This window comes from Neolamprologus multifasciatus, chromosome 3 (assembly GCF_963576455.1).
Source record: "Neolamprologus multifasciatus chromosome 3, fNeoMul1.2, whole genome shotgun sequence".
In the NCBI taxonomy this organism is placed as follows: domain Eukaryota; kingdom Metazoa; phylum Chordata; class Actinopteri; order Cichliformes; family Cichlidae; genus Neolamprologus; species Neolamprologus multifasciatus.
The window spans coordinates 39,740,163-39,803,951 of NC_140441.1; the positions used below are offsets into that span (position 1 = coordinate 39,740,163).

A 63,789-nucleotide genomic window follows, 5' to 3' on the forward strand; every position below is an offset into this window, starting at 1 on the left:
TTCCATGTGCAAGCTACTGTCTATTCAAATTAGAAAATAAAATACATTGTGTGTGTTTAATGCAAATGTGTGTCCATGATGTAAGATATGATGGGCTCATATCTGCAGACTTAATTTAAGATGTTGGACAGTTCTGAACAAAAACATCAGATTTGAGCCAGGCGTGAATAATGTACAGTGCCAACGGTACAATATATCCACAATCATTCTTTAAAAACCTCTTAGCTTTAGCAATCACAATCTTGATAAATGAATCGTTGTGACAAACATATTAGCTTTTCCAAGAACAGCTCAATAAACACTCTAAAGCAGGGGTCGGCAACCCTAGGCACTTAACTGATGGCACGGCCATAGCTGGACTGGCCATCGGGCATACGGGGCATTTGCTCGGTGGGCCGATGACTTTTTTTTTTTTGTAATGGTATAAACAACGAAAGGTGGTGGATTGGCCAGATGCTGGCCGGTGTGTAAAAATAACTCAGTTGTTTGGTGGTGGCTATGGCGCAGCATCCACAGATTCAGTAACATTATCAAGTGGTGGAGGCCAGCAGGTGGATGAGAGAAAGGGGAGGCAGGAGGAGCAGAGACCCGAGGCAGCTCTGGTCCGAGTGTCAGGTGAACTGAACTTCAGGTAAGAAGTTATGACCTGCAGTCTATCTGGGTCAGATATGAACCAAGTTTAGGTGGAGTTTATTTTCGTTGTGCTGACTTTTTACAGTCAGTTACAATAACTCGTACTGCGTACTAGCTAGCATGACAGAGTTTTCATCAGCATTGTTGTAGCGAACTTTATTTTATTTATAAAGTTAGTTAGTAAAGTTGCCAACTGTCCCATAAAAGACAGAATCGTATTGAGAGAAAATATTACGCGTTTCGTATTGAGGTGAAAAGGAACACAGTTTGTCCCGTACTTCAGCTACAATGAAAAAGACACAAAGCTGGAGTTATTCTGTCGTTACGCTGCAGCTGCCTCTTCTTCTCTCATTCTCTCCCCCTCCCTCTCCCGTTGCTACACTGTAAAAAAAAAAAAGTAATATAAAAGTATCTTACTGTATATTTTACAGTTTTGTACTGTTTTTCTAGAATATCATTAAATTTACATAAATAGACTGTGATTTTACATGTCAAATGTAAAACAACATAACATCACTGTAAATGTAATAAAACACAATTTTCTTGTTTTTTGAATATATTTTTTGAATATATATATACATGGTAATCTCAGTCTCTCACTGAACATGCTCCTGTGACTAGCCAGCATATCATGGAGTGGGTGGGAGGTATTATCCAACATTTTCTGTATCTTGGACAACATCCGCCTCTCCAACACCACCTCAAGGGAGTCCAACTCCATCCCCACAGCATTACTGGCCTTATGGATCAGTTTATTGAGTCTGTTGGCATCTGCCACCCTCAGCCTGCTCCCCCAGCATGCAATGGCGTAGAGGATAGCACTGGTCACAACAGACTAATAGAAAATCCTGAGCATTGTCCGGCAGATGTTGAAGGACCTCAGTCACCTCAGAAAATAGTGGCAACTCTGGCCCTTTCTGTAAAGTGCTGTGGTGTTTGTAGCCCAGTCCAGTTTATTGCCAATGTATAATGTATTTATAGTCATTATTAATCTCTCAGTTTCAGTTTCAATTTCAATTTTATTTCTATAGCACATTTAAAAGTCCCAGGTACATCAAAGGCCTTCACAGATGAGCCGCATTTGCAGGGTTACAGCAGTAAAGGAGCAGGAAAATACAATTATCAGCAAAAGAAAATACAGTTATAAGATGGTGACGTGGCAACAAGCATGAACCGGGGAAAAGTTAAAAACTAAGTTGTTTGGAAGGCAAGCTTAAACAGGTGGGTTTTTAAACGTGATTTAAAGGATTGGATGGATTCCGACGCACAGACATCAATCGGCAAGCTGTTCCAGAGTTTTGGTGTGGCCAAAGCAAAAGCACGATCCCCTCTAGTCTTCCGTTGAGACATTGGTTGCATTAGGAGCCCCTGGTTAGAGGATCTGAGTGCTCTTGTGGGGATGTATAGGTCAAGGAGGTCGATTAAGTAGCTGGGTGCCAGGTTATTTAAAATTTTAAAAGTGTATAAAAGGATTTTAAAAACGGTATTTGACGGGGAGCCAATGAAGGTTGGAGAGGGTGGGTGAGGCCTAAATAAAGAGAATTACAGTAGTCCAATCTCGAAGTAACAAGAGCATGAATGAGCTTTTCAAGGTCATTATGTCGTAAGTAGGGCATTGCCTTAGAAATTTGGCGTAGTTGGTAGAAGCTAGTTTTCACCACTGCAGCCACTTGCTTGTCTAATTTGAAAGAACTATCCAGCACTACTCCAAGGCTTCTGACAGTAAATGAAAGATGACTGGCATAGGATCCAAAGATATCCGATAGCTGTTTCAAGGGCATGTGACTGTCAAAGATGATAATTTCTGTTTTATTTTCGGGAATGTAGTTTTTTTTACCGTCAGGGCCCCATCAGTCTATACTGGTGTTTTTAAGTTATGTTTGACTTTATGACTTTCTGTATTACGAGCCCACATCCAGCTTCTAGTACGCAGATGATCGGCCGGTAACTCCGAGTGAGCAAGTTGTCCGACTTGGCGGGTCCATTGATGACGGAATAGTCTGATGGTGGCTACTTCAAAGCACATTGTGCGCTGTCGGTCCTGCGTGCTGCACAACAACATTCAATATTTAGTATCTACTGCTGTTTACACTTAGCTAGATTAATGCGATGGGGTTGTGTATAGTATGTTGCTTTGTTTTGGTTTTTTTTGCTTGTTTTCTATTCTTTTTCTCTCAACAGGTGATCCCGGAGATATTTTTTTCCCCCCCCTTTCTCACTGTCCCTCTCCCCTTCTGTTTTTCTTTTCCTTCCTCTTTCTTTCTCCCTTTCCTATCCCTCACTCATGTCTGTCCCGTCTGTAACAACTGAAAATAAAATAAAATAAATAATAAAAACAAAGGTCGATCAAATGGACCAATACGGCAATATGGCAATGCCATGATGATCCATTTGGCAAAATAAATCCATTGGGTATCCTTGTTGGTCTTCAGACAACAATTCTGACGGCTAAAGAACCAAATGGGACAGGCAAAAAAAAAAAAAAAAAGGAATAGTCTGATGGTGTGCTGGTCGTGAGAAGAAAATAGGGGTTGAAAGATATCCGAAATGGCATGGTAGTTGATTACTCCATGTAATTTTAAGTAGGCTTTGATGTGAGTCCGGACGCCGCTCCGTTTTCCCTGTTGTCTAGGGCATTTCTTTTTTTTTTTTTTTTTTTTTTTTTTTTTTTTTTTTTTGCCTGTCCCGTTTGGTTCTTTTGCCATCAGAATTATTGTCTAAAGGCGAAGAAAGATGCCCAACGGATTTTCTTTACCAAATTGACCATCCCAGCTTTGCCGTAATGGTCCATTTGATTCACCTTTTATTCTTTATTTTATTTTCACTTGCTGAATACGGGACAGACTTGACTGGGGGAAAGAAAAGGGAGAAAGAAAGAGGGGAAGAAAAACAGTTGAGAAGAGGGACGGGGGAGAAGGGCAAAAAACAAAAACCAACAGAATAAGCAGAAGAAAAAAAAAAAAAAAAAAAATACATATATCGATCACCTGGATCACCTGTTGAGAAAGAAAAAAGAAAACAAGCAGAAGAAAACGAGAGTAATACAATAAACCACATCACAATGATATATGGGAATATGACAGTAAATACTAAATATTAAACATTATTGTGCAGCACGTAAGATCGACAGCACAGTGTGCATTGAGGTAGGAGCCAAAAAGGGTGTAGTTTGTGTGTGTGATCACCCATGTGTACACCTGTGAGCATGGACGCGCTTGTTTTCTTAAAAGGTTCCCTCATGTAATGATCTGCTAGAGGGTGTGGGGGGCCACTGCCCCGTCCTCCAGGGCATGAAGCAGGTATGGAGGAGATCAAAACTCCAGACATCCAGAGGCCCCCAGAACACAAGAGACCAAGGAAGACCAACAGAGGGGCAGCCGCGCCACTGTCCCAGAAAGAGCTGAGGAGAGTCCCAGTGTCTAGGGCATTTCTTAGCGGGGAGGAAAAAAGGCAAGCGGCGTAGGCACGCAGTCGTGTCTGTGGGAAACGGGGTGTAATTTCCCGGTTTCGAGTACGGGTTTGCTGAATGATGTTTCAGAGATTGGAGATCGAACAGCGTTTGACGATCATAAACGATTAGTGTGGTAACATCGAGGAAACATATAGAAAACAAAATAGCCAGCAACAGATAGAACTCGGAACTCGGATAGGAAGTGGAGACAGCTTGCCGTGCACACTGGCGCCATCTTGTCTTAATAAAGAAAGTTGAGCCCCTCCCTAAGCCTGGTTCTGCCACGGGTTTCTTCCTGTTAAAAGGGAGTTTTTCCTTCCCGCTAAACATCTTCTGCAGTGTCCTCAACCACATAATGGACCAGGTTAAACACAGATGCTAAAAAGGCTGCTGTGGTAGCACATGTGGGGGCTTTAAAACAGAAGTTGGAAACTGATAGAGAAGAAGCCGTACTTGCCGTAGCCATCCGATAATAATAAAAACCTACATCAAAAGAAGCTGATCTTTAGACATCATGGATGTTTCTTCTGTTTAACACTTAAAGCCATCTCCAGTCCATTTTTTCAAAGCACCCTGCTGTTCCCCACTTGTCCTGTAGGTGGCCTCAGTGTGTTTCCCATTGCTCCCAGTCAGCTGATGTTCTCCTCCAGCAGAGTGGCCGTTGCAATCTTTCATGGCTTCCTGTGAAGTTTGTAAAGTGTCCATAAAAAGCAGACAAAGCAGTGATTTGCAGTCAGTTCAGTGTTCATATTAAAGGTAAAATCCTACAGAGATGACAGATCAAACTCTGAAACTGGAAACTTTCCAGCTTTTAAACAAACGTTTGAAATTTGATGTCACTGAGACATTTGAAATGAGCAGGGAAGCTGGTGCAGATGCTGAAGTGTCACAAACACCTCACTGGCTGTGAGCTGTTTGTGACACTTCTCTTTCTAGCCTCCTTCAGGCAGTCTTGCCGATCAGTGATTGGACGGATGCTTTCAGCTCTGGGCAGAATTAAAGAGCTTTTTATACTTTTCACTTTTCATCTGATCTGTCAAATCAAAAAGTTCACAAAGTCAAATTTCTTTTTTTCAAAACAAAGAAATCCCAAATGTACATCTTAATGAAGGAAACCACTTTAATAAAGTCAATCAGCTGTAGCTTAATCTCTCTGAGGGATGCCTCCATTTCCATGGAGAACCACGAGCCCAGGCTCTGCCCAGCGACAGCATGGACGGCATCCTCGCAGCCTGATGTAGAGACGTTTCTTCATTCAATTTTGATACATTTTAAAAGATTTAGAAAAAAAGTAAAGAAAAGTGTTTTATAGAAATACAGATAATGAACTTTATTAAACCAACAACAAAGGAAGCATTTAACATTCATTTAATAACATTACATCACTGGCTGTGATTTTCAAAATAAAACAAGAAATTAAAGTTATTTTAAAACTTTATACAAAAAGTAGTAAAAATTAAAAAAAATTGAGATGAAAAAGTGTCAGTGAAATAAAATAATTTACTAAACACACGTGAATCTAATATTTTATGTACACAATAAACATTATAAATGGGCTCATCTCATTGAGGAAGACTCTGAGGAAGGAGGGAAGGACAAAGGAGGAGGAGACAAGGGACTGATGGAAGAAAGCAGGATTGAAGGAGGAGGTGAGATAGAGGGAGTGAGGAAAGGAGAGAAAAGGAAGTAAAAAGGAGAAAGGGAGGACAGAGGAGAGATGATGAAGGAGTAAAGGAAAGAGGAGAAAGTAATGGTGTAAGGAGGTAGGAAGGAGGTGGGCCCTCTCCATGAAAGCATGGTGAGGGCTTTCACACGTTCCTGTCCTGCATCTCACAGGAACCTCTGATTCTCTTTAAGGTGGAGAAACACCTCTGAGCTTCAGTCGCTCTCATGGGAGTGATGATGAGGATGTTCAACAGTCCCAGTCTCAGAGGAAGTCTCCTGGAGGTGCCAGATCTGGGGACTCTCATAGAGGAGCACCGGCTGAACATGATCCTCAGCCTTCCTCAGCTACTACACTGCTGTCAGACAGGAAACCTGATGCTGCTGATATCTGACTTTTTTAGGAAAACTGATTGATCTAGATTAGATTAGATTCGATTCGATGAAAGTTGATGAATTCCTTGAGTGGGTTCCTCTGGAAAATTCAGTTGCCAGTAGCACAGCACCGACAGAAGTTGCATGTTACAGATACAATAAGGGGAATGAGAGTAAGGATATAAGCATAAATACACAATATATACACATATACACATATAAAAATACAGAATATATAATATGGATAAATAGGATTTCACATTTGAGTGAGTAGGAAGGAACTGCAGGAAAAGTTACTGTGGCAATATCCCAGTTAAGAAGTGATCAAAACTTCACAGCGTAGAAAAGCCAGATTAATCCTGAATTCATCTGGATAACATGAAGTCCTGCATCATTACGACACCTGGTCAGAATCCTTTAACGCTGACATTCTATGGATGGTAAACATGGTGTAAAACCCTTTATTTATTTGCAGTCTGAGTCTCTGTGCTCTATGTTTCTTTGTGTTTGCTATAAGGCAGAAAATATGAAGAACTTTTCTATCGTTAGGGACTCAAAAATCACTTCACTTTCAGGAGGAGAGGAGTTAAATGATTCACACAAATGTAAACTACACACTGCACAAGTATATGACACACAATTTACTGCATACTGTATGAAATCTGAACCTGAAGAAATCAGTCTTCTTCCTGTTGTGGTCGTGATAGAAAGAGGAACAGAAAAACTTCTCATTTCAGCACCAACACAGACCCAGTATTTCTGAGTTCATGTTATCCTGTTATTTCATCTATATTCCATTTTTTTCTTCAATCTAGATAAATTCGGTCATGCCTAGTTTACAGTTTTAGTTCATGGTTTATCAGGTTCCCCTTGTGTGATCACGCCTGTGTCAAAGTTCCCCTGGTTGTTCCGTGTGTCTTATCTGTCATGTTTTAGGTCTGTGTGATTCTCATTGTCATGTTTACATCTCCATGTTTCCTGTTTTATTTTGAAAGAGTCCGGTGTTTTTTGGTTCATCATATTAAGTTTCATTTCCCCTGTCCTGTCATCATTGTTGTCAGGTGCTTTCCCATGTGATTGCACTTCCCTTGATCACTCCTTATGTGTATTTAGTGTGTGTGTTTCCATTCAGTTAGTGTCAGGTTATCATCATCATTGTTACAGTCATTGTGTTTCACAGTTTACTCAGTGTTCATAGTTTCTTCGTGGTGTCTAACTGTCGTAGTCTTTTACTCAGTCTGAGTGTTTTCAGTCTTCTTCGTTTTCTTAGGTTCATGTTTGCTATTGCTTACAGCCAAATAAAGGTTCACCTTTTGTTAACACCTGCAACCCCTCTCTCTGCGTCTGCTTCTGGGTCATATAAACGAACACACTTGCGCACCCCACCGTGACAACATTTACACTTGGTTTGTCTGGAAAGGGAAACTCACTGCGCCTTGTGTTTTATCTATATGCAACTTTTAAAGTGGAATATTTTCTCCATGTTACATAGCGAACAATTTAAATGTCAGTGTGACCATCAGTATATTTTCACTGGCTTAAAAAACTGCTTGAGTTTTCCTGATCTTCAACAAAGTGAACTCATTTAAGATTTGAGAACAACAGTGCAGCAAAAACAAGTCAAACTACAGTGGGGCAAAAAAGTATTTAGTCAGCCACCGATTGTGCAAGTTCCCCCACTTAAAATGATGACAGAGGTCAGTAATTTGCACCAGAGGTACACTTCAACTGTGAGAGACAGAATGTGAAAAAAAAAATCCATGAATTCACATGGTAGGATTTGTAAAGAATTTATTCGTAAATCAGGGTGGAAAATAAGTATTTGGTCAATAACAAAAATACAACTCAATACTTTGTAACATAACCTTTGTTGGCAATAACAGAGGTCAAACGTTTACTATAGGTCTTTACCAGGTTTGCACACACAGTAGCTGGTATTTTGGCCCATTCCTCCATGCAGATCTTCTCAAGAGCAGTGATGTTTTGGGGCTGTCGCCGAGCAACACGGACTTTCAACTCCCGCCACAGATTTTCTATGGGGTTGAGGTCTGGAGACTGGCTAGGCCACCCCAGGACTTTCAAATGCTTCTTACGGAGCCACTCCTTTGTTGCCCGGGCGGTGTGTTTTGGATCATTGTCATGTTGGAAGACCCAGCCTCGTTTCATCTTCAAAGTTCTCACTGATGGAAGGAGGTTTTGGCTCAAAATCTCACGATACTTGGCCCCATTCATTCTGTCCTTAACACGGATCAGTCGTCCTGTCCCCTTGGCAGAAAAACAGCCCCATAGCATGATGTTTCCACCCCCATGCTTCACAGTAGGTATGGTGTTCTTGGGATGCAACTCAGTATTCTTCTTCCTCCAAACACGACGAGTTGAGTTTATACCAAAAAGTTCTACTTTGGTTTCATCTGACCACATGACATTCTCCCAATCCTCTGCTGTATCATCCATGTGCTCTCTGGCAAACTTCAGACGGGCCTGGACATGCACTGGCTTCAGCAGCGGAACACGTCTGGCACTGCGGGATTTGATTCCCTGCCGTTGTAGTGTGTTACTGATGGTGACCTTTGTTACTTTGGTCCCAGCTCTCTGCAGGTCATTCACCAGGTCCCCCCGTGTGGTTCTGGGATCTTTGCTCACTGTTCTCATGATCATTTTGACCCCACAGGATGAGATCTTGCGTGGAGCCCCAGATCGAGGGAGATTATCAGTGGTCTTGTATGTCTTCCATTTTCTGATGATTGCTCCCACAGTTGATTTTTTCACACCAAGCTGCTTGCCTATTGTAGATTCACTCTTCCCAGTCTGGTGCAAGTCTACAATTCTTTTCCTGGTGTCCTTCGAAAGCTCTTTGGTCTTGGCCATGGCGGAGTTTGGAGTCTGACTGGTTGAGGCTGTGGACAGGTGTCTTTTATACAGATGATGAGGTCAAACAGGTGCCATTCATACAGGTAACGAGTGGAGGACAGAAAAGCTTCTTACAGAAGACGTTACAGGTCTGTGAGAGCCAGGGATTTTCCTTGTTTGAGGTGACCAAATACTTATTTTCCACCCTGATTTACGAATAAATTCTTTACAAATCCTACCATGTGAATTCATGGATTTTTTTTTCACATTCTGTCTCTCACAGTTGAAGTGTACCTCTGGTGCAAATTACTGACCTCTGTCATCATTTTAAGTGGGGGAACTTGCACAATCAGTGGCTGACTAAATACTTTTTTGCCCCACTGTACATCAAATGCCTCTAACATTTTATGGATATTTCTAAACATAAAATAGAAAATATTCTCCTAATCGACCAGTTCCTGATTAGCTGATTCTGAACTTTCTCAAAAACATGTCTGGGAGTGTTTCACTTCTCTTTCCTGAAATTGGTGTCAGATGATCGTCTCCGTGTGAAGCTGCATGTGAAGGTAATGTTTTTTCCGTCTGTAATATTTTCATGGTTAACATCAGCTGTGTGCAACGTAGTTCGAGCACAAACAGCATAAATCTTCCCCTCCATAGTTCACGCTAACAGACTCACAGCTGGACCAACGAGAGTTAAACCTTCTTCCATCTGTTAGTGTGTGAGTATAATTCTGGAATCAGCAGAGCTGTTTTTGAATTCATGTTTTCATGAACTGTTAGAAACAGGTTGTTTTGAAAGGTTTGACCTGCTTTTTTAACTTAAAGCACTAAAAGTTGCTTTTCTTCTCTGCTCTCTTGAAGCACATCTGCTTTATTGAAATATTTCCCCTTTTCCTTACACACTCGAAGTATTGCATCACATATTTATGTGTTGAACATGACAGTAAACCAGAAACAGCTGACGTTATTAATGAAGAGCATTTTTATTTTTATATTTTATTAATATTTTATTAATTAATGAGATGATCACATGCTCTATTGTTTTGTGTTGTTTTCTATATGTACTCTCATGAAACAGTGATTGCTAAGATGTTAGTATCTGAAGAGGAACTTAATCAGGGGACTTTCTGGTCATCTGATATCCATAACACTATTTATTACATATTTACTTTTTCTTCTTCTTCTTCTTCTTTTTTTTTTTTTACACCAGTTTGTATATTTGTACATTTTATATATTGTTCTCTGTTAATCCTGTTCATATGTATATTGTGCTGCAGAACTGAGAGTCAGGGGAGGATGGTTGGAAATTTGTGATCATTGTTTGGTCATGCCTCCCCTGTTTAAGCAGCACAGGATTGTTTTTATAGCAGAGGGACATATAACTGTGTGTCATCTAACTGTGAAGGAATTATGTAAATCAAAAATAAAAGAGGGTTGCCAGAGAAGTAAGCATTCAGTATGGCCACAGAGAAAGTTTTGTTTGTTTGATGAATCAAAGAGATGAAAACAAGATCATGAATCCTAATAAAAGGTCTGTAGACAGTGCAGGAGAAAAGAGAAGTTGACTGACTGCATTCTTAAATACTTTAAAAAAATCTAAACGCACAGAACTGAGCAGTCTTATCTATCAGCTGTTAGTCATGATGACCTTGATGAGGACACTTTCTGTGTTATGGCGAGCTCTAACACCTGAGTGATAACTAACTGAAATGACAGTTTAGAAATGTTTAAGGCTTTTTGTTTTATAATTCACTAATTGAGTCGGTGCAACATTTAAAGGGAAAAAAGGAGCTTCATCTTAATCAGTTTGGAAACTGAAACCTAATTACTGACTCAATGCAACTCCTGACTCTTGGTGGCACTGTCACTTGGTGTTCGCTCTCTCTGCGGTAGAGTATCACGTCCTGTTCCTGCTCAAACACAGTGGTGTTTTTGAGTAGCTTATCTGCTTAGCAATTTAATTAAAAACTGTTTTCATAAACAGTTCAAAACTTTTTTTCATAGTATAATCTTCTTGTGCTTCACACTTTCTGTGTACTCACTACCTAACTTATAGCCAAAGTATTCACTCACTGTGTCTGTACTGTTTCGCTAGCTTAGCTTAGCTCGTAGCCGACTCGCTAGCACCATGGCCTCTTCACCTGTCCCTCCTGCACTTTCTTGCTCATTGTGTCAGATGTTTAGTTACTCCTCGGCCTCCTTTAGCAGTAATGATACTTGTAACAAATGTAGCATATTTGCAGCTCTGGAGGCCAGGATTACTGAATTGGATACTCGGCTTCGCACCCTTGATTTATCCGTAGCTAGCCAGGCCCCTGTAGCTGGTGCAGCCGAAGATAGCGTAGGCCCCACTAGCTGTTCCCCAGCAAACCCCAAGCAGCTGGGGAAAGAGGGCGGCTGGGTGACAGTGAGGAGGAAGCATAGTCTTAAACAGAAACCCCAGGTACACCACCAACCTGTTCATGTGTCTAACCGTTTTTCCCCACTCTGCGATACACCCAACCACTCTGTGACACTCTGGTAATTGGTGATTCTGTTCTCAGACATGTGAAGCTAGAGACACTGGCAACAATAGTCAATTGTCTTCCAGGGGCCAGAGCAGGCGACATTGAGGGAAATATAAAACTGCTGGCTAAGGGTAAACGTAAATTCAATAAAATCATAATTCACGTCGCAGCAATGACACCTGGTTACACCAATCAGAGGTCACTAAAATCAATATTGAATCGGTGTGCAACTTTGCCAAAACAATGTCGGACTCTGTAGTTTTCTCTGGTCCCCTCCCCAATCAGACCAGGAGTGACATGTTTAGCTGCATGTTCTCCTTAAATTGCTGGCTGTATGAGTGGTATCCAAAAAACAGTGTGGGCTTCAAAGATAATTGCCAAACCTTCTGGAGGAAACCTGGTCTTGTTAGGAGAGACGGCATCCATCCCACTTTGGATGGAGCAGCTCTCATTATTGTACGATCTGCTGTACAATATAAAGCGCCTTGAGGCAACTGCTGTTGTGATTTGGTGCTATATAAATTAAATTGAATGGAATTGAATTTAAAATAATATTTTACTTCTTTTTTAAATGAAAATATTTAAGGTTTAATTTGAAATGGGTTTCAGGATCATTTTCTGACGTTTGGGTTTTTTGATAATTTAGATATTGTAAAACTGAGGCAGAAATTGTTATTTTCAGGTTTAAGTTAAAGGATTAAAATGAACTAAATCCTGTGTAGAAGATAAAATGCCGGTGTTCATAAGAAGCTGTATACCAAACTTAAAGGGAAACTGTGGGACACTTTGAAGAAAAGATATGCTTGGGGAAAACTAGCAAAGATTTTACCAACTAGCAGCTTCCTCTCTTCTAGAACATACAGATAGAAAAGGGGAACCTCAGCTCTGAGTTCTGAGAATAACTCTGTTATCTTTGTACACACACACAACAGACACAAGCTTATATAAATAAAGCACGCAGACAGTGATGAGACGCAGGTCTTGCGTTCCATGACTGCCCCTGGCGAGTGAAAGGATTGCAGTGTTAGTGTTTTCTAACTCAGGTGTCTCAGCTGAAGAACTACGGGGTGATCTTTAGAAATCCCCTGTCAAGATATTACATAGATTTATTTCTAGGGTAGAGGTGAAACACAGTTTGCTTTGTCTTTGTGAAGGAAGTAGATTTAGGGCAGCTCACAGCCCGGTGTAAACGCAGGGTGCTGTCACACAGCTTAAGTTATTTGTTTGATTTATTTTTGTGACAAAATAATTAGGATACATTGAAAACATACAACCTGTTGAGGGGACAGATAGGGTTGGACAATTGAAAGGTTTTGTTTGTTTAGCATAATCTCTTTGGTTACATTTTAGCTTTTAACATGGAACATGCCTCTCTGGAGCTTCTCTCCTGATGCTACCCCGTCAAAAAATCCTTATCCATAGAGACTATGGCAGCTCCCAGACAGACAAAAACAAACTAAAAGCCAGCAATAAACAACTTAAACATAAACAATCACAAAGAAAGAACAACACAGAATCCACATCTGAACTAAAGATTAAAACAGTGAAATTTGGATTATTAAATATTAGGTCTCTCTCCTAAAAGTCTCTGTTATCTCACCCCAACCGGTCGCAGCAGATGGCTGCCCCTTACTGAGCCTGGTTCTGCCGGAGGTTTCTTCCTGTTAAAAGGGAGTTTTTCCTTCCCATTGTTGCCAAAGTGCTTGCTCAATAGGGGGTCATATGATTGTTGGGTTTTTCTCTGTATCTATGGAGCGCCTTGAGGCAACTTTTGTTGTGATTTGGCGCTATATCAATAAAATTGAATTGGATTGTATTTAAGTAAGCTTAATGTGCTAAATTAGGAATTAGTTCATTCCTCAAGTGAGAAATGAAAAAGGGAGACCCCATCTTAGATGAAATCCTCTGTTAGGGATAAGAGAAATATTTTTTTAATGTGTATCTGCTCATCATATTGTTTTATGTACTTTAATAAAGGCTTGTAGAGCAAGGCCACTTTTAACTCACAAACTAAGTGCTCAGCCAGACTGAAAAACAGGAAGTTTTAGTGCACAGCCATATTAATAGATAAGACACTGAAATGAGGAACTTGCCATATAAGCAATGTTTGAGACTGTGTGACGTGTAAAGTACCAAAATAAAACCTATATGAAGCACAGTTTATGGTTCTAATGTTAGAGAGCTCTTGCAACTGGCGTTTGAGCTGTGCAGAGGTCTCTCTCTTCCGGAAGATGATTGAATAAAAGAAAGATAAATGTTTTAACACACTATGAGTCGGTTTTCTCTGTTTTGTCATGGGGAAAAAGAATCGGGGTTAATAGAAGTGGGGATGATGTTGGGAGTAAGACACAGGTTTGGAACAGTGTACCATCCTCAATCTCAAGGGAAGGTAGAGAGGATGAACTTAAATTTGAAAAACAAACTATCTAAAATCTGTGCGCAGACAGGGCTAAATTGGATCTCAGCTCTGTCAATTGCTCTAATGACTATAAGATGCTCCGTTAATCAATCCACAGGGTTTACGCCACACGAGCTGCAGACGGGAAGGCCGTTCCCAGCACCCTGGACCGAGGTCCCGGTGGAACCGAGCACCAGGAGTAACAGGTCTCATGCAGAATACTGGAATGAATTAAAAGCTCTTGTCTCCAGTTTACCCAGCATTCACTTATCGGATGGACCGCAGCCGATCCATCCATATCAACACAATTGTGTATCCACATGTACACAACTTATTCTTCACTTGTATCACAGCACATCTAGTAATATCTTCAGAATTACTTCAAATTGGTAAACATTGATTTTTCTTTAAAATCAACTTACCATTAGAACTCAAGATCACAGCTGACTTGATTCTCTGAAATCCTGAGTCAGTTAAACACCTTGCTCAACTCAAGGTGTCCTTTTCTCGGACTCCCTCGTCCGAGCTCACTCTTTTTACCCCGGCATCTCCACCGGAATGTTACGAGATCTTTCACTCTTACTTGGTGAAAGAAGGTAACTTTGTAAGGTCTCTCCACTGTCTCACAGTAGCAAACAACCTGCGCATTCAGAAGATCCCCTTCCCACTGTAATTCAATTCTCGTAGACCCAAAAGTAAGCATATTATTTCCCTAGTCAAAAGTGAAACCGTTCCTCACACAGTAATTCTTAATCCAACCTTAAAATGAAACCAACAGCCTTCGTGTCTTGAAACTAAAAAGAGGAAGGAACAGCACCCAATTTTAACTGTGCATGTTGTTACTCAACAACACACACACAGACACAGACCCAGGGCAATTCTTCCTGGATCATTTATCAACATTCAAACCAACACAGTCCGCATTGGTTATTCTTCTGGACCTCTGCGGATCCACCAAATTCATGTAAGTATATCAACCATTCACCGATTTATTTCTTTTCCTCAGACCACGCCGGATCTGTTAATATCAACAACGCTGCAAACTCAGAATTGTACAGCTGATTCTTCCCTTCAGACCATGCCGGATCTGTTACTTCAGCACAATAAACACTGATTTTCCTTCAAAATCAGTTTACCAAGAGCCACAAAACCATTTCTGACTCGATTTTCTGAAATTCTGTCACTTAAACATCCTGACAGCACCAGGTGTTTTCTGTCGGACTTCCTCGTCCGAAATTACTCTTTTTACTCAGAGTCTCAGAAAGGGGAAGTGGCCGCACCCAAATGTTAACTACGCACTTTCTCAACCCGAAAAAGAGAAAGAAAAAGAGACTTCAAAGCCTCTCACACACCGCCTGCAGCCAACGGCACTTAGATCACTTCAGACAGTTTCTTACGTCACTGTTTTCAACTGTAACTCGTGGATCACAGCTGATCCGGATATGGAGCGGCGGAGCTCCCCTCAGACGCTACTAGTCGTTCTCTGATTCAGCAACGCGTAATTTACCCTATCCAATGATACTGAATTTCAAACCCATTAAATGCACGCTCGCAGAAGGAAGAAAATGCCCTCTCTGCCTCATGCGGATCTTCGCCGGGTCTTGCACTGTACATTACCAAGCACCTAAATATAAGGAAACTCCGGAACAAAAAGCTATAGAAGTCTGACCGTCTTATTTCTGCAGCCACTGTAAAACCATAAGGTGTTTCTTCCGTTTCACCACGACATATACATTTCATGTAAAGAAGATCCCCTGTACGTGAGTATTCAATTTGGCACGATCCCGAAATGAGCATGCCTTTCTCTAGATACGGATGAAACTACTACAGCCCCTGCAGCATTATCATCAAAATTACTTCAACACAGTAAACCTTGACGTGTTTCAAACTAAGTTTTTACTGTTTCCCTCAAGCTCATGGCTGGCTTGAGTCTGTTAAATCATATGTCAACTCCCCGGACCTCTGCGTCCGGTATTACTCTTTTTCTCACAAATAAGTGTATCTCAAAATGATCCTCTGATCATAACCTATTTTAAACCAAGGTCCCAAGTCTTGGTAGATGGTCAATCTCCAGTACGGCCACGCCGGACCACCTACTGGACGTCTCCAGTAGGGAGCAAGTCTGCACTTCTGAACTTGACACTTATTAAACCATAAACTGACCAATAACTCTTATATTCTCTTATTCTTTAATCACACATTGGTCTCTTTTCTCTCTATTTCCTTAAAACAAGGTCTTGAGTTACTTTTAGCTCAATACTGTTTCTTACGAGTCAACCTTGAATGCAACACTACTTAATACTTTCACTTTCACTCAGGCAAAACTCAAAACAGAGATCAACAAGTAACTTCTTGACTACAATTTTAGAATTACATCCAATGCAGCACAATTTCAGTTTAAGAGGTTTGTGCCTTACCTTTTTTATGTGGGCCCACAGTAGTCAAGAAACCACCCGTGACGTCTGCCCGTCTGACCACCAATCCGGCTCGACCACCGCGGAAAGTAACACCGCTAAGCCTACACTGCCCGCATTCTCCACCAAAGCTGTCGCGAAATCGATCAATGTAGAGCAGTGAGACAAACCACGGAGGTGTGCAATCAAACGATGAGTTTATTAACAGCCCGGAGAAATCCTCAGCATATGTCTTCTGACCAAATTACATGTTGTGGATACTTATAAAGCAGTGGGGTACATGCCCCCCCCCCCCCCCCCCCCCCCATGGCGTCAATTACAGATTAAAATAGGTTCCAGACCTTAGTCACAGTTCATCGTACATCTTGTACATCTTTAATAGCTATAAGCAGACATAGAACTTCTCTTTCCTATAACATCTTCCATACAAGGTAATAAACTTCAAGCCCTCAGGACCTCTGGGGCTAATTATAGACTGGTCATCTGTTGCCAAGTAGAGTAAAATATAGTAAGACACCAAATAAGTTAAGGCCTCAGACCTGACACATTCCTAGATTATATGTGTTATATGTATTGTAAGCATGCATTGCAGTTATCCTTCTATGTTCCAGTTTCCCTCAGCATGTATCACCTGGACAGTCGCGCTAGTGAAGCTTAAGACCCTTAATGAACCGAACATCAACTCGAAATAAGCACAAATATGCAATGTGTATGAAATACTTCTAACCGTACTTGTAATAAAAGTTTACCTAATGGAAGGATCCTCAAATGGACATCTTCAATAAACAACTTTAATGCAATATCAATACTGTGAGAAATATTATTAGAGGAAATAATGCTGTAAAGAATGTTATCAACGCAATTATAATGATGCAGATTATATGGCAGCAATAAAAAACTTCTGTATCTCCACAATACAAACATTGCAGAGACATTCCGGGACACATCACAGTGTCCATATTTTACATACCAGTTCATGACCCCAGATGAGAAAAGGTCATAAACTTTCATGAAGAAAAAGAAAGGATGACTAGTACTTTGGTCAACACAAAAACTGGAATGGGTCAAATTGACCCTTAACATAATAAAAAGGTTAAACATCATTTCTCACGTTTTTACTGAAAATTGCTTATTTACTCCTGACTGAAAGTCATTTGTTCCTCTAATCACTCCATCAGTTTTTTGTTAATCTACAATATTTCCTGATGAGTATTGTCACATTATCAGGAGTCAACAGTCTCAGGCTGCAGTCGCACACACTAAACCCAGTCCTAATAAGGACTCACTGACTGCTCTTGACTGGACTTGTTGGTATGACGCTGAAGTCCAGTGAGGAGCTCAGACTTGTGAGAACAAGAGGACTCACTTGTAGAACTTTACTTCTCAATGCACTCTGGGTAGTGACGTCACACGGTTGCACCGCATCAAGTTCACAGTTAGCAGCAGCTTATGTTCAACCTTTCCAGTTTGAACCACAGCAATCCGAGAAAGAGAATGAAAATAGTCAACCAGTACTTAGTTTAGATGAAGATGAAAGCAATCCGTCACACGAGGATGCAAGAGTGAGGGAAAACTACTGGTGTCCATGCGGGTACTGCTTGCTAGTGCCGTGCCAGATTATGTCTCCCCGACAGAATTTGTTTACCCTGCGTTGGGACCTTGGTACAACATCGGATGGGATCATTTAAATAAACCAATGACATTTTGACTGATCATTATTTGTATCCTTCTGTAACTGTACAGAACTGTACTGAGATAAAACCTCCAAAATTTCAGGAGCAATACGTCTTGGGACAGGGGGAACAAATTGTGGTAGAATCACCCTGATATTATTTGTATCCCACTGTAACTTTACCGTATAAAGAGCTAACATCTCCAAAATTTCTGGAGTAGTTAGTAATTATAAGAAGTGTTTATGAACTAAAAATCACGAATGTGGGATACTGTTAGTCCATGATTTCAAAAGGCCAGTGTATGCTCCCAACGCAGGGGAAACAAATTCTTTCGGGGATACCTAGCTTGGCACGACGGCTTCAAAGTTTTGGTGCACTGGTGTTGCATGGAGAATCTATAAAAATAACGATATTGTAATTTCACTGTATAATAAAAATTTGAATTCTATTAATGTTTTTATCTTGCAGTTATGCGATACCATGGATTGCTGCTGCCATAAAACTGAGCTCTTTACAACAAACACTCTCAGTCGCCGCTGCCATTGGCAAGCAGTAGCCACATACACCAGTAGTTTTCCCTCACTCTCGCATCCTGGTGTGACGGATTGTTTTCATCTTCATCTAAACTAAGTACTGGTTGACTGTTTTCATTCTCTCTCCCGGATTGTTCTTGTTCAAACTGGAAAGGTTGAACAGAAATCATTTCCAGTGCCGAGCAGCATCTGCTGGGTCCATTTTGTGTCAAGTCGTTCACCGGGGTTCACCAGTGTGCTATTATTTCAGGATCTAGATGCTGACAGAGGAGTGCAGTTTGAACAAAAAGCGATCCTTTATTTGCATGATTTCAGGAGTTAAATATAAAACACTAAGCAAACTAAGAAACACTGTGAAACAAACACTATGAAACTCAATGACAATGACTATGACTTTGACTTTGACTAAGACTGCTGTGGAAACAACAGACCTGACAATGACATTCAGAAAACAGAGGACTTAAATACACCAGAGGTAATCAGGTGAAGTGGAAACACAAGGGGAAACAGCTGACACACATGAACCCAATGACAGGACAGGGGAAGTGAAACTAATTACAATGAACAGAGAATACAAGACTCCTTCAAAATAAAACAGGAAACATGGAGAAAAAGTACAACAATCAGTGAAATAAAACTAAAATGCACACAACACTGGGTCGCAGACCCAGTACCATGACAGGTGATCCAGCACAATATAGGTGACAGCGCTGATACCTTTTCATAATTTCACCAGAGTTAATAAACTGTTGGCTTAATGTTCTTGATGTGTTAAAAAAGTTTAATTTTTTTTTTTTTAAAAACAGCTGCCATGTCTCTGCTCGCTCAGGAGTCACAAACAAACAAAGAGCCCCACACCCAAACAATAAAATCTTCTTGTTATGTGGGATAAACCAGACACTTAGGTGATTGGTCAAAACAGTTTAGGGTGGCTCATGTTTATTCTGTAACTTTCTGGGCTTCTCCTATTTGAAGATGATCCTTCTGCTGGCAATGCTCCCATTACCATGACAACGATCTCTTGTCCTCCAGTGTAGGGTTAAAATGGGGGTATAGTGCATAGTATGAATGAGGCCGCATTGCTGTGAAGGGCCTTAGTTTTTTGTGTGTTAATATCAGAGTACTACTTCCAAAACTTCTCTAAAACACACTGTGTGCAGTAAACAATAAAACACAAATATGTGATTCCAATTATTGGAGATTATGTATTGGAATTTCAGGAGTGGGACCACGCCTCCAAACACGCTCCTTCCGGTTTTCACCTATATAGGTTCCCCCAGGTCTACAAGCTGTTCATTCTCGTTTACATGCTCCACCCTCCCTTCCTTCTTTTCTGTATCTCAATTCTTTAACTTCTTCACTTCTATTTAGTGCATGGGGATAGGCCAGGCCTGGGAGCCATCGCCAGTCCCCTTCGAGGCCTTCCCCAAACCACAGCTCAGTTCATGTCCAAGCACTCACCTTTAGCTACTAAAACTCCGTCAATCCTAAAATAACGATGTGGGCCCACCTAGTGAATGACATATTAGCCGTACAGATAAACATAAATAGAAAAACAACATAAACAGTTGTCAGGTGAGAGTAGCAGATAATAAGGATGGAATATAATGCTGAATAACTAAATGCTGCTAATCTGTGACGTACCTCCCAGCAGCATCACATCATTTCTTTACTTTGAAATGTAACAGTAGTTAGCTTAGCTAGCAGAGAAGCTAGCAGTTAAAGTGTGAACTCTATAAGCAGTCAGCTTGGTCCTAGTAGTTAACTGGATTTTATGTTGATTGGTCTAGATTTGTTTACATATCCCAGTCTCTGAGTTCCAGATGTTGCAGATTCATTAATTTCTGTGAGACTCTGACATAATTTGATCAATTGAAAGACTTTACAGATAAACAACAACAGCAGCCGTCTAGCTTTACTTGAACATGTGTGTTTGCTGTGATTTAAATCACAAGCTGACATCTTCCTTCTGAAAGCACTGAGCAGCTAAATGGATGTTTGAGTTTACCAGGGTGTTCACCTGTTCACCTGTTTAACACCTGCCTGCTCAGTAACATGGTCTCAAACAGAGAAACAAAGAACAGGTTTATTTGTGAGATGGCTGTCGTGGAGTTACCAGTTTATTTCTGAATCACTGAAACACTCATTTATTGAGTTAAAGAGATAAACCCACACAACACTGACAGACTGTGTGTGTGTTCTACATAACACCTTATTCATCCATCCATTTGCTTCCGCTTATCATTTCCAGGGTTGCAGGGGGTGCACGAGCCTATCCCAGCTGTCATAGGGCGAGAAGCAGGGCATAGTGACAGCTGTGATGAACAGGTCGCCAGTCCGTCGCAGGGCCAACACACAGAGACACAGACAACCATTCACATTCACATATTCACACCTATGGGCAATTTAGATTAACCAATTAACCTATCCCCACTACTTCATGTCTTTAGACTGTGGGAGGAAACCGGAGTACCCAGGGGGAACCCTAGCAAACACAGAAACACATGCAAACTCCACACAGAAAGACCCCGGCCTGATGGTGGAATTGAACTCAGGACCGTCTTGCTGTGCGGCAACAGTGCTAACCACCGTGCCACCCCATAACACCTTATTCAATAATGGGATTGTCCTCAGTCTCACACCATCACCGGGAATCATGGGCATGTGTTCTGAATCTGCAGTAGGTGTTAAACAGCTGACAGAGTTAACACCATGTTTGCCGGTATACTCAAAGCTCAGGTGATCTGCTTGATGGTGTCAGACGGAAAAAGCCAACTTGTAAATTTATGTCACAGAGACTCAAAGGTTTGAGTCCAGCCAGAGGGCTGCTTTACTATTTTAACTAATGTAAAAATAAATTTAATCAAAAAAAAATTTTGGTTATTGAAGGATAATACTGACATTTATACACATATACATGTTAACCTGAGAGAGGTTTTTTTCTCTGAGGTCTTTAATCTGGTTAAATCATGTAACATAATCAGTTTTGGGAAGGTTACTTTTAAAATGTATTCCACTACAGATTACAGAATACATGCTCCAAAATGTATTTTGTAATGCATTCCGTTACGTTACTCAATGAGAGTAACATATTCTGAATACTTTGGATTACTTAATATATTATCAAGCTTTTTACAACTACTATTGCTGTGTGATTTATTGCTATTACGGAAGGTCACCTGCCATACCAATACCAACTATATTTTTAAATCTTAATATAAAATGACTAACAGTAGGGTGAACATTAGGTAAGGCTGCACTTTTTGCAGCGATCTCGTAAAGAAAACTATCCTGTGCGCATATAAAACAGGTCCGCGGCTCTGAACCGTAGTAAAGGGACCTCTGACTAATACGTCGGGTTCCGTGTCAGGATCGTAGTCGAGGAAAACACAAACAAAGTGTACAGTCAAGTTTTAATAGCTTACTTACAACTGGGCTTATCAGGTACTCTTTTTGACTGCAGTGGTTATTATTATATTTACATGCTTCCAGCTCCCGTTTCTGCTCGGTGACAACTTGTAGTTTTCCCTTTTCTCCCTCCCTGGCGCTCACAGACACATAACGGGTATATGCATTCATTCTCCCAGCAGCATGGACTACACTGTCCATGAGGCTACATTCTTTAGGGTGATGCCTGTAACACTCTGACTATTACCTTCATATTAAATAATTTTTCAAAATATGTCTTCAGGTCATAATGTATTATGCAAGTAGAGCTGACATGGGCCACGAGATTAAGACATACAGGCATTAGAGCCTCTTAATGCGTGTTTTGTTTGTGTTTCCACCGGCATGAAATTACCAAAAATAGAGAGGGCATAGCCTAACACATAAAACAGGAAAAGACCACTGTGTAATCCATTTATTTCAACAAAGTAACTGTATTCTGAACACCACCTTTTAAAATGTTAACTGTAACAGAATACAGTTCATATTTTGTATTTTAAATATGTAACACCGGTAAATGTATTCCGTTACTCCCCAACACTGACCATAATCTACTCCGAGAAACCGACAAATCTGTAGATGCAACATCTGGAACACATTAAAGGATCTAACAAGTTTACATTAAAACCAATTAACCTGGGACACTGGGCAGTGTTGCTTTCTGGCATTTCTACAGCCATGTTTGACCTGCTGCTTTGTAGGACTACAGTAATGGAGGGATTTGGAGGCTGAACTGGGCTCTGTGACACTTTTTGTAGTAAACTGATGAAAGCTGTGTCTCAGATGGATGTTAGTCCAACACATCAGACATAACCTCTGCAGCTCTCAGTTGACTTGCACATGTATGATTTGTGTTTCCTCTGCAGGTGAAGGTAGAAAGTGTGTGTGATCTCATGTGGATGTGAATTCAGCGGCATGGATCAGTGTGAGGACAGAGAGGAGGGAGTCCCTCCCTCTAAAACCACTCTGTGTGGGGAACATGAGAGCCAGGCCAAAGCTCAGAGGTGAGATGACCATCCCTAACTATCCATGACTCTTCTCCATGTCACAGCTCAGCACTCACATCACTGCTCCATCATTGTTCACAGGAACCAACCTGGACCTCCACCCAGCTCTGTGTCCTTAAAGAGCAAACGGGTGAAGGATTTCTTTCATAATTCAGAGGGGGCAAGGACATCTGAGAGAAGGTAGGTTCTTGTCAATATTAGAATGTCTAAAATTCTATCTGCTTTTTATATACAGCGAGGCACATTATATATTATACATGTTTAATGTTCACTTATTTTTAGGATCCCCCAGAGACTCAAAGCTGAACCAAGCTGTGTGTCATTAAAGAGTGCCTGGTCTAAAGATGACCCCATTAATTTTACAATCCAGTCTCTGTCTCCTGCAGAGAGGTGAGCTGTTAGCAAAATGAACTCTCTGATGTCAGTTTGGGGTCTGACTTAAATGATGGTGATGCTTCATTAATTGTTTTTATGTTTCATGGTTTCTAATATGTATCTCCACAGGAGACAAATGGCTCAAAGGACATACAGGAAAAAACAAGGAACTAAACGTAAACATGAACCTGAACCAAGCTGTGTGTCCTTAAAGAGTGACTGGTCTAAAGATGACCCCATTAATTTTAAAACCCAGTGTCTGTCTGCTGCAGAGAGGTGAGCTGTTAGTAACATGAACTCTTTGATTTAACTGCTTGATGTTGTTAGAAATCCACTTCAGCAAACAGGAAGTGATGCTCGTGCTCGTGCTCATGTTTTAAAAATGTAAAGCAAAAGGAATTTGAATATTTTCTAAATCAGCACCTGACCATGAGTTTGCATGGACCTATTACAGCTGCACCATACAGCTTGAAAATCCCTGGCTTAGTCTTTTAAAGTATAACTACATTAAACACAAACAGACAACAGAAAGGCAGAAGGTGAAGAGATTGTCCCTTGAGCTGGATCATTATCTGTTCTTGGAAGTACTTTGGATTTAGGATAAGTGGTGTTAACCATAAAGAAATCAAATGGAACATGAATTATTTGCCTGCAAAGCAAAGAAACATGACTAACTTACTGAATCACCTAAAAATACATCACAAACTATAGGATAATTAATGAATAGGGGCCAATAAATGATAAGCGAATCAACTGAAACACAAATACAGCTCTCATACACACACTGAAATCACCAATGCGTTTCATTCCATCTGGCCAAAAACTAAACACAGAAAGTAAAAAAGAGTTTAGAAAAAAAAATTCTATTCATCACAGATATTAATCAAACTTTACGGTCAGTTTAACCATTCAGACATTTAACTCTGTAAAATGTAATGTAAATCAAACTATTCCCACCAATCATCCCTTTATTGATTTCAGTCTAATCAAATAAATATAAATAAATAAAGATGAATAACTTAAGAAAATAAATACTCAAGAGGCAGCATTGTTGCATAGCGGTTAGCACTGTTCTGTGCTAAAGTTCACCATCTGGCCTTTCTGTGTGGAGTTTGCATGTTCATCCAGTGTTTGCATTGGTTCTGGCAAGGTAATTTAGTTAATCATTAATTAGTCAATAATTTTAACTTCAGTCCAGTTGTTGCTGGACACTTTCTGAGAAATTTTTCAGCTAGTTTATTTGTTAAGCTGCATTACACTGTGCTATGAATCATTGCACCATAAAAAGGCTCAGGTAAAAATCAATAGTGTGTATGGAGGAGGTCCAGGGGAGGTACAACAGTCCACCTATCTGTCAAAAATGGCGGAGGTGTTCTGGTTTGGGGCTGCATTTCAGCCAGTGGTGTCGGAGATCTTGTCAAATATGATGAATTATGGACACAGAGTTTGATCCACAATGCAATAGCACAAGGAAAAGCATCTGACTGACAACAGCTTCATTTTTCAATGATTCCAAACATACCCGGACATGCCTGGACAGAAAAAGTGTGCAGCAGAAGACATTAGTCATGTATTTCCATTTATGTTTGCACCTACTTCCCATTTTTCAATCAATATGTATGTCCATATATGTGGTTGTTTGTGCATGTCCATGGGTATATGAATCAATTTTGTTAAGATTTATTACTAATTAGTTATTACTACTTACTACTTGCTTTAATAATTTCTTGATTACTATTATTATTTGATTTTCTAATTCTAATTGTTTTTTAATTCATCAGGTTATCCCAAGAAGGTATGCAACAAGTCTAGCTTATGACTTCCTTTCAGAACATATAAATATAGTTATGACTACCAATTAGAAAGGCTCCCTCCCCGGTGTCTGCAGACTGGTTTTTCATGGTGGTTATGCTCCAAGTTGCCCCCTGACCTCTGATAAGGTCAGAGGGGAACTCAGAGCTAGCTGATCGCAGTCTAAAAAAAATAAAGATAGTGTCTGTAAAGACGGACACCACACACTGTTATAGTGTTCGTGTTTATGTCCTGGTCCTGAGTCTGACGAGTCAGTGTTTTGTATTTCTTTATAATATTTTATGTTCGTGTTTGTTCTGGTTATTTCTTCTGTTAAGATTTGCCATTTGTTAGATTTCATCAACAGTGCCTGTATCTTGGGTCCTTACTCATAACACCACACGTCTGCCGTCACAGCTGTGACAGTTTATGATCTTTTATTGGAGTTTTTCACAGACAGTAACTCTCAGTTCGCAACTGGGCTCAGCGCACACAGGTCTCACTCTGGTCTCTGGCTTCTCTATAAGAAAGGAGATCCTTTTTTACCAGATGGTGACAGTGGCAGAGAAGAGGACATTAAAGAAACTACTGGACATTATGGACAATGCTGGGCATCCTCTGCACACGGTCATAAACAACCCGAGGAGTCTGTTCAGTGACAGGTTGCTTTTCCCAAAGTCAAGAACCAACAGACTTAAAAATTCTTTTGTCCCACACGCCAGCAAACTGTTTAACCCTTTAAAACCGGTCGGACTGGCCAATAACTAATTCTTCATTGTTCCTCCACAGAGTGGACCAGGAGAGCTCAGAGGTTCCCAGTGGTCAGTCTGTCCAGCAGCATCAAACACACCTGGACTCCATATTTATGGTCTGTACATGTACAACAACTACTTTTACATCTATTCTGTTCACAGGCATCTCCATGCTGCTCATTGTAGACCAGTGGATTGTCAGTGTGTCCAACATGGATATGATGTTTGGCTCTGTCATTTCAGTCTGATTGGGTCATTCTTAAAGTATTCTGTTCCAGCTCCTGGAGGACAACATCATCACTTTTGTGAAGAATGAGCTGAAGAAGATCCAAAAGTTTATGAGTTCAAATTACCCAGAAGACAGTCAGAGAGAGGTTGGGGAGCTATTGGAGAGTGAAGATGAAGAGCAGAGGAGCAGCAGAGAGGCATTTGTAAAGATCACAGTGTACTTCCTGAGGAGAATGAAGCAGGAGGAGCTGGCTGACCGTCTGTATTACAGTAAGAGGATGTCTATAAAAAAATCCTATTGTCTTAAGAGATGGACCAACATGTAGCCAAATATCCATGTTTTGAGGAGATGTTTGCGAAACATAATGTTCTGCACTCTTTTTTGCATAAAAATTTCATGCAGTTTGTCAACGCAAGCTTAAATCTGCACTGAAGAAGAAGTTCCAGTGTGTGTTTGAGGGGATTGCTAAAGCAGGAAACCCAACCCTTCTGAATCAGATCTACACAGAGCTCTACATCACAGAGGGAGGGACTGCAGAGGTCAATGATGAACATGAGGTCAGGCAGATTGAAGCATCATCCAGGAAACCAGACAGACCAGAAAAAATAATCAGACAAGAAGACATCTTTAAACCTTTACCTGGAAGAGATCAACCAATCAGAACAATGCTGACAAAGGGAGTGGCTGGCATTGGGAAAACAGTCTTAACGCAGAAATACACCCTCGACTGGGCTGAAGACAAAGCCAACCAGGACATCCAGTTCATATTTCCATTCACTTTCAGAGAACTGAATGTACTGAAAGAGGAAAAGTTCAGCTTGGTGGAACTTGTTCATCACTTCTTTACTGGAACCAGAGAAGCAGGAATCTGCAGCTTTGAAGACTTCCAGGTTGTGCTCATCTTTGATGGTCTGGATGAGTGTCGACTTCCTCTGGATTTCCACAAAACTACAATCCTAACTGACCCTAGAAAGTCTACCTCAGTGTATGTCCTGGTGATAAACCTCATCAGGGGGTACCTGCTTCCCTCTGCTCACGTCTGGATAACAACACGACCTGCAGCAGCCAATCAAATTCCTCCTTGGTGTGTTGATATTGAGACAGAGATCAGAGGGTTCACTGACCCACAGAAGGAGGAGTATTTCAGGAAGAGATTCAGAGATGAGGAGCAGGCCAGCAAGATCATCTCCCACATCAAGACATCACGAAGCTTCCACATAATGTGCCACATCCCAGTCTTCTGCTGGATCACTGCAACAGTTCTGGAGGATGTGTTGAAAACCAGAGACGGAGGAGAGCTCCCCAAGACCCTGACTGAGATGTACATCCACTTCCTGGTGGTTCAGGCCAGTGAAGTGAAGAAGGTCAAGTATGATGGAGGAGCTAAGACAGATCCACACTGGAGTCCAGAGAGCAGGAGGATGATTGAGTCTCTGGGAAAACTGGCTTTTGATCAGCTGCAGAAAGGAAACCTGATCTTCTATGAATCAGAGCTGACAGACTGTGGCATCGATATCAAAGCCGCCTCAGTGTACTCAGGAGTGTTCACACAGATCTTTAAAGAGGAAAGAGGACTGTACCAGGACAAGGTGTTCTGCTTCATCCATCTGAGTGTTCAGGAGTTTCTGGCTGCTCTTCATGTCCATCTGACCTTCATCAACTCTGGACTCAATCTGCTGCAAGAACAAGAAGCAATCTCCTGGTGGTTTAAACCATCTCTCCACCAGAGCGCTGTGGACAAGGCCTTACAGAGTCCAAATGGACACTTAGACTTGTTCCTCCGCTTTCTACTGGGTCTTTCACTGCAGACCAATCAGACTCTCCTTCGAGGCCTGCTGATACAGACAGGAAAAAGTTCTCAGACCAATCAGGAAACAGTCCAGTACATCCAGAAGAAGCTCAATGAAAATCTTTCTGCAGAGAAAAGCATCAATCTACTCCACTGTCTAAATGAACTGAATGATCGTTTTCTAGTGGAGGAGATCCGCCTGTCCCTGAGATCAGGAAGGCTCTCCACAGATAAGCTGTCTCCTGCTCAGTGGTCAGCTCTGGTCTTCATCTTACTGTCATCAGAAAAAGATCTGGCTGTGTTTGACCTGAAGAAATACTCTGCTTCAGAGGAGGCTCTTCTGAGGCTGCTGCCAGTGGTCAAAGCCTCCAGCAAAGCTCTGTAAGTAAATTGTGGTGATATCATCATGCTTAAAATGTTGATTCTACTTAACAAAAAAGCAGGAATGAAAAAAACAAACAAACTGTGTAGCAGGAAATCTGAATTCAGTATCCTTAGCTAAAAAAATATTTAAGAAACACACAAAAAAGTAATCTGAGAAATTAGCAATTTATAGTTTATAGCAGGTTTACGTTTTTTTTTTTTCACAAGTTCTACATTAGAAGCCAGAGGAGATGAAGCAGTGAAGCTTTAATGCAAAGTTATCTTTCTGGGAAAGGATAAACTGAAGGGCAAAAGGGGTGAAATTACTTATTTCTGATGTAGAATGAAGGGCCTACAAACAAGGTCCAGAAAGGGATTATTTGAACTGTACGTAATCACAGACATTAGAATATGGAAAGTGACCAACAGTACTTTACGCCTGTGTCAGCAGGTATAGAGGTAGTAGAACTAATTTTCTTCTTCACAGGTTTCCATTTACATTAAGAGGTATAATTATTTTTCCAAAGCAAATTCCACATTTAAATTCTGTTTAAAATGATTTTAATTGTAATTTGTTTATGTTAAATTAATACTATTGTAAACCTACATTTTTCTTTTGCCTGTCTTCGTTCAACACAGAAAGTGATTTCATGTGAGTGTAAATTTTTTTCAGACTGAGTGACTGTAACCTCTCAAAGAGAAGCTATGAATCTCTGTCCTCAGTTCTCAGCTCCAATTATTCTAGTCTCAGAGAGCTGGACCTGAGTAACAATGACCTGGAGGGTTCAGGAGTTAATCATCTATCTTCAGGACTGAATACTACACACTGTACACTGGAAACTCTGAGGTAATCCCTCCCCTCCCCGTTGGACAGCTGTGCTAAAGGTCTTTACAAAACACATCAGAAGAGTACAAAGAATGTTTTACTGGGTAGTTACCATAAACAACACCTTTTTATAGCTACTCTGTTTTATATGGTCACTGTTTGAAAGACTGTTTCAAATCAAGCAGATTATGAGTGTAATATTCAACAGATAGTGATGTCCTGCTTTAATCTTTGTTGAGATTATGTTCCAAGTCATAAGGCAGAAATTATGTTTATAGTAACATAGTTTTTTTTTCACAACCTTGACATCAGAAGACAGAGGAGGTGCAGCAGCATGGTTCCTGAAACTGGCCAATGAAAAATAAAGTAGTCTTTCTGAGGAAAGATAAACTGAAAGCGAAAGGAAGTAAGAAGACTTATTTCAGATGCAGAATTGAGGGACTACATACAGGGTTCAGAATGTAGAAAATAGGGATTAATTTGAAATGTATTTAATCAAAGCCATTAAAATTAGGAAAGTGACCCATAGTACTTTATGCCTCTGCCAACAGGTATGGAGGTATAACCACTAACAGCTTCTCATAGGCTTCTAATTACATAAATGTACAATTGTTTTTACTATGCAAATTCCACATATTAATTCTTTTTTAACCCTTTGTGGTCCGTCGAAGCGGGCACGCTACCTTTCGGGTAACTATTTTTAAAGCCTGGTAGAATTACATCCAAGCTAGTGCAATTTTTTTTTCATATGAATGAGTGACTGAGTACAACTCACATTCAGCTTCTCCTAGGTCACAGTTTCTTTCCTCATATGGCTTTACAAATATTGCATAAAAAGCATTTGCAGAAACAAAAACATAATATTCCAGAAACACGCTTTGCCAATCTGATCAGCTGTTTATAGCACTCCTGTGTTGAAATAAACATCAGAATGATCTATCTGATGGCCGCCATTACCTGCCCGAAACCGGAGGTGACATAGTTTTCACAGAAAATTATTTTCTTTCCTATAGGGCATTTACAAAGATATGCTGGTGTTTTTAAAATTGATGTTTGAGCTTGTGCCTTTCTGTATAAATTCTGGGATGCTTAGAACTCAAATTGCACTGTTGGAAATAGTTTCTTTTGATGCACATTCTGTTGTTGTTATTAAAAGAAATGCATTATATTATATTTAATATATTTATATATTATATTATATTATATGTTCAACATGCAAAGTGTTTTCATGAGAGTATAAATTGTTTTTTAGACTGAGTGGCTGTAACCTCTCAGAGAGAAGCTGTGAGGCTCTGTCTTCAGTTCTCAGCTCCCAGTCCTCTAGTCTGAGAGAGCTGGACTTGAAGAACAATGACCTGAAGGATCAAGGAGTAAAGCTTTTGTTCTCAGGTCTGACAAATCCACATTGTACACTGGAAACTCTGAGGTAATTTTTTCCCCCGTTGAGACAGCTGGGCCAAAAGTTGTTTGAAACTGCAGCAGAGTAGTAAGAAAGAATATTTTACTGGGACGTTGCCATAAACAACACCTTTTAATAGCCACTCTGTTTTATATGGCCACTGTTTGATAGACTATTCAAAACTAGATTTTGAGTGTAATATTTACCACACAGTGATGTCCTGCTGTCATGTTTTTTGAAATTATGTTTAAAGTGATCAGCAAGAAATTGTGTTTATAGTAGCTTTAAAGTTAATTTTCACAACCTCTACCTCACAAACTGGCCAATCAAAATAAAGCAATCTTTCCAAGGAAGGATAAACTGAAAGTGAAAGGAGGTAAAATGACTTATTTCAGTTGAAGAATAAAGGGACTACAAGCAAGATCCAACATGTGATAAATAAGTATAAATTTGAAATTTATGAAAACACTGACACTAGAATTAGGAAAAAGATCAGCAGTATTTTATGCCCGTGAAGAGGTATTACCACTGACTCTAGCTCCTCACCTGTTTACCCTCACACACAAATATTATTTTTACCAAGCACATTCCATGTTTGAATTCTTTTTTTTATAAAATACATTAATTATGATTTATTTAATTATTGTAATTGAATAATATTGCACACCAACATATTTTTTGTTGTCTTGGTTGAGCATAGCATTTGATTTCATTTGATTGTTTTTCAGACTGAATTGCTGCAAACTCTCAGAAAGAAGTTGTGAAACTCTGTCCTCAGTTCTCAGCTACCAGTCCTCTCATCTGAGAGATCTGGACTTGAGTAACAATGACCTGAAGGATAGAGGAGTTAAGCTTTTGTCGGAAGAACTGAAAACTCCACATTGTACACTGGAAACTCTGAAGTGAGATTTTTTTCTACTCTTTTTTTCCCTGCTTTGGACAGCTGGGCTAAAAGTTGTCAGAAACTTTAGCAGAGCAGTACACAGCCTGTTCTACTGGAAGTTCGGCATGAACAATACTGAATGGGGTTTTATATACTATATATGGTCAATTTAGGGTTTTTCTTTGTGCCTTTGGGCCAGGGAATGGGTCTCTACTGCTTTTGGTCACTGTACTGAGAGATGAGCATAAAAGTGAGGCTTAGCACTAATCCACGGATTAATTATTTAAATAACAATTTTAGCTTAAAAAAAAGTTAACTGTATTTCTTTATTTGTTATTTCATTGTTGTTGAATTTATTTTCTTTCTTTCTTTTTTTATAATTTAAATTGTGAATTTTCTAATCATAAATGTAATAAACTATTGCTAAATGTAGTAGCTCCAAACTAAGTAAAGTATTGCTAAATGTAGTAGCTTCAAACTACACAATGATTACATTTTTAAAACAGTGTCTTTCTCTTGTTTTTGTTTTAACTTTAAGACTAAGCCTCTGTAACCTCTCAGAGATAAGCTGTGAAGCTCTGTCCTCAGTTATCAGCTCCCTGCCATCTAGTCTGAGAGGGCTGGACCTGAGTAACAATGACCTGTTGGATTCAGGAGTGAAACGTCTGTCTCTTGGAATGAAGAGTCCACATTGCAAACTGGAAGTTCTCTGGTAAGGATTCAGACTTTTCCTCTGATGACTTAAAATATGATTCATATAACTGTGCAAAAAAAATCAAACATTTATACTGAGTTTTATTTACCTTTGGGAGAATTATTAAAAATTGAATTGGAGTCTAAAGATTTTTCATAGTTTCAAATGTTCTAAGAAAATCACTTCATACACTGTTTAATTAAGTAATTTGTGATATTTTACATCGATATGAGATGTTTGGCAATAAAATGTCAAAATTTGGCATTTAGGTGTCTATTGGGTATTAATGAAAATCATTGCATAAGAGCCTTGGAAGCCTAGTCTCATGGGCGAGTAAGGTATACTGAGCTTGAAGTCGGCATTTTCAGTGTCATTATAGTGGTGCTCTTTTTACCTGGCTAGATCACCACGGTGACTGATGCTGAACCTGTAATTTGATAGGCAGAATAAAATGAATGGGAATGAATAAATGTTATTGTTTGTGGTAAATAGAAAATTATTGTTCCCAGATGGATTGTTGTTTTGTGTGTCTGCAGTCTATCAGGCTGTCTGATCACAGAAGACGGCTGTCGTTCTTTGGCCTCAGATCTGAGCTCAAACCCCTCCCACCTGAGAGAGCTCGACCTGAGCTACAATCATCCAGGAGACTCAGGAAGAAAGCTGCTGTTGGCTGTAGTAAAGGATCCATGCTGGAGACTGGACACTCTCAGGTATGGAGAGAATGTCCGATAGAGGAGGAGGGGTTGGAAAAACTTCCCGTGTCCATCAGTCACTTCCTTTTTGTTTCATGCAGATATGAAATAAACTGATCAATAAAAATTGGTAGACATCTCAGTATATACAAAAGAACAGATTAGATGAATCTGTGTATTGGGATGCCTTTGACATATTTATCCTAAATTAAAACCAGTAGAAACTTTAAGCCTAACCTTGACATAAAAGAAAAATCCTCATTTCAAAATTAGAGCTGTGGAAGAAGATGACAACTACAGGGAGATGTTTTCTATAGATATTGTCACGGGTAATGGGAAAATACAGACTCAGTCGCGGAGCTCTGGATGCAAAGCAAACGGTGCGTTTATTTACAGTGCCCAAAAACAGTCTCAAAACACAAAGCGAAGTGCAAAATCCAACAGTGATCCTCTCCAAACTCCCAGTGGTGCCCAGGTGAGTTTCCAAAGTTATTATCCGAGTGTGTGTTCTCCTCCGAGAGCTTAATTCCACGGGTTCCTCATCTCCAACCTCCTGCTCCGTGTCTCTTCCTCCTATAAACGAGCGACAACAACAGGTGAGAAGGCTAGCTGGCTAAAGCTAAGTTGCAAGTAACAAACACTTTTAACTACCGAGCTTCAAGTACAATCCAGCGTCGACTGCCGTCTGGACACACAGTTAAATGCCTCAGCCTACGATGAAGGATGATTAGTGACAGCTGGGTGGCAAATTAGGTGCAGGTGTGTCAGCCGCTGCGTGGAGACAACAAGGGTGGGGAGGAGGAGAGAGAGAAAAACACACACACAGGCAGGTTGCCCGGGAAGGACCGTCCGACCATGACAGATGTAAACTCAAGCAGCACTGCAGAAATGCATTTATTAAGTGTGCCTATGCCAAGAGGCACACTCATTGCTATTCCTCAGATTTATTATTCTTATTCCGCAGTTTCCGCCTGAAATTTTGTGGTGTAACTCACCCCGCAGTTTTGAGACAAGCGTCATATATGTTATATCATTTTGTGCGGCTGGATCAAGAATGGTGTGCTATGACTTTTGGTGTTTATTACTTTCTATTTTTTAAAATATTAATATTTTAATACAGGTTTTTGCCCACTTCATTTGTGGTGTGTTGGCGCTCTCTAGTGGTATGCCGGGAGTGGTATGGCCTGTCTACCCTTATTTGGATTACCGTAATGACGAAAATATCAACGGCGCGCACAGCGTCGCTGCTTTCAGGAACCATTGGAATTTTTAAGGTTGCGCGAACCATTGAATAGTTACGGTAACCGCAAGGGTGTATGCTTGGTGGAAAACTCCATATCCCACAATTCATAGCACACGAGTCAAACAATGGCGGCCACGTCTTCGTTTTATATATTGCTTTTATTAGTGTTTCTAGGTCACAAAATAAACTTTTAAGATATTTTCAGGCGAGAATGTAGCTGTGTAAACTTCAAATATCTGCTCGTTTTATCAAGACATCCCATATTAGCAACAGTTCTCTTACAATGTTGCTGCCGCGTGGCATGCCGCATGGCATGGCTGGTCGCAGCAGATGGCCGCCCCTCCCTGAGCCTGGTTCTGCCGGAGGTTTCTTCCTGTTAAAAGGGAGTTTTTCCTTCCCACTGTCGCCAAAGTGCTTGCGCATAGGGGGTCATATGACTGTTGGGTTTTTCTCTGTATCTATTATTGTACGATCTACTGTACAATATAAAGCGCAATATAAAAGTAAATGTTAGCGCACTGCAGGTGTATGCACACTTTCTCACAGTGATCTCTGCATTGTGAGCAATACAAGGTCATGAATAACACATAATAAATTCACAGACACAGAAAGTGGCTGTTAAGAGGTTAAGTCGGCATGGCCCAAATCTCATGCAACCTAGGATGTTGCTGTCATCTTTCTACTCCTGTAAAAACAGAGAAACACACATAGATACCTCCATCCACCCCTTTGTCATTTCTGGGTGGAGGCATATGCAATCTTACATGTTGGTGTCAAGTCAGTCAAGTCAGTCAACTCCTATCAGTCCAGTCAGGTCCCCTTTTTATGATTTATTCATGGCTCATAGTGAAAACTGTCGTTGCATTGAGTTTCTCACTGTCAGCAATATGACGAAATTTCAAAAAGAAAAAGAATTTAGATGAGATTACCACGGTGAATCCTTTAAGACTGGGAGTCGCTTTCTGATTGTGTCCCAAATAAGTCACTTTCTCCAGAACCCATTTCAATATGGAAAAGCTCAATTGCAACCATTTCCCGACAACATATCGTATAGTGCTTACCTTTCTAATCGTGCAGATCTGCTCAAACGACAGAGATTATCAAACAAAACTTTCAGGACACTGTGAAAGTAACAAAATAAGAAATAACAAGGCCTAGTTAAGTCATGACACATGCTCCTCATCTCCGGAGGGTAAATCATACCAAACCTAATTGACAGGTTCAACTTTGCAACAAAAGAAAAATCATCAGCTAGATTAATCCCAAAACATTCATCCATCAGCCACACATCACACCGCACACATTCAGAAACAAACAAACAACACACGCACGTAACACGCCCCACCATAAGAATTAAACAATTCCTTTTTTGTTTAATTCCTGTCCGGTTACACTGCTCTGGATACGGCATCGGCAATGACATTATCGAGGCCCTTTTTATGACTAATTTGAAAGTTGAAGTCTTGTAAAAGGAGGGACCAACGCAAGCCTCGCTGATTGGAGTTTTGCATCCGCGAAAGAAACACAAGCGGGTTATGATCTGTGTTACGTGTCTGTGTTGTTTTGTTTTTTTTTCTGAATGTGTGTATGCCAGTTCACCTGTGCAGGGGCTCGGCTGTGATTGGTGGACGGAAGAAACAGCCTGATGTAACTGGCTCCCCCTGTGGACGTAATCTATAAAAGGAGGACGGAAGAGCCACGGGGTGTGGGGGGTGTGGAAATCATCCCGTGCACTTGTCTTAGATCCAGATGGAGCAGCCGCAGCTATAGCTACTTAGTTAAATTTGGGCATGTGTGTGAAGTGCAGAGCAAGTAGGGGTGAGCTGCTGATTATTTTGGGAAGCTTTGTTTTCTCCTGTGTTGTTAGACCAGGGAGGTTCTTTTCTTGAAGAGGTCAAAGGGGAACCAAAGTCTACGTTGGGTTTTGTTTGTTGTGTTGGCCTTAGCTGAAATCATACACTCCCACTATCGTTGTACTGAGTGCCATTGCCGTAAATAAATTATTGTTAAAAGCCCGATGCTGTGGCTGTGTCTGTTTGGGCGTGGGAAGTCGCGGGACACCCCACTCTTGTTGCGGTCATTCCGAGCCAGGTAATAACTTGATTTGGGGGCTCGTCCGTTTTGTCTCATATGGATTTTAGGCCATATTACCCAGCCCTAGCAGGGAGGTGTCATTTCCAGCTAAACAGAAGAGGAATATAAATATAATTATGGTGACAGTTTGAATCAGTCATATTTCATTCAATACAGTGGTGTACTGACGGATCCAGGATCAGTCCAAATCATCAGCAGTTTGATTCACAAATGGACTGAAGTGTATTTGTGAAAATGTTGGACTGTTCCGTTATCAGTGTCTAACAGTAAGTGTATGAGAGCCATGTAATGTCCATGTGAAAGAGACTGTGCTGGTCTGACCCCCCCTCCTCCTTTCAGGGTGGAGCCTGCTGGAGTCCAATGGTTGAGACCAGGTCTTAGGAAGTGTAAGTGTGTTTTTAATGTGATTCATGAAAACAAAGCAGCACAGATTCAACCATCTTCAATCTGTCACATCACTCATTCACATCTCTGATGTCAGGAGTCATCATCAAAGTGTTAATCAATGAACAGGTGATGGATCAATAACTGCTGTTGGATTATGTTTGTTCTCTCCATCAGATTCCTGTCAACTCACAATCGACACAAACACAGTACACACAAACCTCCAACTGTCTGACAACAACAAGAAGGTGACACATGTGAAGGAAGTTCAGTCATATCCTGATCATCCAGACAGATTTGATGTTTATCCTCAGCTGCTGTGTAGAAATGGTCTGTCTGATCGCTGGTACTGGGAGGTTGAGTGGAGAGGATACATTTATATATCAGTGAGTTACAGAAGAATCAGAAGGAAAGGAGAGGGCAAAGACTGTTGGTTTGGATGGAATGATCAGTCGTGGAGTCTGTACTGCTCTGGTGATAGTCCTCGTCATGTCAAGCACAATAAAAGACAAATATCCATCTCCACCTCCTCCTCTGTCTCTAACAGAGTAGCAGTGTATGTGGATTGTCCTGCTGGCACTCTGTCCTTCTACAGAGTCTCCTCTGACACTCTGATCCACCTCCACACCTTCAACACCACATTCACTGAAACTCTTTATGCTGGGTTTTGGGTCTGGTCTGGTTCCTCAGTCACTCTGTGCTGAGTGTAAAGAGTGTCCTCCTGTTAGAGAAACACTCTGACCATTGAACAGTCTGTACATGTCTGTTTCTTTCACTCAGAAACATGTTTTCAAATTCTTGGATTGAATCAGTTGATGTTTGAAACTGTTCTAAATGATTCCTTGTAAACTTCTTCCTCTTCAGTCCTTTAAAGATGGAAGCTCCCATTATTCCAGGATACACATGTCTGTATTTTTCCACTCAAAGCTTCACAGTGAATATCAGTATGTTGTGTTTCTCTGAAGCTCAGCTCACAACCAGCTTTTAAGGTACAACTACAGTATTTAGGGCTATTCTTTCTCCCCACCATACCTTTCTGACTTGGTTCATATCACCATCCATTCCCAGTGCCTCAGATCATCATCCTCCCTTTCTCTTTCTGTTCCTTCCTCTCGTCTTGTTACTATGGGCAGGGCTTTTAGCCGCTCTGCACCCCAACTTTGGAATTCCTTACCCCCAGACCTCAGAAACATTACCTAATTTCCTCTTTTTAAGTCCAACCTCAAACCCCACCTGTTTAAAATTGCCTACTCCTTATAACCTATCCCTAATCTTAAACTTTCCATCTGCTACTCTTTTTATTGTGTTTATTTCATGGTTTTTTTTATGCCCGTTTCATGTTTTTTATGCCTGTTTTTATTTGCTGTACAGTGTCTTTGGGTGTTTTGAAAGGTGCTTTTAAATAAATAAAATGTATTATTATTATGAGCTCCTCTGCATTTTCAACAAGTCTGAGCTCATTAAAATGAATCCAAATGTTTGATTTCTCTTTCTTAATGGGATTTTCCCAAACTCTCCACAAGATCTTACTGTTTCACTCATTGTTGGAAGCTCATGATTTGAAAAAAATTCAGCCATATAAGCTGAAAATATTGACTCAATAGTTTTGAATGCAGTTCTAACCAGAATATGATTGTATTGAGGTATTATAATGCATGTGGTTTATCTAATAAACAGCAAATCCTCATTTGAAACTAGTCTTGTGTTTTTCACATGTTGAACAAGAGCATGGTGCAAGATGTTGGTAACAGCTTGGTTATCAAACTCTTAGAAACATGAAAATATGTGTGTATAGCACTGCATATGTTGTGTATCACTTTAGTTTATATGAAAGATGAAAACTATCACAAAGGGTCCTGGTGAAGAACCTGCTGGAATTTGGTGACAGAGATTTGCTTTGATCTCAAACTTTTAGAAGCTGTTTCATTGTTTTTCATGCAACTCTAATTTGATAAAACGCTGCATCAAAAACAAAGAGGAAGTGATGTCTATTTTTTCTGCGTTTATTTCCACAAAGCAGAATGAGCTCTATTGCTGACAATAAGTGATATACAAGCAGAGTGAGCATTTCTGAGGCCCAAAATAAATTGAGTAGTAGTTCACTGAATAAACAATGGACTGTGAGCTCAGTTCCTTCATCATTAGTATGTATTATACATGTATATATGTATATGTATTATATTAGTATAATGAGCGATGTATTCTTCCAAAAGAACTGACTGAAAAGAAACCATGCAAAATTGCACTAAAAGAAATCTGTGAAATGACGAGGCCGCGAAAGGTGAAGCGCGTTATAGCAAGGGACCACTGTATACATAAAAATATGCATTACATGATACTGCTGATTTTATTTGAAGCAACTAAATGATTGAGAGCAAACACAGCATAATATCTACAGACTGTTCTTGCTTCCGCTGTTCATCTGGATTACACAGCAGTTGACTGATTTCTTATGGCTCACACATTACGATATTTAAAGCATGACCAGCTGCAATAAACATCAAAAAAGGAAAAGAGCACATGCTGCACACAGTCACAGTAAAGAGAAGCTATAACGTTCTTAAATTAAAGGCTGGAAAACAACTTTTACCTCCTTTCATTATAAATCAATTATACTTAATTATAAATCACTACAAAAGTAATGTAGAGCACTCTGCATCTGTGCCCCATTCAGTACAGTTGACTTACCATATAAGATGGAGAAATATTGTTTTTCCACTAAATATTACTGACACTGTACTTAAAACTATTTACACATGACTGAAATGTACTTAAATAATACTTATTTTTGGTTTCATGTAAATATCTAACTCTTCACTAATTCTATTGTTGCCAACTTTAAGTACTTGTACATACAATTATATTGTTGTTGAGCTAAACATACATATTATGTATGTTTAGCATTTATGGATGGCTGTTTGATCCTCTACATGTTTAAAGGTGTCCAGTCCTGAGACACTGGGGGTGGAAACAGCTGTGATGTCATTCGACTGTCACAAAGACAGAAGTTCATGAAGTGAGCAGCAAGGAGCCGCTGATGTTTTGGATTCAACAGTTCAGCATTTTAAAGATTGACACAGACACATTTACACATATAAAGCTAAATTTGTCATATGCCACAGTTAACTCAAGGTTCAGTGGTTTTTAGGAAGCTTCTTAACTGCCTCTGCAGCCAAACAACCAGCTGATGTCCTTGAGAAGAAGCTGAAAAAGTCTTCAACAACAAATACAGTAAGTGTACTTTAAAATACTACATTCACTTTAGACTCACACAAGAAATGACTAAAGTAGTTGTGTTTCATTGACTACGTTTACTATATGAAAGTGTGTGTCTCTGCACAGACTGTTATGTTGTACTATTATTCAGTTGTCTGCTGTGTGTTGAACTGTGAATATTTTTATGTTGAAATGTCTGCATCTCAGTGTAGATGAGGCTGGGGATCATGGGGGGCTGCCATAGCAGTCTCTTCAAAATCATGACATCATCATAAATGCTGCTGGACTGCCTGATGGCTTGATGGTGAAAAAGCCATCCACCTCTGGAAGAAAGCAGAAGAATTTCAGAGGCTGCAGGCAGATTTCTTTTCAAACAGGTATTTTTTATTTTTGGCATTTTTCATCTTTATTGGACAAAGCAGTGCAGATAAGTGACAGCAAAGCAGAGGGAGAGAGAAAGGGGATGTGGCCCAGGTCAGAATCAAACCTAGGCCAGCTGCTCTCCACCTCGTGGCACATGGTCACCTGCTCAGCCTCGTGAGCTACACCAGCTACACCCTTTCACACAGTTTACACTGTCAAACACTGTATGTGAACCTCATCTAACAATAGGCTACATTTAAGTCTGTACTAGATGGTTTTATATTAAGGGACATTTTTGAGTACTTGTGTGTTTTATTTCATTAGCAGCTCAACATCATGAGCAGTGGTTTGCCGTAAAGAAATCAAACTCAAGCTGACTTTAAATTGGATCTACTTTATATACAGGGGATCAAAAACAACTAACATCTTTATTTTATATCAGTACAGAAAGACATTTCATCTCAAATGTAAAATAGGTTTATTTTGAATAACTGATGATCAGCACTATTAACAGTTTCATGTCTTTACAGCTTCTCCAAAAGGTTCCTGTATGTTTGTCTTTATTAGTTTGATTGATTATTCAGTCACAACCTGCTGTCATCTAATAAACAAAATGATGTTTATATTAGTCAAAAAAATTCAAAAAGAAAAAAAAAAGCTTACTAACTTAAACACAAAGTGTTTGGAGCCAAAATGTTAACAAGCCGCCCTTTTTTAAATGGCAGAGGTACAGTGGTGTCTAACAGCACATTGTGGAAGGCAAATATGTTATTCTTTGATGAAAATTCTTGAATACTTTGTAGATTTGATGTTACTTTTCTCTTCAGGTGTATAGAGTGCTGAGGAGGCAGGTGAAACAGGTGGCACTGTTGTAATGCAGGCAGGGGGTGTGTCTTAGTCATTCTGTTCGGTATAACTGGATACAACATTGTGGATGTGTTGATGTTAGAGCCATTAAGATTCTCTGCCCACACTGTAGGATTTCCCTTTTATTCACTGCGAGGGCATTTTTGAGTCTGTCAATGAAACACTTCATATTTGTGTTTTACATATGTGTAATACATATGCATTTCAACATGTGTTATATATATTTGTTCATTGGTTGAACTTTTTGTAAGGAGAGATATTGAAAACCATGTTAATAAGATATTGTTGTTTTGTTTCATGTGGCTTAGACACAGAGAGTGGACGAAGGAAGTTTCTGTATGTTTGCTGATTAGTATCTTACATGTGGAAAATCAACACGCGATATTTTAAGTTATAATTAAGTTATAATTGTTCTAACAGCATTTTGAGTGGGAAAAGTTCAAAATGAGAGTAATCGGAGTTATTTATTGATTTAAACAAACTGAGTGTTTCTGTGCACGATGAAGAAGATCATCATCACCAGCTCAGCTGATGAATTTATATGTATCAGTCATTTCATGAGATGAAATCATCAGTAGACATTTGTTATAACTTTGTGATGTCATAACGTTAGGGCTCTGGTTTTGCTCACTACTTAACACGATGATCATTGGCTCATTGTTGAATACAGTGGCCCAGGTGGAGTCTGACCTCTGACCCTTTCTGTGTTCTCTCTCTCCACTTTCATGTCTGATCTTCTGCTGTATTGTCCAAAATAAACATATGAATCATTTCATCATTTAGAACACTTAAGCAGATCTTTAGTTTGGGCAGTACAGTACAAAATAACACATATTGTACTATACTGCCCACTTCCTTATCTTATTGGATCTCTGTGTTAGGTTGGTGAAGGAAACACAACACTAGTTGTAGTTGTGTTAGGAACTAGTTTTTCATATCACAACCTAGAAATCATACAGGCCAATTTCTTGAAGTGAAAAGTAGTAATTGGAGGAAAATAATTGTATAGTTTGTGCAACTGTTGTTTCTAAATGAAGATTTTTCCCAACTACGTGTGCTGCTAACCTGGGACCTTTTCTTTAGGTGCAGAGAGCCCAGAGGAGTTTGTGGAAACATCCAGAACTGAGGCAGTGCTAGGTACAGATGGCATGTCTTCAAATAAAGTTGTGTATTATCCATATTTTATATATATCACATCCAATTTCCTGATCTAACAAGTCCCCTTTTTGTGTATTTTAGAGGCCTGTTACTTTTGCTGTGTCTGCCATCTCATTTCAATGACAAGAGCAAGAATTGGATGAAGAAATGGAGCAAGTGGGGTCAGTGTAGTGCATGTCGGCTGTGGTCATCAACTTTCTTTCTTACTTCTTTCATTTATTCATTCATTTTTGTTGTTGCAATACCAGAGCTGGCAGGCATGAATAAAGGAAAGAAAAGAGAAAGAGGGGGAAAACAGCAGAAAAGGTATGAATACTGATAGAACACACTGCTGCATCTGTAAGAAATAAAAAATAGATGCACAAACAAACAATCTTGTGATGTGTGTCTGTTTAGGTGTATTTGTCACATAACAAACTTAATAATGAAGGTGACCCAGAGGGTCTGCTTCTGCCTCCCCCCAGGTTCCAGAAGCAGACCTGGGTCATCTGCAGCCACCCAAAAACACTAAAGACCTGAGGCCACACATCTCAATCAAGCTATCCACCATCATTTTTAACGATACTCTGTGGCTCCATAATGTTCATGAATGAGGTTTACACATTCCCCTAACAAGCATAACACCACCAGTTTGACTCCAAGGGAAGACACAAATGCCAAAGTTTGTGCCTGAACTGGCATTTGGTTTAAAAATCTGCCAAATCGCACATGCAGGGCGACCTGCTGTTAATAAGGGAGCAGCTGTAAGAAGCTTTTACTTTAAAAGATACTCAAGAAACATTGCGAAAGAAGTTTCTCATGACTAAAAATGGTAGATGGGCTACATATTAGTGATCAAAATCCCAGTTATACTCAAGAGTTTTACTGCAACTCTCAAAAGGGGATCTATTTTTACGGAAGCACTGCCTGCTTTACTTTTGATGCCTGTGGATGAAATTTCAATTTTGATTAATTTAATGGTGGAAACGTGACGATCGCAAGTTTGAGTGGCTGCATCCTAGTGGTGCAACGGATCGGATCACAGTTTTAAGTCACGGATCAGATCAATTTTCGGATCAGCAAAAATAGAAAAAAAAAACGACAAAAATTCGACTCGCCATTTACTTATTTAAGTATTTTTTGCCTATTACAAGACATTCAACTCATTCCACGCACTTATATAAAAACAAATTAAGGTGCAATATGGACATTATGGACAATGCTGGGCATCCTCTGCACACGGCCATAAACAACCAGAGGAGTCTGTTCAGTGACAGGTTGCTTCTCCCAAAGACAAGAACCAGCAGACTTAAAAACTCCTTTGTCTCACACGCCAACAAACTGTTTAACTCCTCTCTGGAGGAGAGAAGGAGGGGAAACAGAGACAAAGGAGGGGGGAACAAGTAAGCTGTAGTGCCTTTTCACTGTGCAATAGTTTTTGTTAATAACCAACGGTGTAATAGACTCACAATACTTGAAATGTGCCGTTCCCTTGTATTCTTATTCCTATTTATTCTATTTATCTCTTTTGTATTCTCTGTATTTATATATGTGTATATATGGTATATTTCTGCTCACATTCTGCAACTTCTGTCGGTGCTGTGCTACTGGAAACTGAATTTCCCGGAGGAACCCACCCGACGGATAAATAAAGTTTCATCTAATCTAATGTAATCTATAGGGCAGTACAGGGCTTTGTATCTACCACTCCGCTCTGACACGTGGCTTTCCGTTGCCCTGGAGGTCCACCCATTTGTAGTTAGAGCAACAGAAGATGCCTGGGACCGTTCAGCCATAACTTTAAACTTCTCCTGCTCATACATGCTTGGAACGATCTTGTCACACTGAAGTGGACGCGCAACAGGATATCATAGCGTGGCTCAAGCACGTTCATCATAGTTTAAACCTCTTGTTTTGCACAACGGAATACGGCCTCCAGTCTGCAGCTAAACACCACAATAGCTTTTGTAATAGCTTTAGCCCAGTCGGATTGGGCAGCAAAGGGCTGCTTAAATGAAGCGCCTTCAGGCGACTTTTGTTGTGATTTGGCGCTATATAAATAAAATTGAATTGAATTGAATTAAATGCCGCAAACTCCTCTGCTCCTCCACTTGGACCGCTAGCGCTGTCCATAACTACCGCTTGACAGACTGACGATGCGCACCATACACATGCCTTTTTTTTCTTTTTCGAATCTTCGGATCACGTGTGTACCGAACCGTGGAGTGGGATCGGTTCGGATTTTAGATTTAAACTGTGATCCGTTGCACCACTACTGCAGTGCATCCTATACAAAGCTACTTTAGGTCACAGTCGGGAGCTCTGCTTGATTTCGCAGTTTTACTTCCTGACAAAACCCAAAAGGAGATTCATAGAATTGAACCAGCAAGTGTTTAAACCACTACACTATGGAGCCACACGGCTGCTGCCTGCTCAAATCTAAAAAATATCCAGAGGTTAGTACACAAAGTAAAGGAATTTCTAAGAAGCTAGGTTAAACACCTAAAGGAACTCTGTGACTTAGGCTGATAAAGTCTAAAAAGTGGCTGTCATTTTATAAATCTTACTAGCATTACTATACAAATTTATTTTATGTCACAGGATGACAGCCTTAAAAGCACTGCACATGCTCTGTTGTAAGTGCAGCAACACTGAAAGTTAGACAATACACGACAGATTGTAGCAAAGGTTTTATTAGAGATGTCTCATAGGGGTAATACGTGTACAGGTTTATTACTGTAAAAAGTAAAACAACAATAAATAAAGCTAAAGGCAAATAAGTTAATTTTCACTGTTCTGTTTAAACAGCCTGTGATAGGCTAATGAGCTGTCCAGGATGTACCCTTCCTCTCACTCTACGGTAGCTGGGATAGGCTCCAGCCCCCTTGCGACCCCTGAATTTGATAAGCTGAAGAGAGAATGGACGTGTGTATGTTTAAAAACACAAAAACAAACCAGAACTTTTAAGTGTTACGTTGCAGATCCTGGCGCCTGATGGCTCTTCATGTGTGTTTTTAGACAATGGCTCTGAGTAAAAGCTTTGTCACAGAGGGTACACTTGTATGGTCTCTCTCCATTGTGGGTCCTCATGTGAACAGTCAAGTATTCTTTTCGTGCGCAAGCTTTCCCACAAATCCCGCACACAAATGGCTTGATGCCCGAGTGAAGCACTAAGTGGTTGTCTAGGTTGGTCTTGCGTTTGAAGGACCAGCCGCAGTCTGGGCAGTGGTAGGGCGTCTCCCCGCTGTGGACCCGCTTGTGAACGGTCAACGGGCCCTTGGTGCTGAATCCCTTGCCACACTCGCTGCAGTGATACGGCTTTTCGTTGGTGTGAATCCTCATGTGGATCTCCAGCTGCGCACTAGTCAGGAACATTTTGCAGCAAATGTCACAGAGGTATGACCTCTCTCTGTTTGTGTGAATCTTCTCGTGTTGCCTCAGAGTCCCAGGAAGTTTAAAACGCCTCCCGCAAATCTTACAGCTGTGGGGTCTTTCCCCAGAATGGGTCATTTTGTGGCGGGATAACGATCTGTAGTCGCAGAGGGATTTACCGCACACACCGCAGAGGTGTGTCTTCCTGTTGGTGTGAGTCCTGTGATGAGCCTTTAACTGCTCTTTGAGTTCAAACACTTTATGACAGGTGTGACATTTGTGGCGCTTCCCCTCCTCGTGAAGTTTTCGATGATCCTCCAGGGAAGCCTTTAGTGCAAATTCATTATGGCAAACATCACATTTGTATGGTTTCTTCCCTGAGTGGCAGGCTACGTGCTCGTCGAGGCTGAGAGCACTAAGGAAAGTCTCTCCACAGATGTGACAGTCATCAGTTTTGTGTCGACTTTGAAGATGATCCTTTAAGACCTCCACAGACTCTGAGCGCTCTCCGCATGCTCCGCAAACACTTCCTGGATCGTTTCCATGACTCCAGGCATGTTTAACAAGCATAACTTCTGACATGTGCAGAGCTCCACAGACCAAGCAGGAAAGATTAGCAACACTTTTCTCAGTCTTAGTCCGAGTGACGCCACGATGTCTGATCTTTTGCTTTTTTGACACCCTGGACTGCAGTTTAGAATCACATCTCTTCAGTTCATTTTTGGACTTATCATTCCTTTCTCCTTTTTCTTCTTTCCTTTTGTTGCAGTTCCTGAAAGTTTCTTTCCCCTCAGCTGCAGAGCCGGCTACAAGATCTGCAGCCGGTTCTTCACTATCAGCTTCTCCCATTTCTATCTCATTTTCTTCTCTGCCAGACGCAATCTCTGATTTGCTGCCGTCAACCTCTTGGGCAAGGCTGCTGCAGAAACCAGAAGCAAAAATTAACTGGGTTTAAAGTCTACATTACAATAGAGTACAGTATGATAAGACAGTGCTACACTGCCAAACGTGAAAACTGAAGATGTTTTGAAATTTTTAAGTACAAAATCAAATTTTGCTGGGAACAAATATTTAAAGCCAAGTAAAAGCCTTTCTTCACTGTTCTTGCACTCCTTGAAGTGTGTCTGATTGTTTAGTGTGTCTGCCCACTCCTCTTGAAGCAGACACACTAAACAATCTGCTAACCGAGGCACTGAAAAACTCACGAGAGTCACAGCAAGCTGGATATATGCTATTATCCATTTTGTTCAAGATTGTGGTCGAGTTTGCAGTCCGAGTGGGCCGAGAGGCAAAGTTCACTGTGGAGAGTTCACCAATCTTATCTCAAGTCTAATACTGCCCTTAACCAAAGTTAGAAAGAGTTTAAGGCACAAAAGCTCCAGAACTTTAAGTGGCTGCCAAGTCCACTTTTTGACTGACAGAATGAAAGATGTTCGCTTTAAGTACCTTGCCTTTTCTGCACTTACATGGACTAATTTGAGGCAAGCTTAATTTGTAACTTGGCTACAGTTAAAAGACGTGCTGCTATCAGCTGAGCCTAAATTTTGATTGGACTAAATAATCACTGGACACAAAGGGTCACCAAAAACCCTTAATGGTCATCAGCTGACAATGACTTTGTACTTGTAAAGGCTGGCTGGTGAACAACACAGGAAGCCCTAGCTTGGATATCTGTCGGCTATTCAATGATACCCCCAAAATTGACACTTGCACCAGTGACTAAGTCAGCATACTAGAAAATGGGTTCCAAATGACTGGATTTTAGCACCCAAGAAACCTTCAAATTCACCAATTTGTTACTCCATTCGCATTTCTTTGGTTATATTTCATGCCTCACTACTCACATAACGCCTCACTGACACGTTTGGGACGTCTCACTTTCCAGATTGAAACATGATAATCTCCCAATTAACAAAACCAGAACCTTAATAAAATATTTTTCCAGTTTGGTGTGGCTGTGTCGTAAACTCAACCTAATCCAACACGGATGGGATGAACTGGAGCAACAATCATGAGCCGATCTGTAACATCCAAAACGTGTTGACTGTCCAGATATTTTACATCACTAGGCGATGCTTTTTTGTGAGTTACCTTGTCTGTTGTCTGGTCTCATCATTAGTTAAGACAACAGAGTTCATGTTTTCAGTGTGAAGACGATGAAGGTCTTCTTCTCTGGGCTGATGCACCTCTTGAGTCTGAAAAAAACAAACAAAAAAAAGCACTAACAACGTAAAAGAAATACTACATAATAAAAAAAAAGTGCTGTTCCATCTCAAAGGTTACAGTGTCTAAACTACCTTCAGTCGAATGTAGACCGTAGACCGCCCCCATCCCATGATGCTTCTGTGGATCTCCTCTGGCGTCAGCGTCTCTAGTTTCAGAGGTTGTAATTTACACTTCTTGTCCAACGTTAAGATGTCAAAAGGTTTGTTGTCTCCGGCCAGCTGCGGGCAGGTGGATCTTAGCAGGTTCAGGAAGTCCGCCTCTTTCTGTCCCCGCGGACACTTCAGCTTCAGGACTGGACATTTCTTCAGGACTAACAGAGAGAGGAGCATAGAAACAACTGCTTAGCTTTTTACACTTAACACTTTAACATTTTCAAAATAGAAAACATTTACAGTAAATAGTGACGACATAGTTAGTAAAAAAAGTAAAAAAGAAAAGAAAAAAGAAGAGATTGTGACATTAATATTTCCAGTGAATTTAAACTCTCCTTTAGGGATGTCAGCATGTAGATCACTGGTCCTGCCAAAGGTCCTTAAAGTTTTCAGAGCTGCATCTTCATTTTGCACTTAGCTCCTCCAGTGGAAAACTCCAAAGGATTAGCTTTTTAATATAAAATTCTCTTTTTATTTAATTCAGCCATGAAGGTGGAAGACGAACAACACAGTGAGATATGGTATAAAATAGGTGTGTCTCTGAGTTGAGAGACCAAGTTTCAAAATGTGTCACATTCAAATGATGCGAAAAAAAACGTAACAGAAGTCTGTCACTGGACCAATTTTCAAAATAAAAATAAATTTTATCTTGAAAAGTATTTAATATATGAACATTAAAAAAAACAGCAAATATTACATATAAACTTACATAAAACTTTCATGTAAATCAGAGATGGTCAAGCATAAAATGTAAAAAAAAAATCTCTAAAAAGACGCATACAGTGGTGCGTCGCTATAACGTGGTTCACTTTTCGCAGACTCACTGTTTCGCGGATTTTTTTTTGTGCAGTTTTGCATGCTGTTTTTTTTTTTTTTTTTTACAGCGCGCTCTGTTCTGCTTCCTGATTGATTGACACTGATCTACAGCCAATCTCGTGTATTATCTCCTGTACAGTACAGAATGTGTTCAGTTTACATAAATCTTCGATCGCTAGCAGTGTGACTCTGAAGTGCTGTACTGGATGTTGTTTTGCACCGTTAAAGGAACCTTTGGTTTCATTCTATAACATTGGACCTTTTTTTCTACAAAGGTTTGAACTTTGAGAGTGTTTAACCAAGAGAGAAAAGTGTGAAAATGTTCGTGCCTGTCTGAGAAAAGTGTATAAAGTGTGTAGTGATGGGTTTTACAGCCTTAAAACATCTATAATAACTGTAAAAAATAAAGTTGGCTACTACACAGGTTTCACCTATCGCGGGTTATTTTTGGAACGTAATTCCCGTAACGTAATTAATAAACGAGGAACCACTGTATTTCCAACTTTATGTGAGGAACTTGAAACGGAGGGTAAGGCCTCATTGCTCCCATGTGGAGGTTTGATAGTTGCTGTGCAGCACAGCACTGCAGTGAAACTACTTACACTGAGACAAGACCATGGTTTAAAGCTTTGTCTCCCCCACCAGGAGGCTGGTATAGACACTCAAGTATGTGAATGCATTAACTACTGCCTACTAAGAGTAACCCTGGTCTTTTCAAGCATGGCTGCCATAAAAACTAAAAATAGAGAGAGACTGTGAGTACACTAAGTATGAATAAAGTGGGTGGCGATGTGCTGCAGGATACTTTTAATCCTAAAAAAAAAATGTGCTGTGGCTCAAGAAAGGGTTATGGGAGGGGCTAGTTAATTAACTTGTTACCATTTTTTAACTTTTTAATTTTTATATATATATATTCTTTTTATACTTTTTATTACATTGAAATACGTATTACCATTTTTCAAGAGCAGGCTGGTCTGAGAGTGCTCCAGGATGCTGATCTTGAGGTCTATGTGGTTCTGAGCTCTGGCAAGATTTCTTCTTTCTGTCTCACACTGGTGTGGTGAAGACCTTAAAGACAGAGATCATCCACAGGCTAATTACAGTCTGAAATGGCCAATATTAAAATGGAAATCATCCAATATACAGGTAAGGATGGTTCATTTTCAACCTTGATGGACCGGTTATGTCCGCCGTCTGCAGATTCTCACGAGACTCTTCTTTCTCACCCTCCTCTTCCTCAACAGGACTGAAGCTCCTGCTGCACTTTGATCCTGAAGAAAAGAAGAACAAAGTAGAAAAGCCTCTTTGAAAGCAGAATCGTTTTATTCTTATCTTAATAATAATAATAATGGATTGCATTTATATAGCGCTTTTCAGGGCCCTCAAAGCGCTTTACAATTCCACTATTCATTCACTCTGACATTCACACACTGGTGGAGGCAAACCACAGCTGTAGCCACAGCTGCCCTGGGGCAGACTGACAGAAGCGAGGCTTATCCCATTGTTTTTCTTCATTTTTGCTACTTGCGCTGTCCACTTTCTGCTGTGACACAACACATGTGGGACTAATGAAGGTTTATCTTATCTTAGCTTGTATTAATATTATTGTCTACGATGCTCTGCTTTTAATGTTATAGACCACACATGCCAGACTTCAATGACAAAATCTACTATTCTGCCATTCAGAATCCATTTTAAAAGTGTAAAGGACATGATTGTACACAGTTAAGACAAACACGGCTGCCGAGCTGTTAATACTGCGAATATAAAATGTGTGAAATAAATAAAGAAATGAAAAATGAAAATAAATGGTATAAAGACAAACACGGCTGGGGAAAAAAACCCCACATACTTCAGAAGACTTTATTTGTCCCCACGGTTCAACTAAGAGACTGACCTTGCCAACCGTACATACAATACACAAACATCACATTAGGGAGACAGGTCAGGCTAGGTTGCTGGCCGGTCAGCCGCACGAGCAGCGACCCGGAAACGAACAATGGAAAAATGTACAACATGAGGAAAGACGAGAAGAAAAGAGAACTCCGCCCAGACTGAGCTCCAATTGGGAGATCAGTTTGAGAACAGGCTTTCTAAATTCTCGTTTATATGCTACAAAGAAAATGACCCACCCGCTTTGTTTAGCGTGGCTTCATGCGGTAGAAGCTCCAGCTGTCTCTTCTGCCGGTCAATCTCCTGTCTGAAGCCCGAAGCCTCTTCCTCGTACCCGGCCACCAGTGTGTCCACAGCCGCTAAGATCTCCCGGGAGGCGGCGGCGAGCTTCTCTGTAACAAACTCCCGCAGTGCCTCGGCTTTAGACATGTCAGCCAAACGGTCCGCTGTGTTTCTGCTCATCACCGCAACCACTGCTTTGATGTTTATATCAAATACTTAGTCACTCGCAGCATTGTTTACAATCTGAGAGCGTTTCCGGTTTTGGTGCCCGTTTCATTTTCTCCCACTAGAAACAGAGACCGTCACAAACGTTCCCGGGTCACCTCAACCGTCCTCTTTTGTGCGTCGATGTTTTTACAGGAGCCGTAATAAGCTTTAATCAGTGAGAACGTAAAAAAAACGAGATATCATTATATGAAAATGACGTAAAATGATCTTCAAAGTTTTTTTAATCAATGTATTACAATTCCTTTATCGTTTTCAATTTTAGCTGCATAAAACTGTAAAATTTTTTTTTAAAAAAATCGAATAAAAATGTGGGATAAATACATATTGTAAAAAACACACTAACTAGTCCAAAGAAAATTTATCAAGAGAAAAAAAAGAATCGAAATAGTGAGTAAAGTAATGACAATAACTACAGAAACATACAAATATATATTTTTATTTCACATTTGTTGTGCAGATGCACTTAATGGTGTAATAAAAGAAGTATTTAGAGCTGAAACTACAACAATGATATGAAAGAACAATTTAATGACCAATACAGGATTCAAAAGACTACAAAAGGTTGAAAAAAAAGATAGAAAAAGAAGAAAAACACCCTAAAAGCGGCATAAAAACGAATACAAATACAATGCACAAAGTAAAAGCTTTCAATTTAAAGGTACTGCAGTGGTTAGCACTGTTCCCTCACAGCAAGAAGGTCGTGGGTTCAAATATGCCATCTGTGTTGTGGTTGTGGTTTTTTTGTAGTTTCTCTCCAGGTACTCCCGCTCCTCCCACAGTCCAAAGACATGCGGTTAGTGGGGTTAGTTTAACTAGTAATTCTAAATTCCATTTGTAAATGGTTGTCTGTTTCTCATTGTTAGCCCTGCAAAAGATTGGCAAACTGTTCAGGGTGTACTCTACCTCTCACTCTGTGGAAGCTGGGATAGGCTCTAGTAACCCTTAGCTGCGAAAAATGTGATTCTAAAAAGAGACTTGATCTTTAGCTCTATCTAAAGGTCAAGTCTTTTTTTAGAACCACATTTTAGTGCAGAAGATCAAAAGTGATGCTCTGTGGTGACAGCATTGTTGTCAAATCCATGCTTAGGCTGGGCATGAGACTTTAGCATCTGACCTGCAGTCAGAAAAGGTAGAATATAATTGATATAATATATATGTTTTTATAAATAAAATAAAAGCAGAATACACACATGAAGAGTTCAGAGAGAGATGAGTTAACTGTCAGCATATTGATTGATCAATGAACGATTCAGAGTGTTACCTGTGTTTCTGTGTCGATATAAAGAAACCAAGAGGAGAGTGGAGATGATGTACGGACAGAACACCATGAGGTACCATATCAATATGAACACAAGTTGGGGGGAGGTGGGCTCAGGTGAAAGAGGTGAGTCAGGAGCAGATGTAGTTATTTTAAGTTCACCTGTAGAGAGAATCCCACCTGTTACAGTAAATATGTGGATAAAATAAGAGTGATAATCAGAGTGAAGCTCCTCACCTGTGACAGTGATCCAGCTGGATGGAGACTCTCCATGACCGCTGATGTCACACTTGTAGAGGCCTTCATCAGACCTGGAAACATGCTGGATGGTCATGTGACCTGTAGGCTGCTTCCTGATGAGGGAGCCATCTTTATAGAAAGCAGCTGGGAGGTTGGAGGGAGTGGTCTTTGTTTTACAGAGCAGAGTGACGTCATCTCCCTCCATCACAGGGAGGACAGGACTCTGCAGGATCACTGATCCACCTCAACACAGAGACAAACTACAGCATTTCATCCATTTACACACAGCTTCATCAACACTAACTCCACACACTGATCCACAGGTACCAACTTTAAGGGCTAAAGCGTGATACACACTTCCCCCCTTATCTAAGTACACAATAAGAGCATGAAAGTAGCAGCATAGGGCTAACTTAGAAGAATGGCTGTGGGATCATTCCATAAGTCAAATCTGAAAAAAGTTCAGGATCAGCTGATTAAAAAAACAAAAATATTCAATAACTTTAACAGTAACTATTTGAAGCCATTGCAATGTTTGAACCTCATACTATGACGTTTATATATTTCAGAGTCACAGACCCCCAGAATAGTATAAGAGTGGGCTGAAATTCACTTGGAGTATGTGCAGTTTTAACAGAATTTAAAGGGTTTTTTTTAATCCCCAAAAGATCTTAAGACTGTCTTCTTTACTTAAATGTTATGGAGACTCAAACATTCTGTAAAGATAAGGTGACTCAAAAAGTGCCAATTTCCCACTCAGCTCAATGTCCTTCAAAGACCCGTAACTCTGATAATAATGATGGAAATCCTAATAATATAATAAGTAAATAAATAAAAATTATATGTACAATGGCTTGAAAAAGTATTTACTGCCTTCCTGAGTTCATATATTTTGTCACACCTTCAGATTATCAAACAAATTTAAATATTAGACAAAGACAACACAAGTAAAGAGAAAATACAGTTTCTAAATGAAGGTGTTTATAAGAGGATAAAAAATCTAAACCTACACGGTCCGTGTGAAAAGTTAATTGTGGTGTATCATATCTTTGGAAACCCTGATTACCGCCACACCTTTTTTAGATAAAGAAATAATTTAAGTAGCACCTGCCTGACAAAATGGTGTAGCTCACGAAGATCCTCAAAAGCCAGACATTATGCCAGGATACAAGGAAATTCAGAAGCAAATGAAAAACAAAAAAAAACAACAAAAACAAATCTCTCAGTTTGGAAAAGGTTAGCTATTATCTGCAAATGCCAAAAACATGGAACCTTGGTGAAGCTCCCCAGGAGTGGCCAAAATTACCCTAAGAGTGCTGCAACTCATCGAAGAGGTCACGAAAAACATCAGAAAAACATCCACAGAACTGCAGGCTTCATGTGCCTCAGTTAAAGTCAGAGTTCACGGCTCTACCATAAAGAAGCAACTAGTCAAAAATGTCCCTTCATGGCAGAGTTCCAACACACAAACCACTGCTGAGCAAAAGGTACATCTCAGTTTTACCAGAAAACATCTCGATGAGAAATATGGAAAATACTCTGTGGACTGACGAGACAAAAGCTGACCGTTTTTGGAAGACGTGTGCTCTTTACATCTGGCATAAAATTAACAGCATCTAATCAAAGGAACATCGTACCAACAGTAAAGTATGGTGGTGCTAGTGTGATTAGTGTTAGATTAGTGTTTAGGGGGCAATAACTTTTTCCTACAGGGCCATGTAGGTTTGTATATTTTTTCCCTTCATTTAGAAACTGCATTTTGTGTTTTAGTTGTGTTATTTTTGTCTAATATTTAAATTTGTTTGATTTGAAACATTTAAGTTTGACAAACATACAGAAAAAATGAAATCAGGAAGCGAGTAAACACTTTTCACACCACCTTATGTGCTGAGCTTACCACTGACTGTCAGGTGGATGCTCTTGCTTGTTGCTTTCTCTCTGGACTCACACCAGTAAACCCCGCTGTCCAGCGGGTCAATGTAGGTGATGTTACAGGACGAACCAGCTGGTTTTCCCCACCCAGCTCCACACTGAGTCCTGGTTTCAAAGGTTGTGTTTCTCCTCAGAGTCCATCCAGCAGAGCTGTCGTCCTCCTCACAGCTCAGAGACACAAAGTCTCCGTAGAACAGCTGAGAGCTGCTGGGACTCACAGTCAGACGTGCTGAGAAACATGAGCGAGTCTGGGTTTTAAATAAATATCAGGGACTTTGATTTTAGTCTATTTGAGGTGCAGAAGAAAAAAACAATACAAGAGTGTAACAATAGATTAATGAGTTGGAAGGTTTATCAGATGGCAAAACACCATCCAGTTAACATATTTTATTTATTTAAGCCTCACAGATGCTTGCAGGTTGAAGTTGGCTCTTTAGTTAACCAGCTGCTGGCTGTGCAGATATAATTCTGAAGGTCTGTCTTAATGAAACTAAAGATGATTTTTTTGTTTCTTTTTTTAAACTTTAACCATAATTTTTGGGTATTTCTGTTGAAATCAGGGTGCTGATTATGAAGAAGTGTTGATAAATGTATTAAACATTTCATTCTGCAGGTTATTCTGCTCATTATTGGATCCACTTCATTCTGTTGTGACTTGATTTTGTTTTAGAACAGCACAATATTCAGCACCAAAAACTTCCCGTTTCACCTTTAACCTTTCGACGTTAGTTTGTCCTATAACAGGTTCACTAACCTTGGTTTGTTGTGCAGCAGATCAGTGAGGTCAGAACTGCAAAGAGAGGCAAAGTTTCAGTGAGCTTCAGTGAAGTTTTGCTTCAAACTCCAAATGTCAAGGAAAAAAAGTGCAGCAGTGACAAACAGAAAGTGTTTTTCAGGGACAGGATGTAGGTTATAGATGTAGGTGAGAAAGTAATTCAACACTTACTTAAACCTTATTTTTAAACCGTTTAATGAAGCAAAAGTTTAATTTAGAAACTTTCTGTGAGTCAAATTTTATTTAATTGTGCCGCTCTTTTTCATCAAGCTGTAAATGTAGGTAAATAAAGCTTTTCGTACTTACAGAGGAGTCGTAGAGACATTTGACCCATTGTGCTGTGAGCAGAGATGTGAGCAGTCACACCCGCCGCCTTCCTCGGGTCTAGCTGCTTTGTGGGTTTTTTTTAAAAGCAGTGACAGGAAACCTGACCTTCTTACAGTAATTCTTCAGACGAGTTATGAAACATCCAGTGAATTTAGGCCACAAACACACTCAGATTTTTATTTGACCATTTTAAAATCACTCACTCATCACATTTCATGCTGGCATGACAGACATCACATATGAGTACAAACAAAGTCCAGAGCAGATGGGCTGATGTGAGTTAGAGAGATTTCCCTCATGTCACTGCGACTAAAAAGAGATCATTCACAAGCTTGTGCAGTTATCTTTAAGGGATGATGTCACTAGAAAATAACAAAATAAATGAAGACGTCCTCAAGAAATTCTGTAGTCGCAGAGTTTGTCTAATGTAGTAATTAGGGCTAAATTTATCTTTGCAAACAATTATGCATGTTGCTTTGGATTGAAGGAGACGGTTTAGCACAAAATTAGTTGCACAGCCTGTAAAGTTGGCCCAATTTAAGGTTATCAATTATTATATGGCATCTTGCAGTCAGTGTTCTCAGGTGTACATTTAACAGGTTCCCTCCACTAAGCCTTAATGAATAATGTTAGGTTTTCAGATGTACAAAATGTGGGCTCATATCTGATGGCATGAATATAAACCTCGGTTTCCTTTGTGAAACAGCAAAGTAGGAGGAGCCAAACAACCAAATGTTAAAGCTGGCTACCTGTTCAAGTGTTCTCTTATCTGTGGTGCACAAATCTGGGGATGGTTAGTTCATAAAGCTAACTTACAAAGAAATGTGAAATTGTCCAACTCGGGTACCAAATAAGTGAGTTTAGATAAATTTGGTGATTTTATCTCCTCAAGTTACACCTCATAATCTTTTAAATCCTCAGATGTTTCAGTCCCATCTAAAGATATCCTCAGGAGTATGTCTGTGAAGGTTCTCAGTCACCCAGGCCATCGTAATCAAAGGAGATTGGAAAGATCATTTGAGTCAGTCAGAACTAACTGATTCAGAATTAACTGATTAGCACATTTCACATGCATATGCCATTAATCAGATTTTAAAAATACACCAATTTGGCTTCTCATATACAAACTCAGCATGCACCAAGAGGTCTCTCAAATATTTGCCCACATTTACAAACAATAAAAGTGAATATTCAAAAATATCCTATACTGGGGAATTTGATTTCAATAAATCTCAGTACTTAAAAAAAAACTGATGTCACAATAAGTCACTGAATCCATCTATTGTGCAAACTTCTTTACATTATACATTAAGTTCTTGGGAATAATATAATTATGTATCGACCAAATGCCGGCCAAATGGGAGTGTTTGGACAGACCAATAATTTTTCAGTCACTAAGGTCTGCGGATGAGTTTCAGTTGGAGCTTGCAATTTGTTCCTTACCAATTAGCATGGATTACCTGCCTTATTTAAGAATATTAAAATCACTCGTCTTGAAGAATATTGAATTTGAATGCAGAGAGCACTTTGACCACACAAATATGTACACAGTGTGGATATTTGTGTTTTTAAAGTTTTTGTTTTCTTATTGAAAAGGTTTAAGAAATATTACAGTGTTTGTGCTGATTTTGTATTTGGAGATTTTTCCCTAACCTGTAAGATGCTTTACATTGTTTGACCCATCGGACCCAGTTATTCCCAGCGCCAACATTTGTACCACTAGTCACCACTTGTTACAGCATTAAAGATGTGTTGCCAGCTTTTTATGTGATGTCATCTGCTTCCCTATTCACAATGGGTCACCACAGCAAGTAAATTTGCGTGTTTGAGTTTGGAAGATTTGCCAGATACCTTTCCTGATATGACTCCAAAGGATTAGGATTTGAATGATTCCAATCATTTACATTTCTTTAAATTGTTTAAATCCTTGGTGAATGCAGAGGTGCCACCAAGTAAGGCAGGTAGCTACTAGGTGCCCCAGGGGCAGCAGAGGGCCCCTGAGGACTGACAAACTGCAGCAGAAGCCATGTACAAAGTCTGCAGTGACATTGGCTGTGTCGCAATCCAGCGACCACACGCTTCGCAGTACACGCAGTTCACATACTATGTACAGCGCGTACTAGGAAGTATGAGAAGTGCGGAAGTGAGACGTTGTGAAATGGGACAGTCTAGCCTTCGTCGCACTGCTCAGGTTGCATTTTTTGGTTTCATACAGCATTGTTTGACAGAAATGAAGGAGAACAAATGTTTCTTTGTTCATTCATTTGTTTTATGGCATCACTGTGATTAGTTGAGTATCTGAGGGTGAGACCACAGGACTGTAAAACATGATTGTTGGGCTTCATTTCTGTATTGAACAGTCATTTCAAGATTAGCTAGTAAATAACAATTAGCTAATGTTGTTCATGAGACTAAAGTCATCTCACTGTGGCAATGTAAATATAATATGGCCAATATTAAAGTTAGTATTTTATAAATCATGATTAGTTATTACAGCAGTGAACTTGAACTCTGTGTCAAATGAACTTCAGTAAAGATTCAAGTTGCAGTTATTTATATTTCCAATCACCTTAAATCTTCACTCAAGGACAAGTATCTTTGACAGTGTATATATAGATGTATTATACATAAGCGACAAATATTGTTCGTTTAATATGTTGGCATTATTACATTTGGCTCAATGCTTACATACATGTGTAAAAAGCAAATGTACGAGCTGTGATAACTTGAAGGCCCTGAGTACTTTCTCCCACACTGAAAACACTGGAATGATCAAATTATTTGAACATTACCTAATAACACCGATTCAGGACAGACAGTTAGTTATTTTGAACTTTCCTAGCAGTCCTTCATAAACAGGGAACAGTCTGTCTATTCTCTCCATCTGTCAGCTGCTGCTGGCTCTTCCTCCTCCTCTTCCTCACACACTGCTGAGTTTGTCCTGGTGGATCATCAGGGGTGCAAAGCCTCACAGATGATGTGTAGCAGTGGGTCCCTCAGTCTGTCCTCACTCTGGACACTTGCAGTTGTCACACATGGAAATCAAATGTGTGATAAGCTGCAGGATTCAAACACAAGTGTAACTTATAAATACATGTTCATACTTTTATTCCACAATCAGAGAGAAAGAAACAGAGAGAGAGTGCAGGACAGACAGACAGGTGACAGTCTCAGGTGTTTACACTGCTACAAAACAGCACAAGAGAAGGAGGATTTAGTGTTTGTGTTATTACGAGTGCTAAACAAGAAGAGTTCCCAGATGGTACAGTGGACACATGTGTGACTGCTGTGATTAAAGCATCTTTCTTTCAGCTTAACGAGTGAACCGTCAGCTCGTTCAAACACACGTTAAAGTCCGTTTGGCTCGACACCACCGAACAGAGGCAGCAATATAACATAGCTAACATTAACAGTGCAGTGAATCCTGCTTGTGCCGTGATATTCAGGACTGCAAACCAAGCAGCATCACTGACTTTCAGCTTGTTATGTTTGTGGATATATGACTGACTTTAATTATTCATAAAATCATCAGATTCTCGGTAAGATTAAGGTCAACTATTGAACGGCATATATTTTAGAGTAAAGACTTTGTACTAAAGTACAGACATTATTTTTTGTAATGTTTGTAACTTTGCCGACATGTGGCCAACATTCATGTTTTAATGTTCTTCGTTATTAAACATTTGTGCATAAATAAGTGACATAATATTCAGTACTTACTTTTGAAAGTTTACTCTTCAGCCGCCCCGCTGAAGAAAATTGCATATGGCTTTATGAAAGATTATGTGTTTCAGAAAAATGTGTATCTTTATTCTGGTTCTGGTTTTAATTTAATTTAATATAATTTATTTTATAATTTAAATAATTTAATTGTTTAATCCATCCAGTTCGGACTTTCAGTAAACATTGAACTTCAGTAATCACTTCTGTGGATTGTCAGAGGAGGAGACTGAGAGTGAAGAACAGCCTTTCTTCTGTTGTGAATCTGAGCAAAATCGGAGCAGCAAGAAAGATTGATTACATTTCCTCTCTATTAACAAATATACTCATAATTACACCCAACACCTTTCTTTGGCCATCACTCTTAGATAGAGAGCTACAGTATATGGACAAAAGTACACTGTTCTAGTCATGAAATTCCTTGCCTCCAAGATATTCAGTCATCAGCTGGAAGTGGTTTTACTACAAAATGGAAACATTTAATAATGAGTAAACTGTCTGCATTTCCTAGCTTACTATGTTCTGGTACGATTCTGTATTATGGGTTAGGTTCTGATTATTTTGCTGTGGAGTGTTGATTATTATTACTGTCCTGTGTTTTTGAGCCCCCTCTGTTCTGTGCCTACCCTGGTCCCGCATCTCTGTTTCCTCTGTCATGTCTGCAATGTCATAGTGTCTGCTCGTGAGTCTGTGCCGTTTCTCAATTCTGAAGTACACGAGTCCGTACTCGCGTTCTCGCCAAGTCCGAACTTTGTAAGTTTGCACGGGAGTTCAGACTTGGCGAGAATGCAAGAATGCAACACGATTATTCTACAATTGGAACGGCAGTGTACTTGATGACATCACAGCTCCAGAGTTTTTACTGCTGTTCCCCTTAATGTAACTGTGATAAATATGTTATGAAGCTTAACTTTAATCTCAGCCAAACCGATTTACCTTGGAACAAATAAAACACTGAAATAAACCAAATATTAACATTTCTAAGTTATCTAAGTGACTTATATATCATGTTTGACCTGAGTAACGAAAGACTGCGGGGGATTTAAAAACGATGTGCCGGGAGTTCGCTGTTCTCGCCGGCTCTAGTGAGCCTTGATTTCCTGGTAAGCTATCGAGCTGGTGGGATAAGAAACATCTCTGAAAACATCGGAGCACTTTTGCAAACATGTGATGTCATGATAAATCGAGCAGATATTTGAAGTTTACACAGCTACATTCTCGCCTTAACGTAAAAGTTTATTTTGTGGCCCAGAAAGAATAATATTTTTTAGCCGCGCTCCTCCACCATTGCCACATTCAGAGGTTCCTAACGTGGGGGGCACGGTATGAATTTAAAAAAAGAAAGAAAAAAAGAACGCTTGGACACTGCTAGCATAATGGACAGCTTTTTGACAGGGTTCCTGCACAAACGCAAAGCAGGAGATGAAGCATCTCCAAATATGTTTCCAAACAAACTATCTTCCAAGCCAAATACTACAGGGTGGGCCATTTATATGGATACACCGTAATAACATGGGAATGGTTGGTGATATTAAAGTCCTGTTTGTGGCACATTAGTATATGTGAGGGGGCAAACTCCTCAAGATGGGTGGTGACCATGGTGGCCATTTAGAAGTCGGCCATCTTGGGTACAACTTTTGTTTTTTCAATAGGCAGAGGGCCATGTGACACATCAAACTTATTGGTAATGTCACAAGAAAAACAATGGTGTGCTTGGTTTCAACATAACTTTATTCTTTCATGAGTTATTTACAAGTTTCTGACCACTTATAAAATGTGTTCAATGTGCTGCCCATTGTGTTGGATTGTCAATGCAACCCTCTTCTCCCACTCTTCACACACTGATAGCAACACCGCAGAAGAAATGCCAGCACAGGCATCCAGTATCCGTAGTGTCAGGTGCTGCACATCTCGTATCTTCACACCATAGACAATTGCCTTCAGGTGACCCCAAAGATAAAAGTCTAAGGGGGTCAGATCGGGAGACCTTGGGGGCCATTCAACTGGCCCACGACGATCAATCCACTTTCCAGGAAACTGTTCATCTAGGAATGCTCAGACCTGGCACCCATAATGTGGTGGTGCACCATCTTGCTGGAAAAACTCAGGGAACGTGCCAGCTTCAGTGCATAAAGAGGGAAACAAATCATCATGTAGCAATTTCAAATATCCAGTGGCCTTGAGGTTACCATTGATGAAGAAGGGACCCACTATTGTTGTACCCCATATACCACATCAAACCATCACTTTTGTTGTTCCAACAGTCTTGGAGGGATCCATCCAATGTGGGTTAGTGTCAGACCAATAGCGGTGGTTTTGTTTGTTAACTTCACCATTCACATAAAAGTTTGCCTCATCACTGAACAAAATCTTCTGTGTGAACTGAGGGTCCTGTTGCATTTTTTTAAAACTGTATTGATAGTAATGTTGTGTTAAGGTTCTGGGTTCGACCCAGCATTTTGAGTTCTTATGTTCTGGTTTATTTTTGAATAATGGACTGTCTTCCTTCTCTGGTGCTTTATTGATTATTATTATTATTATTATAAGCTATGTTTCGGTTATTCCTAATGATGGTGTTGGAACCATCAGCAGGTCTGCAGTCGTGGGTGAAGAGGGAGTAAAGGAAAGGGCTCATCACACAGCCTTGTGGTTCATCGTGATTGTAGATGAGCAGCGGTTATCCAGCCGGACATGTTGGGGGCGGTTGGTCAGGAAGTCCAGTAACCATTTGCAGATGAGGGAACTGATGCCCAGGTCTGTCAGTTTCCTGATGAGTTGTGAGGGGTGGATTGTATTGAATGCTGAACTGAAGTCTATAAACAGCATTCTGCCGTATGTGTTGTTGTTGTCCAGGTGTGAGAGGACAGAGTGCAGTGCGATGGAGACGGCATCCTCTGTGCTCCTGACCTGGTGGTATGCGAATTGGTGGGGGTCCAGGGTGGGGGGGAGACAGGATTTGAAGTGTGCTAGGACCAGCTGCTCTAGGCACTTAGTGATGATGGGGGTGAGTGCTACTGGGCGGTAGTCATTGAGGCAAGATGGGTTGGAGTTTTTGGGTATCGGGACGATGGAGGTGGATTTGAAGCAGGCCGGTACCACAGCGTGGGCCAAGGACGGATTGAATATGTCTGTGAGCACTCCTGCAAGCTTCCCAGAACACGCTCTGAGAACACGCCCGGGGATGCCATCAGGACCTGCAGCCTTGTGGACATTGATCCTGCTCAGCACCGCACCTACATCGGTGGGGGAGAGAGTCAGAGGTTGGTGGTCTGGCGTCACGTCTGCTTTGGTTGTGGTTGTGGGGTTCCCTCGCTCAAAACGAGCATAAAAGTTGTTGAGCTCATTGAGGAAGGAGACATCAGAGGATGCGGGGGAGGGTTTGGTGGTCCTGTAGTCTGTAATCCAGTACAGATGAGGCGTACTGGTCCAGGTCTGTGTGGGTGAACATATTCCAGTCTGTGTTTGTAAATCTGTCCTGGAGCACTGCGTCTGTCCCCTCTGGCCACACTTTAATAGTCCTCACAGCAGGTTTCACATGTTGGATGAGTGGTGAATACCTAGGTGTGAGGAACAAGGAGAGATGGTCCGATTGTCCAATGTGGGGGAGGGGTGTGGCTTTGTAGGCTCCAGCCAGGTTGGAATACACATGGTCTAAAGTCTTGTCTCCTCTGGTGTGGCAGGAGACATGTTGGTGGAATCTGTGGAGGACTGTCTTTAAGTTGGTGTGGTTGAAGTCGCCAGCAACAATAAAAGCAGCCTCGGGGAGCTTCTGTCTGGTAAAAGGTTAGAAGCATCAATGGGCGGGGTGAGGCTGAGTGCGTTGGAGGTCGAGACATACACACACAAACAGTAGTTAGACTCATATTTAGGTAAGAGTTCAAATAATAGTTTGCAAAAGCTTGTGACTGCAAAATTGTGTCTGCCTAAGGGACAGTTTGTTCCAGGAGATAAGCGAGAGTTAGAAGATTAATAGGAAGCACCTGGCCACGAGATGGAGAAGATGTCCTTTTAAATGTGTCAAAAGTCGTCAACAGAACATTTGTTGTTTTTGAAACTTATGCATGAATTGTATCTGTTTGACGCATGAGGGGGCGTCATAAACAAAACCCTGATGGTATAAAACAACTGCTTGTGTATCATTGGGCGGAGATCGATGCTGTCGGTGGGCAGTGTTCATCTCCCCACGCGTGTGTGTTCATTAAAATCATTGTTTGACTGAAGCTCTTCTGGACCATTATTGTTTTTGTGCTCACCCTCAATATCTGAACCCGTAACAGTACCTAGACCCGGGGCTTAGAGTACGCTTGGGGAGTGTGATTGTGTGTACAGTGTCTCTCTATGTCTGTCTCCACGTTGGTTGAGTGTTGAGTAATTGCATATGAGAGCATGAGGGTGGGAATGGATGTTTGTATCTGTGTGTGCCTGTATGTCTGTGTCTATATGTCAGGTTGGGTATCAGACGCCACCTCTCTGGGGACATCTCAGGACCTCTAAGGTATGGAGGCCTATCTCCCCCAC

At 40.3% G+C, this 63,789-nt stretch overlaps 3 protein-coding genes across 7 annotated transcripts; 1 reads left to right on the forward strand and 2 right to left on the reverse strand.

Annotated features, from left to right (window-relative positions):
* The first annotated feature begins 9,699 nt into the window (after nucleotides 1-9,699).
* LOC146523132 (protein NLRC3-like) lies at nucleotides 9,700-38,161 on the forward strand. Of its 3 annotated transcripts, XM_085144754.1 has the most exons (15): nucleotides 9,700-14,843; nucleotides 22,813-22,950; nucleotides 23,035-23,133; nucleotides 23,236-23,343; nucleotides 23,458-23,604; nucleotides 25,909-25,987; nucleotides 26,150-26,369; nucleotides 26,503-28,270; nucleotides 28,926-29,099; nucleotides 30,331-30,504; nucleotides 31,206-31,379; nucleotides 31,899-32,072; nucleotides 32,591-32,764; nucleotides 36,423-36,469; nucleotides 36,645-38,161. In XM_085144754.1, the coding sequence occupies exons 2-15, from the start codon at nucleotides 22,862-22,864 to the stop codon at nucleotides 37,169-37,171; spliced, it is 3,954 nt and encodes a 1,317-aa protein (XP_085000880.1). In that variant the 5' UTR covers nucleotides 9,700-14,843; nucleotides 22,813-22,861; the 3' UTR covers nucleotides 37,172-38,161. The 3 variants fall into 3 exon arrangements, with proteins under 3 accessions (XP_085000880.1, XP_085000889.1, XP_085000898.1); XM_085144763.1 differs by lacking the exon at nucleotides 28,926-29,099; XM_085144772.1 differs by lacking the exons at nucleotides 36,423-36,469; nucleotides 36,645-38,161 and having other exon boundaries at nucleotides 32,564-32,675.
* Nucleotides 38,162-44,727: 6,566 nt separating this feature from the next.
* On the reverse strand, nucleotides 44,728-51,109 carry LOC146523133 (uncharacterized). 2 transcript variants are annotated; one of them, XM_085145037.1, is made up of 6 exons: nucleotides 50,749-51,109; nucleotides 49,785-49,887; nucleotides 49,569-49,684; nucleotides 47,720-47,958; nucleotides 47,514-47,617; nucleotides 44,728-46,338 (listed from the first exon to the last, which is right to left on the reverse strand). In XM_085145037.1, exons 1-6 carry the CDS (start codon nucleotides 50,969-50,971, stop codon nucleotides 45,021-45,023), a joined length of 2,103 nt encoding a protein of 700 aa, XP_085001163.1. In that variant the 5' UTR covers nucleotides 50,972-51,109; the 3' UTR covers nucleotides 44,728-45,020. The 2 variants fall into 2 exon arrangements, with proteins under 2 accessions (XP_085001163.1, XP_085001152.1); XM_085145026.1 differs by having other exon boundaries at nucleotides 44,728-46,341.
* Nucleotides 51,110-51,475: 366 nt separating this feature from the next.
* On the reverse strand, nucleotides 51,476-57,750 carry LOC146523134 (Fc receptor-like protein 5). 2 transcript variants are annotated; one of them, XM_085145429.1, is made up of 5 exons: nucleotides 55,531-57,750; nucleotides 55,204-55,239; nucleotides 54,415-54,678; nucleotides 52,515-52,760; nucleotides 51,476-52,439 (listed from the first exon to the last, which is right to left on the reverse strand). In XM_085145429.1, the coding sequence occupies exons 1-5, from the start codon at nucleotides 55,556-55,558 to the stop codon at nucleotides 52,234-52,236; spliced, it is 780 nt and encodes a 259-aa protein (XP_085001555.1). In that variant the 5' UTR covers nucleotides 55,559-57,750; the 3' UTR covers nucleotides 51,476-52,233. The 2 variants fall into 2 exon arrangements, with proteins under 2 accessions (XP_085001555.1, XP_085001546.1); XM_085145420.1 differs by having other exon boundaries at nucleotides 51,476-52,760.
* Nucleotides 57,751-63,789: the final 6,039 nt, after the last annotated feature.

What these genes read in the sequence shown, in the direction of transcription:
- LOC146523133 (XM_085145026.1), bottom strand. Translation starts at nt 50,971, where the DNA reads ATGAGCAGAAACACAGCGGACCGTTTGGCTGACATGTCTAAAGCCGAG. An exon ending in GACATAACCGGTCCATCAAG is followed by an intron (nt 49,685 to 49,784) that starts GTTGAAAATGAA and finishes TCTGTCTTTAAG; the next exon opens with GTCTTCACCACACCAGTGTG. An exon ending in CAGCCTGCTCTTGAAAAATG is followed by an intron (nt 47,959 to 49,568) that starts GTAATACGTATT and finishes TCTCTCTGTTAG; the next exon opens with TCCTGAAGAAATGTCCAGTC.
- LOC146523134 (XM_085145420.1), bottom strand. Translation starts at nt 55,558, where the DNA reads ATGGGTCAAATGTCTCTACGACTCCTCT. An exon ending in AATGTCTCTACGACTCCTCT is followed by an intron (nt 55,240 to 55,530) that starts GTAAGTACGAAA and finishes CTCTCTTTGCAG; the next exon opens with TTCTGACCTCACTGATCTGC. An exon ending in CTGCTGCACAACAAACCAAG is followed by an intron (nt 54,679 to 55,203) that starts GTTAGTGAACCT and finishes CATGTTTCTCAG; the next exon opens with CACGTCTGACTGTGAGTCCC.
- LOC146523132 (XM_085144754.1), top strand. Translation starts at nt 22,862, where the DNA reads ATGGATCAGTGTGAGGACAGAGAGGAGGGAGTCCCTCCCTCTAAAACC. An exon ending in AAAGCCTCCAGCAAAGCTCT is followed by an intron (nt 28,271 to 28,925) that starts GTAAGTAAATTG and finishes AATTTTTTTCAG; the next exon opens with ACTGAGTGACTGTAACCTCT. An exon ending in TGTACACTGGAAACTCTGAG is followed by an intron (nt 30,505 to 31,205) that starts GTAATTTTTTCC and finishes ATTGTTTTTCAG; the next exon opens with ACTGAATTGCTGCAAACTCT.